Source organism: Beta vulgaris, chromosome 5, assembly GCF_026745355.1.
Source record: "Beta vulgaris subsp. vulgaris cultivar EL10 chromosome 5, EL10.2, whole genome shotgun sequence".
NCBI classification, from domain to species: Eukaryota; Viridiplantae; Streptophyta; class Magnoliopsida; order Caryophyllales; family Amaranthaceae; genus Beta; species Beta vulgaris.
In genome coordinates, this window is record NC_079206.1 from 40,187,759 (window position 1) to 40,259,847 (window position 72,089).

Sequence of the window (72,089 nt, forward strand, 5' to 3'; positions counted from 1 at the left end):
GTTGATTTCTTCTTTATTAATCTCCAATAAACGATTCTGAAAGGATTGCCTCTCGTTAGAAAGAGATTTCAGTTGTTGATCATAAAAGTCCAAAGACTTTTGAGTCTGTACAGTGAAATTCTTAAAAGATTTGGCCTGGACTTCCAAAGAAGTCTCTTCTTCTTGGAGTTTATGAACCGAAAACTTAAGGGATTGAACTTCTATCTCGGTATTACATTGCTGAAGAAGAAGAGTTACTTTACATAGTCGAGGAAAGGTATCCAATACTCAAAGCCTTGGAGTATCAAAGATTTCACAATCTGTTTGAGAGCTTGTTCAGAGTCCTTATCATAAGGATTTTCTGAAAGAATGAGGCAAAGATTCCATATTTTATCTTCTTGCTTGATATGCTTAGAATGTTCCTTAGGACTGTTCATAAAATTGCTAGAAGCATGTTGTTTTCTTACAACAATGGACAAGTTTTCATTTTATGCTTTTCCTCCATCAGACTCTTTCATCATACTTTCTTCTTGATTGCTTCCCTCTGCGTCATAAAGAAGACAGGCCAAGTTAGCAAGATAGTGAAGTCTGGTTGTATGAGGAAGTGGATTCAAATAGAAAAAGTCTAAAGTGAATATATATGGAAAAGAATGCAAATAAGTTCCAGAAGAGGATTGCGAAGATGAATAATTCTTTGATGGAAAGGTGTCCATAGACTTAAATTTGCTCCTAAAAGTTGCAACATCCAAAGGGATGATATCTGTTGGAATCTTCTCTCTGAGAGTAGAGGGACTTTCCATGACCACTTTTGAAGAAGGATAAGAATCAGGAAACTCAACATTCAATGGAACTGAATCTATGAGTTCTTCATCTCCTTGAAAGAAGGGGTTTTCTTCAGTAGATATCATATTAAGATTAGCCTTTTCTTGGGGGGGGACTATCATCTTCCAGAACACCTTGTTTTACCAAAGCTGGACCAGTTATTGACTCTAACTGGGGGGCAATCTTGCTTGACGAAGAAATAAGGGGCTCATCAACATGTATAAGGTTAGACTTATCGAAATGAACATCCTCCTATCTTGTCCTGGATTAGCTGTTGTAGGAACTTATGCAGCAGTTGAACTTATAAAGTTGGAGTTTGAAGGTTGTCTAAGATTATGATTTGCCGGCACATCCAAAGATGGATCATCCAAATCTTTATACTTAGACTTTTTTGGACCAGGCGGACCTGTAATGCACAATAGATTATGAAAAAACAAGTTATTACTAAAGATAAAGCTATATATCAAGGAAGGTAAGTAGATATACACATACCTATTTCAATTCTTTGTAGCTTGATTTTTTGAAAGATTTGAGATATGGTCTTAGCATCCTCTTCATCAAAAGAAACATTAAAATGCTGGATGACAGAAGAAGTTTCCAATTTGGGACGTTTTCTATATGAATGTCTCAAAGATCTTGGAGCTGAAGGGGAACTAATGTCTTTTATCTTAGAGACCATTTGAGTATATTCAGATTGCTCCACTAGCTCGGGAGATGAAGTGCTTTTAGAAATAGAAAGACATTTATAATCTCTCTTCCTAGCAGCTCTTTTAAGAGGATCAATTTGTTCCATTGGTTCTATGGTCTGAATGTCCTCTACAGTTTGGACATCCTCATAATAGGCTCCTTGATTAATGGCAGCATCATATTCATATTCTAATGGAATTGGATCAGGAATTTGCTTCTCTATAACATTCGAGTATAGTTTGTCATACCTAGAATTTACTTCCATTCCTTTGGGAATCTTCAATTTTTTTCTTGCCAGTTTTTGCTAAAAAGTATTAAAGTAAAGGACAGAAAGAAATTAGATAAAACATCTTCTCTTTAAAGTTATAAAAATAACTAAGCAGATAGATTCCTCACCACCCAAGAATATTTGATCTTCAAAGTATGCTATAGCATCAGCATATTGTTGATCATTTGGGAAGGTGTGATCCCACCAAGTTTGAAAACCTTGAACATTTTTTGAAACCCATTTCCATGGAGTGATGGACATAAGGGTGATATTGAGAGTATTGCTGCGAAGGGCTTTACCTTCTTCAAAACGACCCCTTGACATCCAAGGATCATTGCGAGTCAGGAAGTAGGGTAAGGCTACCATTTGAAGTAAACAAGCTGTCTAGCTATTATTTGTGGATTATAGACTTCAAAGCCAAAATACTCGGGTTCAGCCGCCACTAAATCCCTGGATCTAAGAACACTACTCCAAATGTCTCCACTGTTTATGGAACCAGAGTAAATGTCAAAGGATTGCATCCATGCAGGCACTGTAAAAAGGCGTCAAGGCTCTTCTTTAACATAAGCAGGTTCCTTGTCTGGGAAGACATGCCAAGTGCCAAGGTGACGGTAAAATACCAAGAAGTATGAAAAAAGCTAGTTGGGATGCCATACTGTATCTGGAGATATGAGATTGAAGCTAACTTCATCATAACAGCTACAGTCTTCAAGTTTGGATAGGAATGATAGAGGATCAAAAGAAAGGTCTCCTCCATATGTCCCTTTCGTTGCTTCAAAAGTAGGAGGGGATTTGAGTACTAACAAGCTTGAAAAATATGTATGGCCCCAACAAGTCAAGAGCCATAAGGGTCCAAGCCTTTTATTAGTAGGAAAAATGGGAGATTCAAAGGTAGGAATACCAAAACCTTTGAAGGACTATCTACTTTTAAAGAGGCATCTATAAAGTTGTCCTAATAAGATATGAGCTAAAGCAACTTCCTTAGAAGTGTTGGAGATCCAAGAAAATAGGTTTTGGGCAACGAATTTGAAACTCAAGGGCAATGAAACTGAATGTCGTGGCCCATAGCTGACAACAAGATCGACGAGTTGAATTTGTAGCCCTAGTAAACACTATTGTGCGACAAAAATGTTTGTTGTTTCCCAAATACATATTAGGACGATGAACTAAATTTGTTTTGCCCATTACCTTAATTAGGCGACAAAATTACCTATTACGTTGTCCTTGTTTAGTGATGGGCCAGTTCAAATTAAAGATATGTTGCCCATACCAAATAGAAAATCGTGAAATAATAAAACTTGCTCCAAAAGGTTCCCACAAAAACACGTTCCTTCCCCCTCACACCCAAGACTTCAACTGCTCATCGCTCTCAACTCACTCTCTTCGATTCACGGTGGTTCAGCGTTGGCATCATCTTCAATTTTTCCCGGTGAATTGATGATTTCTGACGAGATATTGGACGTCTCTCAAGTGACGAGTTCAATTATGATGGCCAATTAATTTTTTCATGAATCAAATTGACATATCTCACGTTTCTCGACATTCTCAACATTCTCAACCACCTCACTCACGTTTCTCAACATCTCGACGATTTCAGGTGATTTTTCTTTGATGTATTCTTTAATTATGATCGAAATTTTGGTTGATGGTCAGTTGTTACCATCTTAGGCTCTGTCCTACCCTTTTAAAATTATGCAGGTGGTGATGTGGGTGGTTATCGGAGATCAGCGGTGAGGCTAGGAGCGATTTCGGCGGCAAGGTTGGTATCTTTTGTTATTTTACCCTAAGTCACGAATCAACCCCTCTTCTTGTCAAGCAAAAAAGTTCTTTACCTTGAATTATTGTTATGAATTTGTCAATGTTTTATTGAACTACTTAGATTATTTGTTTCTCATTATTGGTACGAAATTTCTAGGTCTTCTACTTTCTTTCTCTCTCTTCTTCATCATCATTCTTTAGATCTTTTTGTTTCAAATTTGCTGGTTGATTTATTGTATTGATACCAATTTTTTTGATTTGCAGAAATTCGGCCTAATTATAGCGAGATCAAAAGTATTTTCTCCACGGTGCATCAGATCAGAGATAGCATGAAGAAGAAGGAAGAAACGATTTATAGGTATGTTTTTGTTCTCGAATTGTTGAGATTTTGAATTGAAATTATGATTTCCGAATTGTGAGAATATATACTTTAATTTTAGGTTATACCGCAATCTTATACGTTCAATTTTAGAATGAATGTGAATTAGAACTTCTAATGTGATGCAATGTGCTTTATGCTCACTCTATCAAGTTGTTTGATGTCTTTCTTTTATTCTTGCAATTTAGCATCTAGTAAATTGAAGTGAATATAATTAGTATTTCCTATAATGTTTTAGAAGATGTAGTACAATTTCGTATGATTAAATATATTTTTCTATTTATTGGCTTAGCATGTATCTTTTGGTATCTATCATTTTTCTTGGATCCTAAGCTTGCTGTGAAAGTTGTGGATTATGAAATTATGGTTTGCTCCTGTCGATCTGGATGAAAGGTTATGGTTTTCTGTATTGATGTATTTGTTGTCATTGTTCTGGTTATGTTTATATTGTCACTATTTTTATTTGGCACATAATTGAGGATGTGTCTAGTGTGGACTTTGGAGTATTGGTATACTAAATATTCTTCTTAAGCTATTGATTATGCTTGTGGTACATTTAGTGGGTTTTAGTTATAATTGTGGTTCCAATGCGTGTAAACATGGATGCATGACATTTTATCAAGAGCAACCTGGCTTACGAGACGGCCACCAAAAATCTGGTTCACCAATGGATCATCAGGCAATGGCAAATTGTTAGGCAATGGAAATTTTATCAAGGCAATGGCTTACGTGACATTTGCACTTGCCTCGTGATTTATAAGTGGTGTTGTGATTTCATGACTCTGGTGGCGTTGCTTATATCTTACAATTGACTTACTAGTAACTCTTACCATGTTACGATTGATCTTTTAGTGTTCTTACTCTGCCATGAGTGGTTCATATCTCGTACTTGCAGCCAGTAATTTACAATCCTAATGAGTGTGAAAAATCTGGCTTTATTTCTCTTTGTGTTGTTATGCATATTAGACAAAGTCTGCTGTTTTCGCGTAGATTACCCGTCCAAATAAACAATTTTACTTGTTTTTGCGATGCTCGCATTCTCTGTGTTCTCTAGCTCTAGGATATTTCCTGAAACATTCTCTGTGTTCGGATCAGGGTAACAATCTGCCGTTGTAATGCATATGTCAACTTTTACTTGTTTTCACGTTTTCTACATGTAATGAAAACATGAATTCCTTGAAGCAACATTGTTGCAATCTATGTTTCATTGCTTCGCTTCATTTTACTCTCACAAGCATGATCATATGAATTTTTCTTATTAGTGTACCAGATCATGATTTGTCCCACATGTTTTTTTTTCTGCTTTGTGTAAGGAGATGGTCAGAAAGGAACATATGATACTACTTTCTTTTCTTTATTTAAGAATCAGAAACGGTGCTCTTTTCGTTGATAAATAAACATTATTGAAGTAAAAAAAACCCACAAAAGGGAAGTGGAACCTTTATATGTAAATTGATGCCAATACTGACCATGTTAAGACTTAAGTTGTAAGTTATCACAAGGTCAATAAAACTCATGTAATGTGTAAATAACTTTAGAGAAACAATTGTTGTGACGTATCATGCAATTCTAAAAACTAGGGACCTTCTGCCCTTACACTTCCTTTTTTATTTTTGGATCAGCTGAAATGTTCCCTGCAATTGCATTATTATCTAACTCCTAGGACTTAAGCAGTTGCTCCCTATCGACGTTCAAATTGTCTAGAAAAACTGGGTTCCTTGAAATGTTTTGGTAACCTATTCAGGTCACTGGACCACCTGCGTGAAGCTTTTCTTTCTTGCTTAATTTCACTGCCAAAGAAGGTTCTCCTGTTTCACTTCTCTATGTTAGTAACCTGTCAGATATCGATTTACTTAACTGCAAGGACAATCCTATTTGATTTTTTTTTTTAAATTTGATTCTCCTAGAACATATCCAAATATCTGCCAAATCCAATAGTCCGCTTTTCGATCTAAAATGTAGTCTGGACAATTCCACAAAGTAACTTAAATGAAATTTGCTTTAGTTTTAGGAAATTAAATCCTTAGGATCCCAAAATAGAAGGGTTTCTCCTTTATATTCCATCCATTTAGTGACATCATTCCACTCATGGTGATAAAGTGGCGATTCTGCAAGTCCTTAGAGACGGAAGCAAAGGAGCAAGGAACATTTATCATATCACAACGAAAACAAGGAAAAAAAGTTTTACCTCAGATATTTGTCTCAGAACTCATTGCCCATTGTTACGACTCCTAATCTTTTGTTTTGTGAATGCAGGTTTAAATTATTGGCTCATCATGTTGGTTATACTACTTGCAATTGTCTACCTTTTCTTCCGGCCAGACAAACAACTATTGACCAAAGATTTATAAGTGTGCGCCACCCCCTGCAGACCCCCCCTTACTGCCACCACTCCCTGCAGACACTCCCTCTACTGCCACCACCCCCTACAGACCCCCCTTACGGCCACCACCCCTGCAGAACTTGCAATATAAGGAGATCTCAAGAAACTACAAAATATCTCCCATACCTTTCTAGTTTATAACATGTGTTATTCAATTTATCTATGTTGCATTTTGCTAGGTCTCACCATGTAGGCATGTATCGTTAAGTTCTGCAATGAAGACCATTTATAAGTTATGTTCTTGATTATTTACGTGTGCTAAGCACCAGGTGTCTTCTATGATTTTGGTTTCTTAGCAAACAATTATGGGAAGCTATGGATTGGGGTGATGGTAGTCCCTTGAGTGATAGTTAAAGTAATTTCTTAATTAATATTGATCAATTCATGAAATTTAGCTGCGATATTCGTGCTCTATGACAAATTGTTACTTCGTTAGAAAAATATGGCATTATCTTGTCTTTTAAAATTACTGATGTTAGAGAAGCTATAGATTGGAGTGATTTCTCTGCTTGTCTTTAGAGTGATTTATCTACTTGTCTTTCTTGTAGCTTATTAATGCCTATATTGGCCTTCCGCAACCTGACCCAGGTTTAATATCAAATGATTTGGTATGCCCTTGTCTTATTATAATTATCAGCAAGAGGAAACTTTGTATTACTGGCAGTGTTTTTTGTTTCATGTGTGAAGGCCTGAAGGAGAGGGATGATTGATTGTTCGTTAAGGGTAAATTAGTATTTTCATGAACTAAAAAGTTAGGGTTTCTTAGTGGTTTTCACCTAGAAGCCAATTTTTTTGAACTTGTTTTTAGTTGTGATTTTGTGAAGAAAGAATCTAAACTTGTCATTCCTAAGACTTAAGTGTGTAATCCTTGGACCTAGAATACGTTATACAAGTATGCTATTGCACGAGTTCATCTCATGAAATATTCCAATATTATAGATTAGTTTGCTATTAAATGTTTAAAAAAAATCTTATTATCAAATAGAGCTTCATGAGGACAATACCATGCAAACTGGTTTAAGAATAGAAAAACTCTTTAAAGCAGGAAGGATTAATAGTAAGGCTCCACCAAGCTCAACATGTGGATTATTGACATGCTCATAGGCCATAGCTTCATCTTATGATGGCTTGGTGATTTATGCTCCATCGACCATCGTGGTTCCAAACCATACTTTCATGATACCAATTTTGAAATTTCATAAATTAGGACTGGGGGCTTAGTGAATGAATGGCATCTATATGTAACTGTGCTGACTGTATTATTTTGTGTGAATCTTAATGAGATGTGTTATTGGAGCAGAGATTTCCTACGCTCTTATATCATGCTTACCCATTAGATTCTACGTTCAGCCATTGTAGTTAATACTTGTTATATTGGTGCACTTATAAAAAAATTTTCGGGCGAAAGAGTAAAAAGATCATTAATCCCCTCATTTTTTAATCACATGGGTATCTAATTATAACATTTTCGATTATTTCACCAAATACCCCCGACAAATCAACAAATTCATAATATACCCTCAATGTTTCAAAAATGCACCATATACCCCTGAGTTTTCAAAAAACGTTCACCAAATACCCTTTTCATAACAGCTGTTATCTCACCATTAGTATTATTTACAATTTTGCCATCATTAAACCCTAACTCTAAACCCTTCCCCTAACCTTAACCCTAACCCCTTGGCAGCCCCTACCCCCTCCCCTCCACCCCACCCCAGCCCCCACCGCTCCCCCTCCCCCACTGCCGCAGCACCGCTCCCCCTCCCCCTCTTTGTTCATTGGTGCAGCACCCCCACCACTCCCCTTCCCCCATCCCCCTCCACTGCATCCCCCTCCCTCTGCCAACCCAGCCCCTCTCCCCTATGATTTGCCCTCCCTCTGCCAATCCATCTCCTTTTCCCCGTGATTTCCCCAGCCCCCACCCCCGTGACAGATTAGGAGAGAAAAGCACGACGCAGGAGCAACGTCGATGCGAGCAAAGTGGTACGCCTGGTGGTCGAGCGATGGAGCAGTAAACGAAGAGGGAGGAAAGCAGGATCAGTGGTGGTGCTGCGGTGGTAGGAGAAAGCAGCACGTTGTCGGGGAGATGGGCCAGAGGCAGGCTGACAGGGGGGTTAGAGGGGGAGGGGGAGCGATGTTGTGGCGGTGGGGGAGGGGGAGGGGTGGAGGCTGGGGTGGGGTGGGGGGCTGGTGTAGGGGAGGGGGTTAGGGTTTAGATTTTAGGGATTAGGGTTTAAATTAGGATTAGTGAATAATGATGGCAAAATCGTAAATAAACCAAACGACAACCTAACGTCCGTTACAAAAAGGGCATTTGGTGCATAGTTTTGAAAAGTCAGGGGTATATGGTGAATTTTTGAACATTGAGGGTATATTGTGAATTTTTATTTTATCAGGAACAATGGGTCGTGACTATTTTCCGAAATTAGTATAGGAAAGCTATGATAAGTCTTGGATTATGTGAATTTCTTCGTAGATTATGGGTACTGCTAATTAGTATTTTTTTAGATTTACTTTGAATTATTCAAGTTACATCGAATGTCAAATTTGACGATTATTTTGTTGTACTCCGATTATATACAATTTGTTATTTCACGAATACTTCTTCTATTATCTCATACTTTTGTTTTTGATAGGTTCATCTAATATATATGAGCAGGGAAAAAACTTGTAGATTACACGATAACAATAATTCGTAGTCCATACCAATTTGGGCAACAAAATAGGGTTTGCACATTGTCATTTCAATTTAGCGCGTGATTGAAAAATATATACAACAAATTCGTAGCCTAAAGTATTTTTGGCGACGAAACTGGTGTGGCCCAAGACATCTTGTCATGTAAGACTACAAGATATAATGGGCGACAAAAAATAGTAATTGTTGCACAAAGTTTAGTAATATTGGCGACAAAAGTTAAGTAGTTGTCAAAAGTCAGTCAAGTATGGGCAACGATTTAAGAAACTCGTTGCCCAACTGTCCCCATAAATGTGCAACGGATACGGGGCTCGTAGCACAAAAGACCATTATGGGCAACGAATGTAACTCGACGCCCAAGATGTGGTTTGTGGAGCGATCACAATTTTTGACGCACCAAATACAATGGGCGTCGAGCCTAAGATGACGAAATTGGCGCGAAAAAATCTCGTTGCCCAAACCTTTGTGCAACGAACTTGTCCCATTGGGCGACGAATATTTTTGTTGCCCAAAACTTATTTCCTTGTAGTGGATGTTAACAGCTAGAGATAGTCATAATGTTACCACACCTCCAGCCCTAGACATCATCAATTTGGAGAAAGCAAAGGTGAGAAATAATACTTCTTCTTGGGGGGTTAGTGCTTCGCTTGAATTCTTACTAGTGAAGAAGTCAACAAACCTTTGAAAGCCACACTTGCTAGCACTGGCAGAAGGACTAGCAATTTGACGAAAGATAGATAGACATTGACTATACAATTCATTGTATTCGTTTACATGATGGAAGATAGCAGGGAGGTCATCCCATACTTACCTGTGGGAGAAGTCCCAGTGATGAAAGCAATATCAGCCAAGGTTATAGTCATTGGTCCCCATTTGAACAAGAAGCAATTGATGGCAGGATCCCAACAAGCCAATAAAGTAGTAAAGAGGGCTCCATCAAAAGGAATAGTTTCATTATAGGCTAGCCTTAAGAAAGAGAGTATCTATTCTTGGTCCATTTTCATGGAAAGGTTACATGTGCATAAACCATGCCCTTGCATCCACTCCTGAAATCTAATCCTTAAATGATTTACTGGATAAAGGCCAATGTAAACAGATAGCTGACCTTGAAGTGAAGAGAAGTGTCCTGGGTTTTCCATTTTCTAAGATGATGTGATCCAAGAATTGGCAACGCTGCTCTAGAATAGGCTGACGATGTGGACTCCTTAACTTAAAAGGAAATCCAGGTTCAATAACAGTCGTTTTCTCCTTCAGGGGCGTATCAGAATTTTTATTCACATACCAGAATACTTGAGATTTATAATGTCTAAGGTTCACTTTTATGGCGTTGCATAGTTGGCGAGTAGCTTCAGATTGCATGGAAGTGGCCTTTGAGGCCAGCGCCTCACTAATTTCGTTTTCACGGTGAGTCGTTGCTTCTTTAGACATGATGCATCTAAATTCAATTGAGGTATGTGATTTTGCGAAAGAATTAAATTGGTCTGAAAGATTTTAAGTTTCTCTGAAATTCTTAAAAGGCATATTAATGGAGAAGACAACCGAAAAATAGAGCACGTGCATAAAGCATGTCATTTTTAGTTTCGATTTTCTTTTAATGGGCCAATTTAACTAATATCAGGTCAAGTTCTAAGCATAAAGGTTTAGAATTCACATATGAGTCCATTTTAAATGAACATTTGACTAGAAAGCCCGAACTTTAAAATAACCGGTTAAAGCCCACTTTTAAACAAAGAGGCACAATTTTTGACTTGACAGGTTTTGAAGAGATGACAACTTTCCTTATAAAAAGGAAGGATGTAATGACAAAAGTTCATACTCATCTCCTGATATTAAAAAACTTCCCATCTCCCAAACTTTTTCTCTCTCCCTCACAAAGAAATCTTCATGGGTCCCAATCATCCTCCTCAGAATTCTCCCTGCCAAAGGAGGTTAACTCCCCAGAAGTTAACCAACCGTGGCCCTAGGTGCCAGCCCTTCTTCCTCCTCCTATAGAGGAGTCAGCGGAAGAAGAAGAGGAGGAAGAGGAGGAACAAAGAGATTCCTCCTTAGAAGATGAAAGGGGCAATCCCTTCTCATCAGAGGATTATTCCTCTAGAGACTCCTCATGTTCTCCATCAAATGATTCTGATGGGGTTGATGGAGATGATGAGGAAGAAGAGGAGGAAGAAGAAGAAGAGGACGTTGCTCCTCCTTCCCACCAATGGGAGGAGGAAGGAAATGAAGATGATGACCAGCCTCCTGCAAAGAGGAGCAAGGTCCGTGGAAGCGGCAGCAAGTCTCAGGCCAAGGGGGACTATGGGGGCAGCGACACCGAGGCTGACTCAGACGCTTACAAGCCACCATCTCCAAAGCCTTAGTATAGCCTAGACTTAGGAAATTTAGTTTCTAAGTTTATTAAATTAAAGATTCTTAAAATATTTAATTTAATTTATGTTATATTTTCCTTTTTATTTTTAATGAAATACAAAAATAGTTTGTCTATCTCCTGCGCATTTTATTTATTTATTGCAATTTCAGTTTTTATCTGCATTATTTACTTATTTATGCAATCTATATTTTTCCAATCAATAATATTAGATTTTATTTATAAGATGAACGGTTCATAAAAACCATCACATCAAATAATGCATGACAAATTAATTCCCATTAAAGAGATATGTAAAATGACTCTTGGGAAACTAAAACTGAAATCTATTTAACTTGGAACATGATTACTTCTAATAGTAATGATGAGGGTTCCACTTGTACACACCATTAATATTAATGGTTCAACTCTAAAAAATTTACAAATAAAAATTAAGAGTTAAGGGGTACCTAATGGATTACCCACTTTACCCACTAAGGGCAAAAATTGGAGATATAAGATAGCTAATCAGAATTAAGATAATTAAACTGTTTAATTAGATATATTTATCAAATAAACGTGACACATGGTTATTTCTTATAAATAGGAATAATTGTTTTTATAAACGTATTATAAATAAATCGTCAAGTAGTTAAGATTGATCACTACTATAAAATCCTTCTTTTACACAAACGTTTTTCACTCCAAAAACAATGGTCAACCCTCAAGTTGATGCTATCCCTAACTTTCAAAATGTTGGAGGCATGGATTCAACATTGATGTTGTTAAGGAAGACTGGGAAGAATTTAAAGAGGTTGAAACCAATAAAGGGCAGGTTAAGATTCTCAAATATTTTGGGGAGGGTTCAAAGATCCAACCAAAAGATATACAGGAAAAATAGTCTAGCCCCACAAATATAGGAAGTGACATAGATTTCCTAGCTGCTAATTTTCAGCCCCTAATGGTAAAGAATGATCTGCTCAATCTTATGGTAGTATGCAAGCCTTGGGGAGAAAATATTACTAAACAGTTTTTTCCTCCAAATTTAGCATTTATGTACCATTGGTTAATCGTGTGTGAGAGCAGCCTAGGCAATGTTGTTAAAATCGAGATTCTAGTTTGAATCGAAAACAACCTTTAGAATCGAATCGTAAAATCAAATCGTAGAATCGTAAGATTCTACAAACATGTATAATCAAGATATTGCACTCAATTTTCATTGAATATGCTAAAATTATAAGTTAAAAGACCTAAAAATTGAAAAAAATAGTTGTTTACCCACTACATTGGCAATAACTAACAATATATATCTTTTATTTTCTTTGTTAGCATGATTTAAACTTGCGAGGTTTTCGATAGTCAACAGAAATGTATAGAATCGTCTAGAATCGCGAATCGAATCCCTACCATATTTTGAATCGTAAGATCGTAAGATTTTAAGATTTGAATCGCGATTTTAATAACTTTGAGCCTAGGGGTGTTCACAAGGAAGTATCGGGTGATCCAATTAGAAAATAACACCGGTTTCAGGAAGCTAATCCAATATGAGTGCACTTGTCGTTTGTGGCAAGAACATATGATGGAAAGGGGCTTCCCTATGCCTTTAAATGAAGAATACTCAAATGATGATGATACAGATGTGGATGAGAATGAGGAACCACAAATCCTCATTAGCTTTTCCCATCTTAGGGCAAGTTAGAGTATTAAAATAAATGTTTTTTATATATAAATTCACTCAGTGTATTAAGCGTAGTTTGTCAACAATTGTTCAATGTTCGTAGTTTTCTAAATACAATGTAACTTTTGTTGATAATCAATAAAGTGTGTGGATTTTTACCTTATACATATCAAATTATGTATTTATATTCATTATACTCAAATATTAAACTCAAATGTTTGAAGTATTTAATGAATTAAAGGAGTAAAAATCTAGGCCCTAAGGTCTATAATATGGAGTCATCATGAGATTTATTAATAAATTGGTCAAGTTCTCTACTAAACTTCTCGAAAAGTGATTCAAACACTTGGTGGTTAATCTTAAGAGTTATTATAAAAATGACCGGTATAGGAAGACCGAATATTTAAAGAAGTTTGTGTTTAGAGATCTTATTCATCAATTTATTTCTACCTTACAAAGTTAGAAAAAAGCTTTTCCAATTATTCTCCTCTCATCTGATAAAACTTAAAAAGATGGAGTTCAACAATCATGAGAATGTAGTAGGTGATCTTGATGAAGACTGCTTCAACCATCATCAATCCTTGGATATTATCCAAGAGGACAAAGAAGCCTTCATAATAATTAAGACTCAACAATGGAGTGAACATATGGCTAGGATCTTTGGAGATGATCCAACCGTGGAGCCAGAAGATCCAGCGCTACCAAAGTTGGCGCTAGCATGAATATACTGGCTACTTTTATTTGTCCAAGACTACTAGATACTCCATCCGTTTTTTTTTAATCTACACACTTTGACATTTTACACTATTCACAAATTTCACTTTGACCATCATTTGAGATTTATACGCGGATGAAAATATAGTCATGTGGAATCTTGTTAGATTCATCATAACATCTATTTTATTAATATGTACTTTTTATAATTTTAATAAATACAAAACTAAAGATATATGTCCTCAAAATTTTGCATTGGCATGCGTGAAAAGTCTACGTGTGTAGATTAAAATGAAATGGAGGGAGTAGTTCACAAGACGAACTACTATTAGTCTGTAAGAAATGGGGGAAGGAGGTTGCGAATAACTTCAATTTTTCAGGACCCCAAACTCTTACTTGGGCTTATGCTAAAAGTCTGGTTCTGACATGTACCCAAACCTCAGTCAAGGTTGTAAGGGTGGAACCAGGCCAAGACGAGTTAGAGGGAAGAATAGTACACTTTAAGTGTCTATGTCAACTATGGGATTTATGGCCTCGGGAGGTTTCTTCCTCAGGATGTATCTTGCTCTCCTAAATAGAAGATATGCTTGGGATAACACTTATCGCAGGATGATCTTCAAGGGGATATTTAATTATGGTACCGGAGATGGCTACTATTTTGTTGTCATAAGATATGCAACAGGGAATGAAATCGAGAATGAAAACTACCATGCCATGGTATGGGTTGTCTGCAGAGATCATCTCCAGAAGATTCCTATTAGAGCATTTGATTAAATTTGTAATGTTTATCTACAAATAGATAAATGTTAGTATTTACCAGATTACTCTTAAAAGTAATTTCTCAAATATATTACGGAATGATAAATTATCAATAACATAGTCATATTTTATGGCATTTAAATAAGTTGTCACGTGTCCTTTGATGCTTACTTTTCTCTAAAAAACTGCCTTCTAATTAAGCGGTTAAGAAGATAAGTGGATAGAAGTTTAGGCCTTCGTCTATAAACATGTGTCAGGAAACAACATATGTGAAGGTCAGGAAACAACATATGTGAAGGTCAGTGATGGATTTTACTCGTCTATCTATGTTTTGTCCAATATCTCCAACATATAAACTTTATCCCTTCAAATGTTTAAATCATCATAAAGCATTAGATATTATGTCTGGAGATAAGAATGAATTCACAAGGGAAAATCCATTAAGTGGAATACTACGATTGATAAATGTTTTGGCAAAAATCCTATCATACAAAAGGATCTAAAATATGTAAATAAATCTAAGGCCTTTCAAATAGGGTCAGATTTAGATTTGATGCAAGCATATATATTTCCAAAACTTGACACAAATGATCAAGTTACTTCTTTATTGATGTGCAAATCTTGGGGTAAAGCCATTTTGGAAGAAGTTTGGCAACCAGATATGCCTTGGAAATATCCCAGAAGACTCTTTGTTAAAGGAAATACGAAGAATATAAAAGTATTTCGAATGGTGTATGGATCACCTTCAAGAGATGTAGTACAATATATATGTACGTGCCAAATATGACATAATCTTATGGTCCTTGATGCATATCCTCATTGGATGTTACAAAGTTATCCCATGGGATCATATCCTAGACGAACTTTCTTAATGGATTTTACTTTCGTTAGAAGAAAAAAAGGAAGGAATACATGATAGACTATTCTTTTCGACCAAATTTAGCCACCCAAAAGAGAGAATTATCGATCACCTTAGAATAATGGAAGAAGCTACTTTCAGGATATTATTAAAACAAACTGGGTATAATCATTGAGCCTATTCCTCTGCTTATAATTTGTGGGTTCTGAGCACATCACCACACAAATCAGGGGGCAATTTGTTACTACCATTTTTATGTTTAGATAACATTCATTGTGATACATTGTATCAAGCCCCAAAGGGTTTGAGGTTTAATGTTTACGTAAGCATGGAGGCCCAATTATACAATGAAGCCTATGATAAATAGTCAATAAAAGTCAAATAGTTAGCACCCCATGAAGGAAAGTCCAACATTCAAGAATGGTCAAGAGATGAAAGTCAAGTGATGTCAAAGAACAAATGAAGACGTGGCTGGAAGTTAATAAGATTACAAAGCATGCAAGAACGTGGGTAAAAGGATTCAACTACTATGGCGTCAAAAGATGGCAGCTGTGATTTGAATCATAATGATTCAAATCATTTCCCTCCAAGAAGCAAGGAAGTTACACGCATCTCCGTAGTATAAATACAAGAAGTAATATCAAAACAATACAACAATTACAACACACAACAAACGTGCAATTTACTTTCTTCTCTAGTGTAGCTTAACCTAGATTATCCAACCGCCTTCAGGGGTTATAATTAGTCTTTAGCTTAGAATTAGAGCATTATTAAGTCACAAGTTTGTTCAATCTCTAGTTTTAGTCGAAATCCATGGAGGTATACATCTTCATGTTTATCCTTTAATTGTCCAGCCTGGTTTATCTTCATGTGTGTTATAAAAGAATCTTTCTACAAGTTTGTGATATGTGTGGGAATATTCAGTTTTAAGTAATTGAATACTTATTGCATTAAATGACTTCTTTAATACTAATCGCCTAAATTTATTAGGCGTTATAGTTTAATTACATTAGGCTATAACAAAGTACGTTATCAACGTTTTATCTAATTAAAACTGGTAACCTTAGGGACTAACACTTCTGTGACATTCAATATCTAACTATTAGGTGTGCATTAACTTGTTTGCAAAGTTATCCAACTAAAATTTGCACCAACATTGTGTCACACTTCAGGCAAGCTGAATTTTACTCTAGTGATGATATAGTAATTGGTAGTTTTTTTTTCCGGATAACAATAGTAATTGGTAGTTGGTACAAAACACTAGTTGCAAGGGGACTTTGTTTATGATGTGATTCAGAGATGAATCACATTTACTAAAAATTGAAGCGATGGTTGTCAATGGCACATGAGCTCTAGATAAGGGGGCTAACATGCAAGCCATGTGATGTGGCTAACAAGGGTCCCGCCACTCTTGAATTTTCCCATCCGTGTTCTTTTAATGGACGTGTCATTAAGAGTCCATGTTCATATCCTCTGTCTAACATTAAGGCACATTACTTGACAAATTAGAAAAATAAAGGACGCTATATAGAACATATTTTACTGGAAGATCCTTTCATTAACATGCTTGTAATAATGACATTCCAATTTTAAAGATAAAGCTGCAGCTTTGAACAACTGAAAATAACAAAAAAAAAAAACATCACCCTTGCTATAGTAACTTACAATTTCCACTCAATTTACCCTAGTTCTATCTTCGATTAGTAGTTTAGAAATTACCAAGTTAAACATCGACTGTTCAACTCATAGTGACATTGATTCGTCATAATTCTCTAATTCTGTGAAATGTTACAAGACATACATAATAAGAAAGGTGTAAGGGAAAAAAATAGCGCACCATGCATATTGTAATTAATGTAGGCAAAATATTGCTACTGCTGTTCCCATGTATGGTACAAAATGTGGAGGGGTTTGGCCCCATTTCTGCTTTAGCTGGAATTCTGAGATCAAATATTTAGTGCTGGGAATGAGGTGGGGAGGCAAGTGACGGCGCTACTGGAGGTTTGCACTGGTAGCACTTAGCAAAGAGTCCAAAAGTGTCAACCTGCCTGACAAAGTTGGTCATGCTAGCCCATCCACCAAAACCAAATCCTATCACCAGTACCCATACAACTATGAACATATTTATAGCATACATGGCTGTCCAACTTGGAAGGAAGGACGGCGGCTTCTCTGCAGCATTCTGGATAAAAAATAAAAAATAAAAATCAGCATGTTTTTTTTATTATCCATATGAGCCACGAAGGCGGTACAACGTACAAAGAAGGGGAGGGGGATTGAAACCTGTGACCTATCGTTCACAACAACTCAATCTTAACCACTAGGCCAAGACATCCTTGGTAATAAAAATCAGCATGTTGTGTTATTTATGCCTTCTTTTGATCATATGTAATCTACTGGTTTACAAGACACAAACCCAGATCACCAAATGAAAGTGGATACAAGAATAACTTTGAAAAACAAAGGAAGCTAAATATATCCATAGCAGCTATCACTTATTAATTTGAGTCTCTTACGACAAAATTTTCAAATAGTTAGATAGTTTTAAGAATTTTTTTAAACAAACTATCTTTTATAACCAACTTTTTTTAAAAAACTACCTTTTAAAAAAATTCTTTCAAAAAACTACCTTATAATATTCCTTAGTTTTAATTATAGGTCATAACAGTATACAGTTGAAGTCTTTTCTTTTGATTGCAAGGCACACAAGTCTCTTGGGGGGCGTTTGGTTCGTATAATGGTATGGGTTTGGAATCAGGAATGAAACCAAGGTGATATGAGTTTGGAACTTGATACTTAATACCTTGTGTTTGGTTTCATTTCGGAATGCAAAATCTTCTTTTATTTGATACTTAGATATAAAGTATGAGCCATACCCACCTCCCCCCACGAGTTTCTAAACCCCATACCTTATGGGTTTGAGGTATGGGTTTAAAATTTAAAAATAAGTTAAACAAACAATAGGTATGGGTTTTGTTCATTCCAAACCCATACCTCATACCTAAAACTAGTGAACCAAACACCCCCTTAGATATCACCTTAAATATATGGAGGTTGATATCGTTTTCCTTCCTTTAAAAAGGAAAATATTTCCACCATCAAAAAAACCATATTTACCTTTTAGAAAACGAAGCAATGGAATATACGAAATCCACTTTTTAAGAAAATATTTTTCACACGAGCAAACAAACTTGAAATTATGATTTATGAGCACAAACTAGAATCCATCACATGAAGAAGCCTACTAATCATCATAATGTTAACATTGAAATAATAAATAGAAAGCAAAAAAATGTGAAAAGATGAAAAGAGATACCCTCCATGCAAAAATCTCATTAATAAGATGTGTTGAGAATGGGATAACATTTTAAGTTTTATCGATTCTTTTTTAATTTGCAACATTTTTCTTATTTAGAAGTTTAATATTAATTGCAATATTTTTTTTTTATTTGGTAACATATTTTCTCTATCTCTCTCCTATCACGTAGCTTCTCCTTTCTATCTCTCCTCTTCATATAAATTTTTATAAAAATGTGTTAATAAAACATGTTGTGGTTAGTATAAAATGGAGGAAATACTCAACAATTTTTTATGATCTATGGGCGAGATTCTTCAAAATTACCAATTCCATCCATAGCTATAGAGTTAAAAGCATAATGATGAGCTCATTGGTAGCTAAATCTTTTGGGTTATGGACAGCTAATTGTATATTGGTATATAGAGTAGGAAAACTCAATTACGCTATGCCAGCTCACTTAACGTATGTGTAGCAATCAGTTGATGCACAATTTTTGGTCTAGTAGAGTAAAATAGCTTAAATGAAGATCAGAGCACTCCTCTTTTTTTTTTACTTCACATGACCTCCTCCTTCGAAATTGTATAAAAATTCCAGCATTAAATGTCTAAACAATTAGTGATAGAGCTGGGGAACATAAGAATAAGAATCGCCAACTATAGCGGGTCAGCCACAGCGCATTCCACTCCTCATTCTTTAATGATCAATCACACTACTAGTAGCTCCTTTGATCAGGAAAAAGAAATATATATATAAAAAAACACTACTACTAGACCAGCTCTCGTAAAAATGATACTCCCTCCATTTCATATTAATTTACTCACTTTATTTTGGGGAGAACTAAGGAGGAGGTACAAAAGTATGAGAGAGAAACAAAAAAGTGGGTTAAAATATTCAAAAGTAAATGACATGGGTGGAAAAAGAGGAGAAAGTAAATGTGATATGTTACCAAATATAGAAAAAGCAACAGTGTGTAGATTAAAAAGAAACGGACTAAAAAAGAAAGTGTGTAGATTAAAAAGAATCCGAAGGAATACTATGTTTGGAATACTATTTCCATGTTTGGAGGTGAAATTACATGAATACAAAAAAAAAAGTTTCATGAATAATGGTATATTTCTCATTTTTCATTTATGATGGTCCTAAATATATCAAAAATAATTAAAAAAGACGGTCTAATTTTAATATAAAAGTAGACCTAGTCACTAAATGAATTAAACTAGTCACCGAAAGAAATTATCCTAGTCATTATTGGGCTAATTTTTTTTTTTTTTAATATTGAATTTACCATTGCCTAATTTTAATTTAAAAGTAGACGGTCTCTTACAAGACAAACTCTAGATATATATATTTTATATTTTTTTCTTACTTGGCATGAATCTACCTATTTAAATATTCATAATCTTTCCTTTTTCATAAATTAATCATGGGTTCGTCCACTTACCTTATCTACTTGCATTATCTCTTTATTCTGAATAACGTATCAACTCCGATTTTTTTATTCTACATCAATTTCATGCAATTAAGGGTCTGTTCTTCCTAGCTTATTTTCAGTTCAGTTCAGTTCAATTCAGTTCAGATCAGGTCAGTTCAGTTCAGTTCAGCTCTTGACGATACTTTTACTCTCACATATCACTATTCATTTCAGTTCAGTTCAGTTCAATTCAATTCAGTTCTGTTCAGTTCAATTCAGTTCAGTTCAGTTCAGTTCTGTTCAGTTCAGTTCAGCTGTTTTATGCAAAAGAGAACAAGCCCACATCTAAAACTTCTCCTTAATAATTGTGCCTAAAAAAAATGGAAAGTCTATTAAAAAACAAAAGAAATAATTATGTAATTCCACTTAGTATTTGATTTAGAACGTTATTAAAATATTTTTCTTTGACTAATATGTCAATGTTTTTTTAAGGGGTAGTGTGTCAATGTCAAGGGAATATCAAAAGTAAATTAGAGTTCAACAAAAAGAAATGGATCAATGTAACAAGATATTGATGGAATAGAAGGAACCGCGGAAGTATGTAGAGACTAGCGGCGTGTTTGATAGTCATTAATAAATTGCGGTAATATGAATGAATTTTACGTGTAATTTTATTAAGAAATCCCCCTTATAATCTTCATGGGGGGAGGCATTTTTTCTTCATGGATAATACACCGGCAACTCCCATCATATGAAATGGGTTCAGCGTCCAATTATGAAACCCTTGAAAAAAGAGAATGAATCGAAATATATCTACTACACCAAAACTAGGCCCAAAGAACCAACTTGGTCCCCGTTAGCTTTACCCCACCCAAAAAAACCAAAGTCCGTCGGGCCGACGACAACCCGCGACAATCATACCAGGACTAACGAGATCTTTCTCTCCCTCTTTTTTTGCGCCAAACCTGTCAGCCCGGCCAGGGCGCACAGAGGTGCAATCTCACCCTAAAACTTGTGTTTAGTCTCCAAGTGAAAACAATTTCATTACCACTCATTACCACATACATAGTGGTATTGGATGGAATGAAAATTCAAGACAAAAAGTGGAGACTTTAGGATAAATTAACATTACTATAAAATTGGACAATGATATTCTTCTCAAATTTACACTCAAATTTATTTTTTTTACCACTATTTATAACCAACTATGAAACGGGGAGTATCAAAATAGTAGTTTGCGATAAATTTGTGGCCTGGAGATCCTAGACTTCAAAATTCATGGAATTAATATAATATTAGCCTATTATGTTCGACAAATAGTTGTCCACCGCCGCACATGATTTACATTAAAAGAACAAGAAAAAAAAATATGTTTGATGACTCCTTTATCCTCGACATTAAGATCAATTACTTCCAATATGAGATCTCTATGTTAGAAGTTATGTTTGACTTAACTTTTAAAGGAGAAAGAAAGATTAAAAATTCCAACTTCAACGTTCAAATTTGATCCGTATGAAACACTTTTTCGTTTCTCTTTAATCTTACACTTTTTTTTTTTTTACTTTTTCGATTTATAGTAGTAATATATTATATTTATTTTCTCCTTTTTTCATCTATATTATCCACTTTTTAATATTTTAAAGTAATTTTAGTCTCTCTCTCTTTTCAATTTCTCTTTCTATTTTTTCCAATTTCTCTTTCATACTTTTATACTCTCTTTAATTTTTCTAAAAAATAAAGTGAGTAAAATTAAAAATAAACGGATAAAGTATATATGTAACATACAATTACATTATATTTTCATTATGGGACGTCAATCTTTTTGGGGTAGCGTATAAAAGTTTGAAAGATCGCCTTGCACACTTGTACAGCTAAATATTTATCGGTATAGGGTTGCCGATTTGAAAGGAGGAGTGATAAATCACTAACAGCTAGAGGGCAATTGCCCTCTAACAAGGATTCAAGTGCAATAAAAAAAGTGGGAAGGTTTAACTTTTTAAAAACTAAAAAAAGAGTACACTTTTCTCATTCCTCTCTCCTCTCTCCTCATTCATGCTTACTTGACACCTCTTGCAACTTTACTGAAGGAGTAACAGTAGTCTAGTCTACCAACTACTCGACAGACAAATTCATAGAATATCCAACAAATAAAAAAGAAGATTTTTCTTATTATTTGTGTAGTAAATGTAAAAAAAAAAAAAGAGTAATAAGAAATATTCTTGGGCGAACTAAGAGAAAGATTATATTCTTATTATGGTTAAACTACATTAATCTATGCTAAGCTTGTGGTTAAACTACACCAATATATGCTAAACTGACCCATGTTTGTGTTTAAACTACACTAATTTATGCTAAACCAACCCATGTTTGTGGTGAAACTATACTAGTCTGCGCTATAGCAATCCATGTTTATGGTTAAACTACACTAATCTATATTAAGCTTGTCGTTAAACTACACTAATATATGTTAAACTAATTCATGTTTGTATTTAAACTACACTAGTCTGCGCTATAGCAACCCATGTTTATGGTTAAACTACACTAATCTATGTTAAGCTTGTGGTTAAACTACACTAATATATGCTAAACTAACCCATGTTTGTGTTTAAACTACACTTGTTTATGCTAAACCAACCCATGTTTGTGGTGAAACTACACTAGTATGCGCTATATCAACCCATGTTTATGGTTAAACTACACTAATCTATGCTAAACTTGTGGTTAAACTACAATTACTTTTAATTTCTGGAAAGGAAGGAAAATAGTTGTTGATTTTTTGGAAATTTTGGAAATCAGGTTTGGAGGTAGGTAGAAGAATGGAAATTAAAAGCAAAAATCAGACAATTGTACTATTGTACTTCCAAAAAGCAGTTTCCTTCTGTTTTTTTAATAAAGTTATATCTTGACATTTGTGCTTTTTGTTTTTTAAAAGTAAACCCTTCCAACGTTTTGTTTTTAGTATTTGGTCCTTGTTAGAGGACAACTGCCCTCTAACTGTTAGTAATTTATCTCCTCATTTGAAAGGCCAATTTTCCAGAATTACTGACCTAAAGAAATGATTAAGGTTATCACCTTATAGAGCTGTGTCAAGAACCGGCAAAGCTATTATCTAATGAGTATCTAATACTCGCATTGAGCTTCTAAAGGGATGAATGTAAGTGACAAATGATGACTTTTATTCAATAATGTCATATCTCCCCTACTCTTCCACATAAAAAAAATCAGTATCTCTTCACTAATATAAAAGACAACATATATCGAACTTTATAGGTTTAAAAGTGAAATAGGAAAGCTTAAGTTTAAGTAAAGTTACCAATTTACCGGCCCTAACTCATATCTTAAACATGTAAAAAAATTATATGGATCTGGTCCATAATAAATTATTGTAATCTAATGTAATTTATGTGATTTATATAAAAAAAGATTATTATATAAAAAATATAAATATAAAAGATGAGTAGATATAGATTGCAGAATTTGACTATCTGAAAAAAAAAAAAAAAAAATTACTATGTTACAAAGTAAAGTTTTTATCATGATAAACTAATAGAAAGAGTGACTATATTAGAAAAACGGTCATTATACTTAGATAATAATTGTATAGTGTAACTTGTGATTTTAAAAGGTTAGTATATGAAAAAAAAAAAGGGTCACTATGTCAAATAAGTGATTGTGGTACACAATAACCAGATCTATACAAGACTAACTCTGATTTTTTTTTTAATTTTTCTTTTTTGAGAGGATAGCCTAACTCTTAGTTAGAAGCCTAGAATCTAGTCATTCTCATACTTTAGGGGGAGTTAAATCAACTATGCCAACTATATTATCCGATGCAAGGATAAAATAATTATCCAACATCACATCACATTACAATTTTATCTATACAAATATATTAAAAGACGTGCAAAAACAAGAAATTGTGTCACATGACGCTCTCCATAGGGAGTTTTAGTTCATGTAATTCATGTGCAATAAAAAAATTAAGAAATTGCATAGTATAGGATTTGATCTCAAGACCTCAAGTGCATATACTAAAATTCTAACCACTAGGCTAAATTGTATTTAGTGTTATTATCATAAAGTCTTATATTAATAAATGAAATTTTTTTCTTACTCGGAGCATAACCTGACCTAATAACTAGTTAATTAACACAAGAAGAAACATGTAATTATAAACATATGCATATTATAGAAAAGGAGGTTGAGTACCTTTCTGGCAGAGGCGTCTTTATAAGTGAGCATATGGGCAAGAGCTGGGATGATATAGACAGTGAAGCTAACCAAGAGGGCACCCACAGCGGAATTGATGGGCCCAAAGAAGGGGAATATGATGGCTAAGAACCATATTGGGATCACAACAGGGAGCCTCACTATGGCCCTTAAACATATACTTTTTGTGTCGTGCATACCAATCACCTTCTCCCACACAAAGTATAACGGAGTACAAGCAAACCCAAATGTAATAAACTGCACATATTAAATAAAAAAAATTAGATTAGGGTTAACATAGAACATAATCTCAACAACAACAAAACATAACATAAAACATTGCTCAATGTGCGTATCGTAGAACAAAGAAAAAATTAATATTATCGGTTCTAATTATGGTCAGTTTATTTTTAAAGATCTTACCTTTTTGTTTATGTCACCTCAATTCCAATTTTGAAAGCTCCCTTCTCAGATTGATCTTTCAACTTAATGATTTTATTAAATCGGTTAATTATGATATAATAAGCTCTTTCATAGGCTATAGTTCATCAAAATAAAGGGTTGGTGTATGATTTCATGTGTCTTTAATTTACTGATTTAGCAAATTAGTTACGCCGAAGGATTGTTTAGGGAACTCCCAAAGTTAGAGTTGCTATGAGATACTTTAATTAAAAGTTTAGACCTTTTAAAGCAAACTTACCATAATTGCAACGGCTACCATCAATTTTTTTTTCCAAGAAAACCCTTCTTCTCCTCTACTTTGTTTTTGGTCCTTTTACTCACTCACTTAATTTCGCTTGTTTGTTTATGTTACCTAGTTTTTAGGCCCGTGCTATGCCACAAGTCATTATAGTTGTGATTTCTTAATATTTTACTTTGAAATGATAACATCAATTATAACTTGGTTTGGTGGTTATGATTGTATTATATATGCTTGAAGTCACATGATCAAATCTTATATATGGCATTTTCTTAATTTTCTTTTAATTGTATATATGTGTATTACATGTTGTAAAATACCTAAGGAAGAGTGTCACATGACATCATTCCTTATATACTAGAATTTATTACACGCGATGCGTGCTTGAATTTTTTTCGAAACAAAAACTTGATTTTCTTCGGCATAAGAGTCAAAATTTGAACATTAAACATACGAAGTATAATTGTTTTTGGTTGCAAAATTTAATTAGTTTAGTTTCTGTCACTTAAGTCTCTCACCCTTCTTTTTGTTTTTGTTTTTTTTTTTTTACTTTTCAAAGTTAAATTCTATGAACAAAATAGAAATTTTATTGAATTTATTTATGATTTCCAATATTATAATTTTTTAGTTGATTTTTGAATTAAGTACAGTAATTCATAAATTGTAAAGAAAGTGGACACTTTGATTTCATGTCAATTTTTTCATAGGTTGTAGTTTGTAAGTGAATTTTTAAGTTTTTATAAAGTTTCGTCATTTTAGTGATTTGCATAACGTAAATTATGCAATTTTATGATTTTAGTTGACTTGTAAGTGATTGTTATAATTATATTTTTGGTATTATTGTTTGAAGCTCCCTTTGATTTGTAAGTGCATTTGTAACTTAGAATGGAAAGGGGATAACATAGTCTTTTCATTCAGGGACGCTATAGCTCCCCCCTTCCCTTATATAATGGAGATATGTTGTACTTTAATTCTTGAATGATATTTTACATAAACCTTTTTACTTTGATAATTAATCGCTATTATATAATAGAAAAAGATAGGTCCAAATTTATGTAAAAGTTTCATTATATATAGAAAACACTATAAAAAAGTAAATAATTTGTTCCCTTGTCTAACTTCTAAATTCTAATTTCACTACAAATACACCTCTATTTTTTATCATGATCCACCATTAATTGTGAATAGTTATTGAGAATAGTGATTTGTAAGTAAATTTTTGTAAATGTTTTTTTATGTATTAACGTTCTAGGTTATTATTTTTAGTTTGTATATTAATTTTAAGTTTTGATCAAGTTTCCTGATTATTTGAGTGACTTGCTTAATTTTGTAACGTGATTTTGTCAATTGTATGAGTGATTTGTAAAATTTCTTCTTTTAAGTGATTTATGAGTGGGTGTTGTAAATTAATTTTCGGTAGTTTTCTTTGAGTGTCGATTTTGATTTTGACATTCCTTTTATAATTTAGAAAGGGAATGGGGGTAAAGTAGGCATTTCAAAAGAGGACATTGTTGCTCCCTCCTTCCCTTATATAATAGAGATTTATAAACACCTTTTAATATATTTGTATAGATTAAGGAGAGTAATAAAAGGAAGGGAAAAAAAGTTATGGGATAAGAAGGGTTTTCGGGAAGAAAAAATGGGATAAAAGAAGGAAAATGATAGTTTTCTCAAAATCACATGACAAGCAGGGGGGTCAATTTGACTTGAAACTCGTAAAACAGGTAAAAAGAATTTTAAAAAATATTCAAAATTTACATTTTATTTTCTCCTCCTCCCCCTACCCTCATCCACTCGAATAACCCCAGCTCCAGCCCCAAACGCAACCCTCCCCTACCCATGTGAACAAACATCAGCCAAACCACCCCCAACCACATGGCCACCACCGTAACCCCTCCTCCTCCTCCTCTATCTCTCACCTCCATATTCACCCCGATCCCGACATTTAAAAGGGTATTTATACCTAGCTCTGAAATGAGTTTAGCCACTTCTTTAAGCGAAAATCTTAATTACAAATTTAAAAAACAAAAATAGGAGGTTGAATTTCTGGGAAATCTAGAATAATGTGAGTGAGGAGAGAGAAATAGTTAGATGAGAAGATGAAAGTGGGCAAAAAGTACTCCCTTCATCCTAAAATATAGTTCCCGTTTTTGAGTTTGGATGTCCCAAATGTTTATTTGAATTATGTTGTTCCCATTTTTGAACATCACTTTTTGATCTTTATCTCAATGAATTTTAGTAATCTCATTTAATATAATGCTCCTTCAATCTCATTGATTTGGTATAACAAAAAGCACTTTTTGCTCTATCTCCCCTCTTTTCACATGCTCATCAATTTAATGTTTTCATTCTTTTTTCATTTTTTAATGACAATAATTCTCAAAAAAAAACAACTCCTTATTCATGTACACCACAATCATTATTTCCTTGAGCCCGATCTCCAAAATGTAATGGGAACTATATGTTGGGACGAAAGAGGCAGAAGATTTGATAATTTCAGATGACTGAGAAAAAACATGAGGATCTCGTGAAAAGAAAAAAGAATGTCGTGAGAAAAAAATTGACAGTCTCCAGTGGGCAGGGTTGCGGGAGGGCGAAAGAGGATCAGTGCCAATAGACGATAGGGTGGGGGAGGGAGAAAGAGAGTGAAAGGGAACTAGGGAAGCATGAGGAGAGAGAATAATGATAAAAAAAAATTTTTTTTTTGTATTTTGAAATAAAAATTAAAGTACCAACTTATAGAATTACGACACATATCTTCGTCGATGTCAAGTTAGCTAGTTCACCTTATATAACAAGTTAACAATCGATAACAACCTAATGGAGATTTTTTAAAAAAATTTGATATTAATCGGAACTTTGTATTATTGGTGGAAAAGTAGCCCAAGTTTTTGTTATTATAGTTAAATAATTTTATTATATTCGTATATAAAGTTCAACTATAAATATTTTGTGTGCTTTATATTTCCTCCGTTTCGTTTTAAAGGTAACAAAAGAATATTTTATATCTTACAAATATACTCCTTTGTTACATTAATATATCGGTGTGGATATTAGAAGGTAGCGTAATAAAGTAGAGTCAAACCTGATGGATGAGCATTAATATAACGGCAGCATCACGGAAAGCGTTCTTTGGAAGGAGAGAAAACGCATTTGAGTGGTTGAGGAGTTCATCACCGAAGGCCCAGTAGACAGCCGCAGCAGACGGAAGTGTTAGAGTGAAGACATAGAGTGTGGCCAGCAGATAGATGTACTTAAACTTTTGGGGCTTCCACATGGCATGCATAATTTCCCTATAAAATAAAGCATTCAATGATTAACAGAAAATATAAATAAGTAATTAACTGCCACCCAATCTACACAAACGTTGTTGTTTATTCAATTGACCAAATTTTCCTTAGGTAGTACATCGGATTCTTAAGTTCCATGTTCCTAGTATCTATATGAAAGCACTTCCAAATCACAATTACACATGCGAGCTGAATTCGTAGCCAAACCAAGTAAACAACACGAGAAGGAAAAGTGAATGGTCAACTCGAGCGCATTCAGTTTGCTGACAAGCTTCATTAAGTTAAAGAACTCCCTAACATATAAGACCTTTTATAACAGTTTAGTTATAATCCATTTTAATAAAATCTAGTCCATTTCTACGATATTATATGATAACTTAATTAGTCTAATTGTTTCTTTGAAAGACAAATCTTTTTGAATCCGATTTCAAAGTCTAAATATTAAATATGAATCATAGTTCAAATATTAAAATGGATTAACATTAAAAAAGAAGTGTTATACCGTATATATTGAACTTCCTTTAGTATAAAAAATATGGCCTAACTCTAGGAAAGAAAAATGTACTTCAAAAATTGAGACTCATATTTCCTCTATTCTACTAAATGTATCACTCATAAATTGAGCTTTAATTACTGAAACAATCCTTTTCTTTTTGGTGCAAACTGTTTAAATTTTGATTGTGGAGTTCATGACGACATTTATGTTCTGACTAATAGTGGAAGGGAAAGTAAGGTCTCCACTCTCCATGACCATTTCTCATATGGGTAATCTTTTATAAACATTCCATAATAAAGAAAAGTTGGTCAGCATTTTACCAATAAATATAGTTGTTATTTATGATATCATCCAAAAGCTGCAAAGTAAAGCCGCGTCGATAGAACAGAAGGTCATGGGAAAAGCTTACTGGATAAAAACGATCTCAAAAATGAAGTCTTACACTGTGACAGCATGTCCACCAAAAGTGTACAGTATGTTAGTGGCGCCCGTAAAATACAGCACTAGCTTCGTTGGCCCGGAATGTGTTACCCCTTCCGCCTGTCCGCAAACATATAAATATTAGGATTTGCATATTGTGGGGCCAATCTGGATTGAAATAATTGTAACCATCAAATTAAATTATAATTAGTATTTTGATTTGGACGATACTTTGAGTTAGTTACCATTAGCCGTATATGCACGCGATGCGTGCGTCGACAATATTATGTATGAATAGGTATATATTTTTTTAATCTAAAATTATTTTGATAGTGATTTAAATTATTGAGGTTTTCTTGTAGATGTTATTATCTTTTTGAACTAAAGGTGGCCGATTTTAAATTGTTAGAAAATTTTGGTCGAAATTTAATAATTCTTTGTCAGCGGCTTTAGTATATTTCTTTAACGATGGTAAATCTTAAAAAACCATATTGTTTGAACTTTGTAAATACAAAGTATTATGTAGTTAGGATATATCACTAACTTTTATTTAATTGAAGATTCTAATTAATTTCGTGAAATGATTGTGTTAATTTAGTCAAATTATTAATGGTCATTGCATATTCCATTTTTGAGATATTTCCTATGGATGGCAAGTTGCATTGATTCTCATTTTTAAATTTATTATAAAAAAAACGTTGTTTTAAGTTATTAGAGGGTATTCTAGTCATTTCAAATGGGGACACTACACCTCCTCCCTTGACTTATATAATAGAGATTATCAAAAATATTTTTATTAAAAAATTTTATAATTAATGTTATTAGCTTTTCATAGTATTATGTCTAGTGCGAAATTGGACACTATGACATAAAAAAAATTATAACAATTAGGGATAAAAATACCAGTTCAAAGGGATAAAGATAAGAGAGTGTCATTACTTAGTAAAAGTGTTAGAAATCAAAAAACTTGTCTATGTATTTATAATTATAAGACATTATATTTTAATTTGAAATATTAAGTATTGAAATTATAGTACTTTTCAAAAATGCTTAATCAATGCCGGATGATGGGTCAAGGTTATTTCTCGCAAAATATTTTCTCCTTAAAAGTCTTATTTTGCCAAAAACTTTTAAAAAGGTTGTTTATCGCAAAACTTGTACTTTTAAAATATAATTCGTGTTTTTATTTTTGGAGTCAAATTTTACAAACTTTGACCAAATATTCTCGTTAATATATATAGACTAATACATACTCATGTGAGGTCTAGTTAGATTCGTCTCAATGTGAACATTCATAATATCAACTTTTTATATTTTTTTACTAATACCAAATAAAAAAATTGTTTTGGAGATTGTGCAAAAAGAAACAGGAACTATATTTTGAGACGACGGAGGGAGTATTTAAAAAGTTGTTTCTAACAAATTTTCCTTGACAATATCATACAAAAAATTATAATCAAAATTAATAGATAAATAGTGCAAAACTCAAAGGTAGGATAAGAAATAATTCTATATAAATGATTTATCGTCGTACCTGTCCATTGACGAGGGCCGCAATGGCCATGTACCAAGCAGTGTAAGTGGTCATGCCAAGGCCAAGAAAAGACCAAATACGGTAGTTATGGAAGGAGGGGACGAACACAGTTGTAGCACAGCATGCTCCAAATATATATGTCCATGTGCGTTTGTCTAAATGGTCATTGACATAGTATATATTGCTGTTACAATATTACCCATAACAAGAATCAGCCAAAACTCTTGCTTGTTCGTTTTTATCATATAATTCATGAATAATTAGATATATTCAGAAAAAATGGTATAACCTTGCGCAAGCAATGAGTTGAATCACAGATCCGAAGAGAAGGAAAGTAACATTGAAGGCTAGACCCACTGCTTTCCAATACGGTCCCAATAGGCCATCCAGAACTTCAAACCACTGTCATAACACAAAATTTTGACATTTTTTCTAGTGCAATATTTACCATCTACAAAACATTATGCAATAATAAAACAAGACACAATGCAATAACTTTTGTGAAGAAAGTTTTGTTTTCGTTGAGGACACGACCAGACTCGAAACCGGTGAAAATTGAACATTTGGAAAAAATTGTACACACCTGAATGACATGGTTTTTGAAGCTAACACCTTCTTTCTCCTTTCGGCTTCGATACTCAACATAAAGAACACTAATGAGGTATGCAGTCCAACTACCCATAAAACCGTAGAATATCTGAAGTATAATGCCTGATAGCATGCCTAATTGAGAGAAAGAGTATGGAAGAGTTAGCAGCACCTGTGCCACCTACAAAACCAAAAAATTTGACATTTCATATACATATTAGCTGCAGAGTTGTAATAAGATGTTATTTAGTACTAGTGTTACTCTCCAAATAAAAAGAAAAAGGCTTACTTGATTGGAGGCACAGCTGAACCAGGCATCCCAAACAGAACCACCGTGCCAGAAAAAGCTTTTTACGCTAAACATGGGCTGATCATCCTCTTTATCACCATCTATTCCCTTACTCTCCATGTTACTTTGACTCTCATTTTCATTGAAATTAGACACGATTGCTTCCTCACCTTGCTTCTGGGATACCATGTTTTTCAAGTGAATATTCACTCGCTGAGTGAGTGACTGAGTGATGCAGATGAACTTTCCTCTAGCTGCCCTGGATCTATTATAAGATATCAAACATACATATATAAATTGAACAAGTTAACTACTTTGGTCAAGTAAAATTTTATGGGGTGAACTCGAATTGCGTCTAGAGCACTATGCTTAATAGCTGATTTACCTCCAGAAAAAACCAAATTATGAAATTAAAATTACGCGTACCTTGTTGTTCAATGTCACACTTGCGCTAAATAGAGCAGTTGTGTTTGGTGTGAAGTCTTGTAAAAGTATCTTTAAACAGCTTTAGAAGAAGTAAAAGGGTGTATAAGATGATGATCAATTAATAGCACAATTATTACAGCAGCTGCAATTGCAGTGCAGGAATGAGAGAGAAAAGTTTATATAAATGCCAAATTGTTGACAAAAAATAAATAAAATATAATGGGGTTTATAGGGTACTAAAGAATCGGTTTCTTTTTCAAGCAAAACTCACTTTTAATGAGCCACCAATTTTTGCAGAAAGCTAATCACAAATACGGCTGGAGGAGCCCCCTCAAGCGCAACACAATCAATCGCAGTGCGCGCTTCTCCAGGAATTTTTTGTTTTCGGCTTCTCTCTCTTTTTTCGTACGTCTTTCTTCTTTTTATTAACTCACCCCTGCACACTCAACTATCTATGGATCTCAACTCTCCAAGGGTGAGAAGAAGTGAAAAGGCTCTTTATGTTTTCATTTAACACCAACCCAATATATTGGTTATAAAAATTGGGTTTGAACTGGAGTGTCTATTACATAAAGGTTTTATTTTACCGTAGGATGGGACCCATATACTTCGATGACCTTAAATTGTCTCTTTACTTTTTTTTTATTTTTATGGTCAAATTCATCAATTAGGATCGTTTCTTCAACTACATGTGCAATAAGTATTGTCCCCTCAAAAAAAAAAAAAAAAAAAAAAATCCCTCCATTATCTATCTATAATAATCAATATATTATGAGTTGTTTGTAGGGGATATACCACCACCATGGTAATAGGATATTTTGTGGGGATATATACCTCACTAATTTTTTTTGGATATACTAACCTAAATTTAAGTTTAGTTAAAAGGTACCAAAAACACTATTTCCGACGAGAAAGTCAAATTTTCAACCTTTGACTTGTAGGAACTCGCAAGTGAGCCACAAATTAATAGTGAGGAAGTTGGAGGAAAATGAAGGTAATATAAGCAATTGAATATCACGCACTATACAGAGAGTAATTAAGCAAGTCAAAGGCCGAAAATTTGACTTTCTCGCCAGAAATAGTATTTTTAGTACCTTTTAACAAAAGTTAAATTTAGGTTGGTATATCCCCATAAAAAAAAAAAACTTGGTGAGGTATATCCCCCCACAAAATGCTCTAGTACCCTAGTATATCCGTGCAAAAAAACTCATATATTATCTATCTATATATATCTATATCTATATCAATAAGTAATAAACCTTGTTTTATAAATCCTAGGTGTCACCTTCAAAATTGCCTCACAAAATCTCCCTCAATTTCGAGCCTATAACCCTAGACGCCTCCTACATGACAGTTTTTTCGATTAATGTTATTCTAGTATGAACACTAGGCGAACTACAAGAGGGGGTTGAATTGTAGTTGATGAGAAATTTTAATTTGTAATGCGGAATTAAAACAAACTCGAAATTATAAAGAGACAAGCACGCGAGATTTTTACAAGGAAAACTTCCTAGGCCCAATAGGAAGAAAAACCTTGACCACGAGGGATTTTAACTCAAACTCTCTTTAATATACCAGGCCAAAAGACTCTCTTTTGTACAACCTAACATTGGACCTTCTCTGTTCCTCTAGGAACTTGTTCCCCAGTCATCCCTGAACACGTGACTTTTCTCTCTTGACTTCACTCGAAGTCTTCTCTCTTCTCTTTCTCTTTCTCTTTAACTTGAATACAAGGATATTCTCTTAATTTTCTCTCAACCTCACACTATGAATATTACAATAATGAGTATGTTAAATGAAGAAGAAATTACAAGAAAAACTTTCTAAGTAATGATAGACTTTTTTCGCTTGAAAGTTCTCAAGTTTTTCTTTGAATAATTTCTTCCTTAAATAGCTGCTGCAATAGTTCCTTCATCTAGACATGATGTGTTCCATGTTCTCCTCAAATGGCGCGAGTGGAATAATGGAGATCATAGGCCAATTTTCGCTGCACTTCCTCCATGCTTTTTGCAACAGAATTAAACCTCCTTGCACTAGCCGCTCGTGGCGAGTTGGTTGGAGAGCTTCAAGGAATTATCAGCTCCACAATTTTTGCCATGTCATGGAAGTTTGTTGGAGATTTTCAAGGATCATCTCCACGCTTTCCTCCATGCTATTTTCCATCTGTTTTTCAAACAATTCCAACAACATAAAATATCTAATAACTTAAAGAATCTTTTATCCAAAGATTCTAAGTTACTAGAATATTAAACATATCATATGATAAAAATTCAAAGTGTATAAATTAAATATCTTGACTTAGATTAAATAATTAATCTTTCTCCACAAGATATAAATGCAAATTTGAACATTACATTATTTTTGGTTGTTTTATATTTTTCATAAAATAAAACTATATAGTAAAATTAACCTAAGTATTTGTCATCATCAAAATATGAAATACAACAATATTCCTCCTTTTTTATGATGACAAATATAATGCATATAAAAACAATAAAATAACTAAAGTAAAAGAATCAAGAGATAATGTCTTTAAAACAAAACTAACAAAAAAACTAAGAAAATAAATCAAACACTAAACGAATAGAAAACTAAAACTAAATTAACATAATTCAGTTTTGAAAAAGAAAAATCCAAAAGTCATCACCTAGAACCGAAGAGAACTAGAATTGAAATTTTTATATGCCACTCTACTTCTTCCTCCTTTTATCATCATCAAAAACAATAAGGACCCAGCAGTACTCTAAGAGTGCCTCATGTACAACAATTTCAATGCGTAGTAGCTCAAACACACATCTAATAATACTAGCCATCCTAACATTATCATGAGCATATTAAGATAAGATTAGAGCACATAGTCATGAAAAAGCACAAACTGAGTTCAAGATGAAAATAAGAAAAAGAGAAAAGAGCACAAAGAAAGAAAAGGAAGAAAAGAAAAGATATAAACCAAAACATTTTATCACAAAAAGCATGGGTGATAAAAGAGAGTAACAACTAGTCACCATTTTTTATACAAACCAACCAAAAAATATTTTCATCAGATTAATGAGGAAGGGGATTAAGGATTGAAGGCCTTAGAAGGCTTGGGACACACAAGCAAAACACCAACCACAAAATCAATCTTCTCCCGAACAGCTGATTCTCCCTTCTGCATACGTGTGAAGATCTGCTCCTGCTGAAGATCAACACGGGCAACCCTTGCTTCAAGACCCTGGACTCTGGTATGAAGGAGAGACAGAGACTCCTGAATTGTATGCAGTATACCATGAAGACCAGAGGTGAAGAGAAGAGGAAAATCTACAGTCCTCGATCCTGAAGGAGCTTGATCCTCCTCAAGATCAATATGAACTGCCTCGGAACCCTGTTCCTTGGGAGCCTTGGTCTCAGCAATTATCTTATTCTTACACACATACCTAGGTCCTTCAGCACTGACCTCCTCCTCTAACTTCCTCTTTACCCTTGTTTCAAGCTTCACCTTAGTTTATGCGACCTCAAAGTCTAACATCCCACCCTGTACCCTAAGAGACAACCTGGATAAGGTCTCCTTGGTCAAATAGGTATCAGGCTCCAGATCAAAAGAGGTACTAGAAGGGAGTTTTATGTGATTCTTCTTGAGGATAATAGAAATCAGGTTAGCATACCCCACCTTGGTGTTGTGGGAGATACAGTAGGAAAGGTGAGAAATCATTAAACCAGGAAAGTTTATTTTTATGTTCTTAGCAAGGCAAAACATCAAGGAATGATCCATGAGGCTTGCTTGAGTCCCCTTGGAAGTCCTTGACAGAATAAAGCGCCAAACTAAGTGAAACAAGCATTTGTCAAAAGGAGAGAGATCTTTCTGATCTAGGGACTGGTCAGCCTCCTTACCCCCAAAGTAACTCAAATAGTAGCGTTTGAAGCCCTATTCACATTTAACTTAGCTCGACCCTTCACATATTCCCTATACCCCTCATTAGGTACATCAAACCATTCCCCTGAGGACTTTGCATTGAACTTAACTAATTTTCCAGCGACAACACTTATGCATAAACCCTCAATATTTTCAAACTTAGCAACAAACTCACTCATTTCACTCTCATAAAGACCTTCATCAAAACTCAAAACTTTGACCCATTTTTTAAACTTAACAAGATCAAGAAACTGATTCCACTTAATTTTCTTGCACCAGGTGAAATCGACACAAAACCCAATGATATACTTAGAAGATTTTGATTTCTTACACCTTTTCGTAGGTACCAAGATTTCTTTTTCTTGCTCTGTTTCATCATCATCTAGATCTTCTTCTTTCTTTGGAGAAAACACTTCATTTTGAGCCGAATTTGCTTGGGAACCCAAAGAATCTTCATTTGAGTTGGAAGATTCATTACGCTTCGTTATAATCACCAGGGGTGAAGCTTTTTCAGCCTGAAAATTTTTGGAATCTTCGGAGGTTTTTATTTTGGGAGCCATTTAGGGTTTTAGGTGAGGAAGATGAAGATGGCAGAACTGTGGAGAGAGAGAGAGAGAGAGGCGGTTTTGCAGAGGTAACCGTTTTGTGATAAATGGGATTAAGTGTCGTGTAACTTTTGGTTTGATTTGATGGGTTTTTATTTTGGGGTTTAATTTATGGGAATTGTGAGGAGGAATTAAATGTGGCTTTCCCCTTCCTTTGTTAAATTCGGTGAATGATTTTAGTTTTAAGTTAGTACATGAACGCTGGTGAAACGTTGAAAAAAAATAATGTGTGGGGGATGAATGAAAGATGATAATAAATGGAAGAAAAAAATAAAATAATATTTACGCGAAAAGAAAGAAAGAAGTAGAAAGTGTGAACTCATGCATGTAACATGTTCAATCTTTATGTACAACGACCTTTCTATTTTTACTCAAGTATATGCATGGACAATAAGGGGAGTATTATGAAGAGTTATGTGAGTCCTTTTACAAAGACTGTACAATGAGTGATGAAAATCACAAAATGTTGCTGGCCACTTAGTGTCATCTTGTAACTAAGGGTTTTATTTGAAGTAACACACTTAATGAATTCTAATCATCCCTAGCTCTAAGTGTATTTTCTCGAATTTTTCTCTAGGAAGTGGTTTAGTTAAAATATCAGCTATATGATTTTCTGTTGGAAAAAATTCAAGTTTGACACGACCTTTTTCTACATTAACCTTAAGGAAAATATGTCTAATGAGAATATGCTTAACCCTTGAAAGATGAACTGGATCCTTAGAGATACAAATAGCACTAGTATTAACACAATAGATAGGAACACACTTAAACATAATGCCAAAATCTCTTACTTGTTGTTTGATCCAAAAGGACCTGGGAACATCATGCAGCAGCAGTCACATACTATGCCTTTGCTGTGAATAAGGCAGCAATATTTTGCTTCCTTGAGCTTCATGACACCAAGCTTGATCCTAGGTACTGGACAATGCCTGATGTGCACTTGCGGTTAACCAAGTCACCAGCATAATCCGCATCCGAATAGCTTACTAGGTCAAACACATTACTTCCAGAATAGAACAAACATAAGTCATCGCTTCCCTTCAAATTCCTCAGAATTCTCTTAACTGTTGTTAAGTGAGATTCTTTGGGATTTGATTAGAACCGAGCACATAAACCAACACTCACTAGTGGAAAAATGAAGAAGGGCTGCGCTGAAAAAGGCCTGTAGGGCTACGCTTTTTGACAGCAGCCCTTCACTTTTTAAGTAGGGCTGCGCTAGAAAAGCGCAGCCCTTAAGCTAGAAGGGCTGCGCTAGTTAGGAAAAAGCGCAGCCCTTCTAGCTTAGAAGGGTTGTGCTAGTTAGAAAAAAGCGCAGCCCTTCTGAGCTAGAAGGGCTGCGTTTTTTTCTAACTAGCGCAGCCCTTCCTACCAAAAAAAAAAAAAAAAAAGTTAAGGGAATTTTTTTTTTTTTTTTTACATTTTTTTACTCATAATCTCACATTTTCTGAAATTAAACAGAAGAGAAGAGAAACGAAACGAAAATACTAAACCCAAAACAAAAAAAAAGAATGAAACGAAAATGAAAAAAAGGAACAAAAACTAATATACAGAAGAGAAGAAATTATAGATCTGGAAATACAAGAACATTAATCAAAACAAAGGATGAAAATACAAGAACATTAATCAAAACAAAGAGAAGTATACAAGAACATTAATCAAACAAAGAGAAGTATACAAGAACATTAATCAAAATAAACAAAGAGAGTATACAAGAACATTATAGATCTGAAAATACAAGAACTACCTCCAAACATTAACCTAATAATGTTTAAATACATAAAACAAAACCCTAATACATAATTTAAGGGAAAAAAAATTCGGAAAAACTTAAAATGCCTATTTGGAGGCTTAAACGAAAAGGTATCACAATAGGCAATCGGACTCCGTCGGCATGTTTAGTGCAAATCATTTCAGGGTTTTTGTCGCAAACGTTTATGGGAGTTTTTGAGAGAGAAGAGAGGATGAGAGAAGAGAGGATGAGAGAGAAGGAGGAAGGAATAACGAGGGACGTGAGAGAGATGAGAGAATGAGGGATAAATATTTGACGATCCCGCTTAATATTTGAAGCCCGCGAAGATGAATTTTTCAAATTTTTTTAAGAAGGGCTGCGCTTTTGTTCAAAAGCGCAGCCTTACTTAGTCAGAAGGGCTGCGCCTTTTATAAAAGCGCATCCCTTCTGTTGTTTAGGGCTGCGCTTTTGTACAAAAGCGCAGCCCTTCACTAGTAGGGCTGCGCTTTTAGAAAAAGCGCAGCCCTTCCTCCGCAACCCTTCCTTTTTTTCCCCTAGTGACTAAAAGAAATATCAGGCTACTTGCAGTTAAGTGTAGTAATAAACCAAGCATACCTCGATATTGCTTCTTGTTAACACACTTACCATTTGAATCTTCATCTAACGTTGTTCCTATTCCTATGGGAGTGTGGTTGGTTTTTGAATGTTGCAGTCCATATTTCTTGAGCAGTTCCTTGACATATTTTTGTTGACGGATCATTATTCCTCTTTCAGTTTGCTTAATTTGCAATCCCAAAAAGAAGTTCAACTCTTCCATCTTTCTCATTTCGAATTCATAGATCAACGAACTCCTTATTGGTGATTATAAGCTTTGGCAAGAAGTCTAGCCTTGTTCCTTTGGAACTCATTTAGCTCCTCTTGCATAGCGTTGATCCAATCAGCCTCCTTGAGTGCTTCCATATGGTCCTTAGGTTCTGTCATAGATAATAAAGAGTGAATAGCACAAAATTTCTTCAATTTGGATCTCGTTTGAGTTCCCTTTTTAAGATCACATATTATCAATTCTAAAGGATGAGAATTTAGGTGTTTCCAAGGCTTTGGATCAAATCTTCTAGTTGCTTCTTGAGTTTCTTGTGATGGTTGATTCTTATGATCTTCTCATGGATCACGAGTTCCTTGATCCTTCTGAGTTCCTTCTGTTTCTTTCTCCTCAAGGGGATCGGACACAGGGTTATCAGGATCAGGAACTTGCTTTTTCACTTTTCCTACAAGGGTTAGTTCCTCATCATTTTGATTACACTCATCAGGATGAGTTAATCCAATTTCAAAGATATCATTGTGACTCTTTTCCTGCAAGGAGTTAGTCTCATCAAAAATAACATGGACACTTTCCTCGACTTACATTGTTCGTTTATTGTAGACACGATAAGCCTTACTACTTAAAGCATAACCTAGAAAAATAGCCTCGTCACTTAGCTTCTAGCATCAAACTTTCCTAAGTTGTCCTTTCCATTGTTATATACAAAACATTTACATCCAAAAACACGAAAATAAGAAATATTGGGTTTTCTTTCTCTAAGTAGCTCATAAGGAGTCTTCATGGTGATTGGCCTTAGCATGACACGATTGGTGATGTAGCATGCCGTGTTCAATGCTACAGTCCAAGAATTATTCGGAAGATCTCTTGCAATTATCGTTGTCCTTGCCTATTCTCAAGAGACTGGTTCTTCCTTTCGACTACACCATTCTGTTGTGGTGTTCTTGGGGCTGAGAAATTATGATCTAAATCTTTATTGCTACAAAATTCATCCAAATTAAAGTTTTCAAACTCCGTATCATGAGCAGAACTTTTTTTTTTTGAGAAGCAAGAAAGAAGTATATAGCACTCAAAACAAGTCATATTACATCAAGTAAGCTAAGAATAAACTTAGTTGCACCCCATCAGAGGTATAAACCTTAAACACCAAACTATAACTAATCAAACCACCTATGCTCCCTAGAGGTCATTTTCCTATACACTTGAATGATTCTATGTTTTACATTGAATTGAATCTGCTGAACAGCAGACCTAATAGAAGGAACCTTATTGTTCCACAGTGCATCATTTCTAGCTCTCCATATCTGGTACACAAAGCCAGCCAGTGCTGTCATGAAGACTTTCCTATGAAAGCTTCCAGACATGTGGCTCCTAAGCAACCAAGTCATATGGTGATATAGATTGATATCTGATCTTCTGACACCAAGCCATAGATGGATCTGTTGTAAACATCTCCTACTGAAAACACATTTAAAGAATAAATGAGCATGAGTCTCCCTGACACCACCACATAGGCAACAATCTGTGCATTCAGTAATTCCCATCTTGGCTAATCTCTCCCTAGTCATTAGTCTTTGCTTCAAAGCAAGCCAAAGAATGAACCGGTGCTTAGGAATAGAGAACCTATTCCATATGCCTTTACTGTATCTCCAAGGCTGTCCATTAGGGAGAAGGGCCTTGTACGTTTTAGCAATACTGAACTGAGTAGCATCATTTACAGCAATCATAGACCACAATTGGTCTTTGACATGGCAAATACACTTCCACACCCAACTAGCATTAGAGGGAGGTTGATAGCCTTCCCACTTTGCCTCTTTAAGATACACATAGTGAACCCACCTCACCCATAAGTTATCCTTTTTATGTGAAATGGCCCACACATGCTTAGCCACAACAGCTTGATTCCACAGGAGAATATTCCTAACCCCCAGACCACCATGAGATTTGGAAGTGCACACCATGTCCCAAGCAACATAACCACGCTGTTGCTGTCATAAGGCCCATGCCAAAGGTAATTCTTGCATATGGAGTTAATGTTATGAAGCATAACCTTGGGGAGAATGAACAATTGTGTCCAGTATACACAAATGGACATCAACATAGAGTTGACCAGTTGCAGCCTCCCACTATAGGAAAGGTTCCTGCTACTCCACACCTTCACCCTCATACACATCTTGTCAATAAGAGCCTCACAATCATTCACCTTCAGTCTCTTAGTGCTCATAGGTACACCAAGGTATCTAAATGGAAGAGAGCCAATCCTAAAGCCTATTACTTGCTGGATTCTACTTATCTCATCCTCTGTCATGCCAGTCAGATACATTTCAGACTTTTCAGGACTCATATGGAGGCCAAATGTCTCAGAAAACATCTTCAAGGCACTCATAAGCATACAAATAGAATTGTAATCCCCTTTTGAGAACAGAAGCAGATCATCTACAAAAATGAGATGATTCAGTTTCATATGTTTGCATCTTGAGTGAAACTTGAAGCCAGGGAGAGTGCCCACTTTAGAGAGGATTCTAGAGCAATAGTCCATGCAGAGGGTGAATAACAAGGGGGAGAGAGGATCCCCTTGTCTTAGGCCTCTTTTAGGATAAATCATCTCACTAGGAATGCCATTTATCATCAGTATATGAGAGGGAGTAGTCACACACATCATGATAAGTTGCACAAAGGAGGCAGGGAATTGGAGCCCAATCAGCATTTCTTCTACAAAAGACCATTCCACAGTGTCATAGGCTTTTTTAATGTCTAGTTTCATCAGGCAACAAGCTTGTTTCTGAGAAGGCATATATATCTTTACCAAGTCTTGACATAAAAGCACATTATGCATAATGTTCCTCCTAGTGACAAAAGCACCTTGTGTAGGGCTGATTATATCAGGTAATACAGTGTTAAGCTTTGCACAAATGAGCTTAGACAAACATTTGTAGATGGTGGAGCAGCATGCAATAGGCCTGAACTCACTCACTGAGTCTGGAATCTTCACCTTAGGAACTAAGGTGAGTGTAGTAATGTTTAGCTCTCGAACCATCAGACCAGTTCTCAAGATACCCAGTATAGTCTGACTAATTTCATCACCAACAATCTCCCAAGCAGCCTTGAAAAAAGCACTGCTATATCCATCCAAACCTGGAGCCTTGTTGCTTGGAATACTAAACATCATCTTCCTTACATCTTCTGTAGTGAAGCTGAAACTCAGTCTAACACAATGATCAGCTGTAAGAGATGAACCATACTGTAAAATGTCAGGCAACACAGTAGTCCTAGACATCATACAAGCACCAAGCAGTTGTTGATAGAATTCCAAAAATGCACTCTCAATAGATTCAGGAGTATCTCTCCATTGTCCATTCATAGACTGAATAACTTTAATAGAGTTCCTCTTCTGCCTAGCTTTAATGTTATTGTAGAAAGTTTTGGAGTTTTCATCACCTTGTTTTAGCCAATGTAGCTTAACTTTCTATTGTAGAGCAGAGTGAAGGTCCCTCCAAGCTGCCTAATACACTACCTGAGCCTCTTTCTCTAGTTGAGCCAGCCTACAATCACCAGGATAGGAGTGTAACTCTTGCTGAGTAGCTAACAATCTATCTTTTGCAGTTTTTTCAGCCTCCTGCAGCTCACCCTGCCCTCTTTGATCAAGGGTTTTGAGATCCAACTTCAGAAGCTTCAATTTCTTCAGCCCCTGAAAAGAAGGAACCCCATATACATGCCTTCTCCACCCTTCAGAGACTACTTCACTAAAAGACTCATTGAAACACCAATGATTATAAAACCTAAAAGGTTTCTTGCCATGTATCATAGGGCAAGTTTTGATTAACATAGGGCTATGATCAAATTCACCCTCTGGCATAAAGAACACCTTAGCATCCTGAAATTTAGTATTCCATTCAGAGTTGGCCATGACTCTGTCAATCTTGGACATAACTCTCTGGTCTCCAGTTTGTTTGTTGTTCAAAGTGTAAAACCTACCAGTAGCTTTAACATCTTCAAGCTTGCAACTAGAGACACATCTCCTCATAGGCGCTATTTCTGAATCTTTGATTATGGAGCCAATCCTCTCATCTCTATTAAGAAGAGAGTTAAAATCCCCACCTATACACCAAGGTTAAGTAGTTTGAGAAGCTATTTCCATCAAATCAGACCATATATTCTCTCTTCCCACAGCATCATTGAAGCCATAGATAAATGTACATAGAAATGTCTTTTTACTGTAACATGTAGTGATTCTACAGTGAATCATCTGTGCAGAAACATGTTTGATATCAACAGTGAAAGACCCAGGTTGCCAAGCCAAGAAAATCCTTCCACTATCATTGCAATGGTGATTTGTGAAGAAGCACCACTTTGGACACATACTCAGATAAAATCTACCAAGGTTAGGAGACTTTACCTTGGTTTCTAAGAGGCTGAATAGCTGAATATTGTGGAGATTGATCAACTCTCTCACTTTAACTTGCTTCGCTGGGCTATTCAGGTCTCTTACATTCCATATTAAGATATTATCCATGACTAGTATGGGATTCCCTCCCCTCACTAGCCTTTCCCTTGTCAGTGTGAACATGCACACTCTCACATTTCTCCACCATCATTCTCAGACATCAATTGAGAAAACACATTTGTGATCTGTATAGCCTGCCCTACTTGAGGGCTTTTAGCAGGACTAGCCTTCTTTGTAGGCACCAATTGGAATCCATCTATATGAATATAAGTAGTAGGCTGTCTATCAACCTTGTGAGCCTTAGTCTCCTCTAGGTTTATCTTACCCTTAGGATCCCACTTCTTAGCCTAAGAAGCTCGACAGTTCTCCACTATATGTCCATAATTCTTACATTTGGAGCATAACAAAGGCCTCCATTCATATTCAACCCTTTGCTCCACCACAATCCCCTTTTCATTCTCAAAAAACACAGCATCAGGAAGAGCTTGCTTAATCTGTATCTCAACAAGCACCCTAGCAACAACAGTTTCTCCCTAAGTTTTAGTAGCTTGATCCATCTTAATCAAAGGGTCTACTAAACCAACAATTTTCTCACCCCGATATTTCAGGTCTAATTGCGGGAGTTTGATCCAAATAGGAACTGTTTTCAGGTTATTCTTATTAATCTCAATGTCAGAAGTTCATCGTTTTACAATCAATGGTTTACCATCAGAAAATTGAGGTTCACAATCAATTACAGTCTGCAAACTGGCTACACAGTTAAACCTAACAATGAATAGGCCTTTGCCAATCACAGCAACCTTATCAATCCCTTGGTTTTTCTAAACACGAATTAAAAAACCCTCTACGATCTTTAGTGGTGGATGTGCCCCCAAAACAAAACAAATCATTGCAGAATTCCAGTAATGAATTTCATCCTCAATATCATCCAATTCAATTTTAGTATGTGATTGCTAATTACCTCCATTTGATGAAACATGAACAGTTTCAGCAGTACTCTGTTTTCCTTTATTACTCGCATTCGTCACCTCCGTATCTTTCAATAGATTCAGCCACATATTCACCGGATTCTGAATCGCATCAATCATATCATCACTCGGATGATCATCACCATTCTCCTGATCAATTAGCTCAGCATCAATGGATTTTGTATCTCCCTTCTTTGAATGTACCTTAGAATGCGTCGATTTCTTGCTACTGGATTCCTCTAACTCTTTCCACTTAGCTAAAGTAAAACTAGAGAGGATCTAGTGATAGAGAGAGAAAGAGTTTTAGATCATCTAGTAATTATGAATTGAGGGTTTTTTTTCTCATGATCAGAACTTAAATGTTTTAATTTAAAACCACTTGTTCTTTAAATCTTTTTAGCAAAGGTTATAAATTCATCAAACGTTTCATCCTTACTATGAAGAAAAATAACCCATGTGAATCTCAAAAAATCATCTACTGTGACTAATACATATTTCTTACCGGATCGGCTTTGGATGCGTACAGGGCCACATAAGTCCATGTGAAGAAGTTCTAATGGACTTTGTGTGCTTATCATTTTCTTGGATTTGAATGAGGATCTCACTTGCTTGTCTTTAACACATGAATCACAAACATTGTGGTTTAGTGACTTAATAGTTGATAGACCAACCACCAAGTTCTTCCCACTTAGTTTATGTAGAGGACTGGATTGCATAACCAGATCGTTTGTGCCACAGAAAAGGATCAACTTCGATCGCACTTAAGCATGTGAGATTATTCCTAGGAACAAGGTTCAGGTTAACCATATAGGTGTTCCCTTTCCTTGTTCCCTCAAGGATCTTGGTTCCTATACTTTCATTGCTGACTTCACAAGACTCATTAGTAAACTTCACTGTATTTTCTTTATCACAAAATTGAGATATACTAAGTAAGCCAACTTTTAAGCCCTCAACTAAAAATACATTATTTATGGAATGTGACTGAGATTTACCAATTTTACCAACTACTACAACGTTTCCCGAAAGATTGTCTCCAAAGGTCATAATTCCTCCATTTAAGACTGAAAGTGAGAGAAATTTTAATCTGTCTCCTATTATGTGTTTAGAACAACTGCTATCGAGGTACCACAAGTTGTTCCACCTCACTTTAGCCTGTACCATAGTAAACTAGTTAGTGATAGGAACCTAGTCTAGCTTGGGTTCCATTGTTGGACATGAGCCTTCCTTAATTTTCCAAACCTGTTTCACTAGGTGGTAGGCGTTTGTCGTGTACTCCTAACCAAATATAATTAACCTACTTTCATGCATACTAAGCAAGTATAATGGAAGTAGGGATCGTATCCACAGGGAGCAAAGGAACTTGATCGGAAATTAGCGAATTAAGAACCCTAGTATGTGCTAAGGCCAAAGTAACCGAATAGGAAGGATTTGGAACAATGTAAGTAAACTAAACTACTCACAATACTAAAACACGAAGAGATTACAATATAAAAAAGCCTTGGACTCGGTTAACATCCACCCTAACCTACTTTGTGATCACGAAACCTTAACTCTCAACCTCTCCTATGGTCACCTATCGAGAAGTCGATACCTCTATCCTCCTAGATTGTGGTTTAGCACACAATCCGCGTGGTTTGAACCGTTCTTACTATGACTTAACTCAAATGAATAGCACTTAAGTCCAAACCAAAGTAGCATTAAAGTCGAGGAACACGATAGGATTACTAATGTTATCAAAGCAAGAACATTCAAGTAATAAGCTATGCTTCTCTAAGTGCACAAGATTAATGTTCAGCATTTAATCAAACACCTAGTATGCTACATGAAGCTAGGAACACAATAATCCGATTATGCACCTAAAACTAGCATTAGATGATTCACACAACAATACTAGTAACGTTCCTAGCAAAGATTATGCAAATATCATGGAAATAAATAAAAAAAGCATCACAATGACCATAAGAAAATAGAGAGTAAGAAGTTCTCACAAGTAGATTAGAGCTTCAATAACCAAATCCAAGATGGAAGTTTAAGCTAGCAAAGCCATTGAATTCATTACAAATCTAATAAGGAAGAGTAGAAGAAAACCTATAGAACACTTCTCTCTCCACTCTTTCTTTCGTAGTTAGAACTAAACTAAAAAGCTAACATAACAACCTTACCTTCCAAGGGAGGAAAAGAAAATATAAGGCGCTGAATAGGGGGTCGCGACTCGTGACAACCCTCGCGAATTGCGACAACAGGCAGGTCGCGACTCGCGACACTGATCGCGGGTCGCGACGAGCTCTCTGCCTCAAAAACGCACCAAAACACAAAAATACAAAGAGAGAAGAAGTAACTTGGCTTTTGAGTAAGCCATGAAGCTGTAGAACTGAAGTGAATCAATCTTCGGGTGACGAATAACAACGAAGCTTGAACCACGGACCTCGAAACTCGGAACTCGAACAAAGCTCGGAAAACCTCGGAAGATGCACCATAAAGGACTACGAACAAGGACCCCGGGATACAAAAAGTGATCGGAGGGCTAAGATCGTCCCTCGAGTGTGCCACCATGTAAACCACTCCCTAGACTCCTCAAATCACAACATCCTCCGGCAACACCTCCTAACGTCAAATCTCTCCTAAATCCCGACACTAAGCTCGTACCGACACCAAAAACGACCCGAAATCCGCCTGAGATTGGCGGATAACTTGGACACATCACTAGGTACGTGTTCCTCTCAATACGTTCTTCTCTAGTGGAACAGTCAGACATGATGTGACCACTGTTCTCACCGTAAGAACATATTTTACTACTTGGCAGATTAAGATATTTTTTCTTTTTATTCTTCTTTGTATGATTGAAATCTAGACCACCTCTTCCTTTGTTTTGATACTTATGTATCCATGTGACATTGTCAGGTGGCTTGTTCCTTGAGGGCTCCAGTTTCTTCTTTAATACCAGATTTTCTAAAAATATTGTCAAAATCGTCTTTTAAATTTTTAGCAATATTTCTGGTATTAGATGAAGAGAATGTTCCTTCATGAACAAACAGTTTCAATTCTGCCAGTTCCAAGTTCAAAAGATAATTTTCATTTTTGACTTTTTCAAAAGCATCTTGATAAGCTCTACTCCTGTCAAAAAGTTCAAAGAATCTTTTTTCAGTGTCACATTTTAGTGAGTTAAGCCAATTTGAATGATTCTTAGTGATTTTCAAAGCATTAGTTCATTGATCAGTTTTTGCACATACATCCTTGTAATCATCTAAGATTTCTAGCATAAGTTTTATTAATTGGCTTTTATTCAATTCTGTAAGTTCCTCTTCAATGGCATTAAGGCTTACCTTGGGGTTAGATGATTCCATTTTTTCTTTGACATTTGCCATGAGGCATAGATGGGTAGTTTCTTCCTCAGTTTGTTCCTGCTCCTCCTCTGAGTCAAACTCTCCCCATGCTGCTATCATGGCTCTCTTTCATATCATTTTTCGACAATGATCTTTGTTGTTCCTTGCGCTTCTTCTTCCAGACCTGTTCCTCTAGGGAGATTAACTTTCCTAGAGCTTCAAGTTCGTTTATAATGTTGGTGAAGCGAGTGAGCATATCTTGAATAAGCTCCTTTTGTTTCATGTGAAATAATTCATACGTATGCATGAGCATATATATCGATCTTTAATCGTTTCACTTCGCTTGTTCCTTCATGAGCAATTTGAAGGAGTTCCCATATTTTCTTTGCAGTCTTGTATCTCCATTTTGTCGAAGTCCTCTTTGTCGAGTTCGGCAAGGGGTTTTGGAATCAGCTCCCCTTTCTCGTTCTTCTTTGTGACCTCAAAGTCACAGGTTTTAATTGCCTTCCACACTTGGTAATTTTCAGCTTTAATAAATATCTCCATACGATTCTTCCAGTATGGATAGTGCATGCCATTAAACATGGGTGGGCGTTGAGTTGAATACCCTTCATCAAGCTTTTCTCCTGTTGTGTTCATTATTCCAGGTACAATATCCTCGGTATTAGCTGATTCTGGAGGTACTAAGCTTTGATACCAATTGTTATTCTAGTATGAACACTAGGCCAAGTACAAGAGGGGGGGTGAATTGTAGTTGAGGAGAAATTTTCAATTTGTAATGCGGAGTTAGAACAAACACGAAATTAGAAAGAGACAAGCACACAAGATTTTTACAAGGAAAATTTCCTTGGCCCAATAGGAAGAAAAACCTTGACCACGAGGGATTTTGACTCAAACTCTCTTTAATATACTAGGCCAAAAGACTCTCCTTTGTACAACCTAACATTGGACCTTCTCTGTTCCTCTAGGAACTTGTTTCCCAGTCACCTTATTCCCCCTGAACACGTGACTTTTCTCTCTTAACTTCACTCGAAGTCTTCTCTCTTCTCTTTCTCTTTCTCTTTCTCTTTAACTTGAATACAAGAATATTCTCTTAATTTTCTCTCACCCACAATCTACGAATATTACAATAATGAGTATGTTGAATGAAGAAGAAATCACAGGAAAAACTTTCTAAGTAATGATAGACTTTTTTCGCTTGAATGTTCTGAAGTTTTTCTTTGAATAATTTCTTCCTTAAATAGCTGCTGCAATATTTCCTTCATCTGGACATGCTGTGCTCCATGTTCTCCTCAAATGGCGCGAGTGCAATAATGGAGATCATGGGCCAATTTTCGCTGCACTTCCTCTGCTTTTTGCAACTGAAATAAATCTCCTTCTTGCATTAGTCGTTAGTACGTGGCGACTTGGTTGGAGAGCTTCAACGAATCAGCTCCACAATTTTTGCCACGCCATAGAAGTTTGTTGGAGATATTCAAGGATCATCTCCACGCTTTCCTCCACTCTATTTTCCATCTGTTTTTCAAACAATTCTAACAGCACAAAATATCTAATAACTTAAAGAATCTTTTATCCAAAGATTCTAAGTTACTAATACCATATGATAAAAATTCAAAGTGTATAAATTAAATATCTTGACTTAGATTAAATAATTAATCTTTCTCCACAAGATATAAATACAAATTTGAATATTACATAATTTTTGGCTTTTTTATATTTTTCGCAAAATAAAACTACATTGTAAAATTAACCTAAGTATTTGGCATCATCAAAACATGAAATACAACAATATTATAACACTGTCCACCTAGCAATCCGTTTCCACAACAAGGTTTCGTAACCCCGCTTCGTTGGCAGATTTTAACGTATGTATCACACTGCAAGCTTCAGCCAACTCCGGATTCTCAATAGCAATTGCATCACAAAAAGTTGCCATCAACACCTCACCTTCAAAATCACGAACCACACCACCCATACCATACCGACGCCCTTCAACACTGTTGCGTCCGTATTTAGCTTAAACATTCCCTCCATTGGCGCGCTCCAACGAACCTCCTCATCACTATGATTCAAGCTTGAAACCTTCCTTTCATTTGCTGCTTCGAACTCTGTAGCCCCTCTCACCGCTCTAGCCACAACCTCCATGAACTCCAGCTTCTTTGTTTCGAAACCCACTTATTTCTACCAATCCAAATATTCCAACACATCATCCAGAACAATGCCCACCACTCCTTTGCTTTTTGGGTATTCATCAACCTATCAACCCACTCCCAAAAGCTCAAAGAGCCCACTTTCTCTGATCCTATTCTAAGAGGCGAGGCATACCACGCCCTCGAACTATCCCCACAAAGCAATAGCATATGCTCAAGCGTTTCCTCCTTCTCGCCACATCTTGGGCATGCATTATCAATGCGAATACCTCGTCTACTCATATTGCTATGAACCGCTTACCCGTTACGAAAACGCTTTGCAACTAAAAAGCTTAACTTTCGGGGGGAGCTGCACGTCCCAAAGTTGCTACCATATCTTGCGTTTGTTACTTCGAGATGTCGAAGGCCCTACCAGACGATCTTCAAGAAGTTTATGATAATACGCACTTCGAATCGTGTATTTCCCGGTTTTTAAATAAACCCACATCCATTCATCTTTTTTTCCTATGCATTGGAACTGGAATTTGTCGGATAGCCCTACTTTCCCAAGGTTGAAAAATATCATTCATCAACGTTACATTCCAATTATCACCTTATAAATCCAACATCAACTTCCACCTAAATCCAATAACTTTATCCTAATAAAAACCGACCATTTCATCTATAAAAGAGGCAAATTCCTTTTTGATTTTTCAATATATCAACTCATTTCATCTCTAACTCATTTCATCTATTACTCTCAATACTCTCAAATTTAAGAAATTATCTCAATGGATCCCATAATCGCCAAGCATGTCAAAGAAGTTAACGAGGCAACTTTCGAATTTTTAGAGTTTTGGTCGACAATTGATCAGAAGATTTCGAATGCATGTTACAAATTATGCAAAATAGACTAAAATGAAGGAAAGGTAACCATGGGTTACATTGGTCAAATTATCTATTTTCGCAACCAAATTGAACTTACTTATCAAGAAGCAAAGAATATTGTTGAATATTTTCGTGATGAAGTGAAGAAATGTGATGATTGAAGATGTTGTGTCAAAATCTATGACTAACGTAGCCTTAAAAATAATTAAGTTAGTAGCTTTAATGAATTTTAGTTGATCTTAGTTTTAGTCGTGTGTTACGTTATGTTAGATTATGTTGGTTGTTCTTAGTTTTAGTAGATTCGTTCTTAGACTACTTATTATATTTTTTTGTATCATCTATTTAATATATGTTTCAAATTTTTATTAGTACATTATTTAGTGTTTTATATATTTTTAATCTTTTTAATGTATTTTGTTGAATAATAGCTACACTATTTCGATTTTTTAAATAGATTTAATCTATAAAAATAAATAAGAATATATACAGTTTTATAGTTTTGTAAGAAATAATATTCTCTAGTTGATGAATAATGACAGTTCTATAAGATTTTTGGGCATTTGATGTTATCAAATTGAAAATAAGACATACTTACGTCGATTTTAAAATATTTTTGGGGATTTTGATTGCCACGTTTTAAAGAAAAATAATGATCGTGCGTGATACGATTTGCATAATTTATGTGATTGCTTAGATTTTGTGGTAAATAAGGTGGTTTGTGTCAATATGAAAAAGAAGACGTCATTCTACACTTATCATTTTATATAAGATCTACTATCATTTGATTGACACTATTTTAGGACTAAATATGAATATATTAACCTATTTGTATCACTAATATAATTGCCACGTTTTGTGCACAAAAAGACTTTGAAATCCTTAAATTATAACATAGTAAATCTGAATTAATTTTTTTTAGGAAAGGTACGAAATTGACTACACATATCTCGAATAAAATATATAGGAATAATATTAACAAACCTGGCCTTTTGGAAATTGAACATATGACCTAATTTCAGCACATGATTTTAGGAGTTAATTAGGTATTAGAAAAGGTTTGAAGTTTATATAAGTGAACCGTATAGAAAAAAAATTACCATCGAGTAAAATATACTAAATCCTAAGTTTAAAAAATGAAGCTACCATCAAGAAGAAGGCCACAAATGTTGATAATTCTTCCAATTGAAATTTTTTTCGAGATTATTCCACGTTTGACGATTGATAGTCCACAAGATCTATTTCGTTTAAAATTGAGGTTAGACATTCAAATCCAATATTTATTTTACATAAATCAGAAATGAATTATATATAACCCTCAATTTATTTTTGTAACTTTGTGTTTGCAGTTGCAAAACATTGAATGATATTAATTATGATAAGATGGTCATACAAAGTGTATCAATTGAGGGCATAATCCATCGAGTATGGTGTGATCGTCATAATTAAAATATTTTTTTACCAAGTGTTTAGAGTATAAAAATCCTCAAGCTCTTTTTCACTTTGGCTTGGTAATTTTATTGGTTTTGTATTTCAAAATAGGGTTATAATTGTAATAAAAACAAAATAGTTGTTCGTCAATCTGTTGTGCATGAAATTTGTAGGTTACCATATTTACAAAGAATGAATTTGATAATGGACTCAAGATATTGGAGAAGGCATGCTCCGAAGGATACATGTATGCAACTTATGTATTGGGCAACCTATATCTATGCAGTGAAGATAAAAATTGCAAAGATAAGGGGTTTAAAATAATGGTCAATATTATGATTGATTTTGGTGAAGAAGGACTTTTACAATGTAGAAAAATATTTAGAGATGCCATTAGAATTATGTTGGTTAAGAACACTATCATTGTGGACTCAAAACCAATCATAACATGTGATATGTACGAACAACATACAACGATATTGAAGAACACAGAGGTTATTGACTACAAAGCCCCTATTGCCGATCATGATTTCTTAAAATGCGAAGCTTGTCGTTGTGAATGAGAAGTTAATTTCTTTTTGCAATTCATGTAGTAAAGAGTGAATTAATTTATTAGTAATTTATTTTTGCAAGAATTATGTATTTCAATAAACTTTCACAATAAAGTATGTTGAAGATTAAGTTAATATAGTTACTTTTTTGTATTTTTTTTTCTTTGAATAATATGTGCAATTTTTAAAATTTCGGTATAATAAATATAAATAATTGATATTGATGTCATGATTAAACTAAGTTTGTATTAATATTATTTAAAGATTTGACCATATGTCAAAATTAAAATGTGCGGGACATAAAAATTGGTCCTTTATTATGTTCTCAAATCTTATTATTAGTACATGTTTTATAAAAAATACCTTTTGAAGATACTTTATTGAGAATGATAGTTGATTGTGGCAATCTTAATTGTCATACAATATCATATATGAGTACATTGAACAAGAAAAAAGTTCTAATAGGTCTACTTAATGAAAGTGATTAGTTTTCAAAGGAAAATAGTGCTTAATCGGTTTATAAAATTATAGGTCCACTATGGTCGATTTTAGTAAATCAATTTTTTTTATGTTATTAACTAAAATTAGTACCTTATTGATGATATCATAATATTATTTATTACGTATTCTATAAATATCTCTAATAGGACCAATATTTTCGGATTTGTTTTTCAAAGAAATACAATATTGTCTATGTATCAATTATAAATAGTTATCCTGCCCATATGAAAATATCAATCAAAACATTTTGTATTTCTTCATGGCAAAATAGAGCTGATCAATTTGGCCCACCCTGATTTTGGGCCGGGTTTAGGGCAGAATTTTTGGCCCGATTTTTTTGTTTTGGGCGGGCTTTGGGCAAGCCAACAATGACTTTTTAGTCTATTTTTTGGCCCGGCCCGATTTTGACCTGGAAAACCCGCTTATTTTGGCTCAAAAATAGCGAGGTCTGGGCACAAAATTTTGGCTCGAATTTTGACCCGGCCCGACCCGACCCGACCAATGGGCAAATTTATAAGGCCCGACCTGACCCCAACCGGCCCGACCAATGATCACCTCTATGGCAAAGTTATCTCCCTCAGAAAACTACAAAGGTAAAACTTTAATGAAATACGAATGGCGCCCTAAGATGGAAATTTCGAATTTCCTTGATGTTGATGCTATAATATTAACCCTTTTTCGTGGAGTTCATTTTTTTTCCATGATGTATCAAATATGTTTACATATCATATTAATAAAAGTAATGAGGTATGCGTTCATGTAGAAGACATTTATACCATTATAGATGGTTATCGGCCATACTTTGATTTTTGTAATATGATTTTATATGACCTTCAATATACTCCGCCAAGAGCTTATAAAGTTTGTGATGATTAATTTGAAGATGTGGACTTGAATGAAGAGGATGTTCTTCGGCGTAAAAACAAAGTTTTGCTAAATTATATAGCAAATGATGACTATACATGGAGTTCTTAATTAATTTATATGAATTTCGACCTGTGGCACAAACAATTGTAATTGAATGAAGAGGATGTTCTTCGGCTTAAAAACAAAGCTTTGCTAAATTATATAGCAAATGATGACTATACATGGAGTTCTTAATTAATTTATATGAATTTTGACCTGTGGCACAAACAATTGTAATAAGTTTTGAATGTTTTGCAATTTAGTTACTTTATAGTTCTTTTTTCCATTTAGTTGGTCGTTTTTTTTTGTTCTTTCAAGGGATGATCGTTTTTTTTGTTTATTTACATTTAATGAAAAAATTAACTTTTCTTATCATATTCATTCCTTACTGTTTTTCGACATATCTTATATTAATATTTCTAAATCTTAGTTATATTAATTGAAATATTAAATAGTATCATTTATCATGTGTCTAGATATATTAAATTTTAAGATATATTTATGATGTGATCTATAAATTGTATATAATCACATTTTATGACCAATTTCTTTACCTACACTTCTCAATCACTTTAAGCTATGAGACATGCTATTTGATCTCAAATCAAAATTTCAAGTATAGATTCAACGATTTTTTCACCAAATACCCTCGAGTTTTCACGAAATTCACCAGGTACCCTCGCACTTTTGAAAATACACCTAGTACCCCTCAGTTTCAACATAATAAACCCAAATACCCTTAATGACTAACAACGTTAACCGCCGTAAGTCATTAACCCTAATTATATTATTTAAACCTTAATTAACCTTAACCCTAAACACCAACCCTAACCCCTAACCGTAACCTTGAAACCTAAACCCTAATCCTAACCTTTCCCACACCCTCCCGCACCCTCCCACAGCTCCCCTACCCCCGTCAACTCTCCCGCAACTCCCCCCACCCTTGTCGAGTTCCCCCCACCCTCCCCCACCCCCTGTCGAATTCCCGCCCCTCAATTTTGCATCCTAGTTCATCGTCATCTGCAACTTGATCCCTCCCCCACCCTCTTGCTCGTCGTCTGCAACTAGCTCGCTCATCAACTCGCCCAGTTTGTGGAATTTGATGGGGATGGGGGAGGGATTCAATAGGGGTGGGGGTGAGGGATTCGATAGGGGTGGGGGAGGGGGATTCGACAGGAGGACGGTGGGGGGAGCTGCGGGATGGTCGATAGGGGTGGGGGAGCTGCTGGATAGCGAGGGAGGGGGAAGATGCTGGGGCGGGGATAATGGCAGGGTGGGGGAGGGGGTGGAAGTTTGAGGTTATGTATTGATTATCGAGGGATAAACTAGATCACCATCAAGAATAAGTACCCATTACCTTATATAGATGATTTGTTTGATCAACTTCGAGGTGCAAAAGTCTTTTCGAAAATACATTTGAGGTCTAGTTACCATCAACTTCGTATCAAGCTTGTGGATATCCCAAAAACTGCCTTTAGAACCCGATATGGTCATTATGAGTTTATTGTTATGCCTTTTGGGTTAACCAATGCACTAGCTGTATTTATGGATTTAATGAACCGTATCTTTAAGCCATGTCTAGATAAGTTTGTTGTTGTTTTCATTGATGATATCCTGGTGTACTCAAAGAACCCGGAGGAACATGAGGAGCATTTGAGGAAAGTAATGGATATGTTAGCAGAAAATCAGCTATATGCTAAGCTGTCAAAATGTGAATTCTAGCTTAAGGAGATATCGTTTTTGGGTCATATTATCTCTGAAGAAGGTGTGTCTGTAGACCCCAAGAAAATAAAAGGCGATAGTGGAATGGCCTAGGCCAACTAATGTTCCTGAAGTTCGGAATTTTATGGGTTCAACTAGCTATTACAGAAGATTTGAAAACTATTTCTCTAGAAGTGCCTTGCCTATAACCAAACTTGTAAGGAATAATGTCAAATATAAGTGGTCTGAGGGGTGTGAGACTGCCTTCCAAGAACTTAAAAAGAAGACTCACCATTACCCGTGTTCTTACCCTTCAATCTGGAACCGAGGGATTTGTTATCTATAGTGATGCCTCTAAACACGGGTTAGGATGTGTCTTAATGCAAAATGGGAATGTGATAACATATGCTTCTCGCTAACTCAAAACACGTGAACAAAATTATCCCACCCATGAACTTGAACTTGTTGTTGTTGTCTTTGCCCTCAAAATTTGGAGACATTATTTGTATGAAGTCTCGTGTCAAATCTTCATTGATCACAAAAGTCTAAAATACATCTTCACCCATAAAGAGCTCAACCTGAGGCAACGTAGGTGGATAGAACTCCTGAAAGACTATGATCTTGATATCCAATACCATCCTGGAAACGCTAATGTAGTTGCTGATGCCTTGAGTCGTAAATCTCACATGAATACGATCATGTCTATTCCCCGAGCCATTGATGATGATCTCTTAATGGAGGTAGAATTCATTCAGAAGAAAAAGGGTGTTTGTTTGAATGCATTAGAGGTAAGGCCGAAATTGATGAAATAAAGGGAGCTCAGGAAAAGGATTCACAATTGGAACGAATAAAGGCGGATATGAAGAATAGGAAGTCACCTAGTTTTGTAATCCAAGAAGATGGAACTTTAAGGTTTCAAGGGAGATTATGTGTTCCAAATGATGAAAATTTGAAGAAAAGAATTTTAACCGAGTCTCACAACGCACCATATTCGATTCACCCTGGAGGAAATAAGTTGTACAAAGATTTGAGGTAGGTGTATTGGTGGAGCAATATGAAACAGAAGTAGCAGACTTTGTGGCTAAATGCTTAACATATCAGAGGATTTAAATAAAGCACCAGAGGCCGGTTGGTTTGTTGCAGCCTTTGGATGTGCCAGAGTGGAAATGGGATTCCATATAGATGGATTTCATCTTGGCTTTGCCTACGTCAACCAAGGGAATGAATGCCATTTGGGTTATTGTGGATCGATTGACGAAGTCAGCACATTTCCTAGCAGTGAAGAGTAATTGGAGTTTGGATCGATTGGCTGAATTATATATGAACATGATAGTAAGATTACATGGAGTGCCTAGCTCGATTGTTTCTGATTGTGATTCAAGATTTCAAGCAAAATTTTGGAAAGAGTTACAGAAAGCTCTGGGAATAAGGCTTAACTTTAGTACTGCTTTTCATCCGACAACAACAACAAATGGACAAACAGAAAGAACAAATCAGATGGTGGAGGATATGCTTAGAGCTTGTGTTTTAGATTTTCAAGGAACTTAGGATAAATTCTTACCTATGGTGGAGTTTTCATACAATAACATTTATCAAGCCATTATTGGGATGGCTCCATATGAAGCACTTTATGGGAGAAAATGTTGCACACCTTTGTGCTGGAGCGATATTGATGAAACACGTGTCATAGGCCCAGAATTGATTCAGGAAACCACTAATAAGATCCGATTGATACAATCAAGAATGAAAGCATCTCAGAGTAGACAAAATAGTTAGGCAAGTCAATGGAGAAGACTGTTGGAGTTTATGGTAGAAGATCACGTATTTTTGAAAATATCACCCACAAAAGGAATCATGAGATTTGGCCACTCAGGGAAGCTATGTCCATACATATGAGATCTTACTTACAACGGGTTAATGAGGTAGCATATCGGTTAGCATTACTACCGACTAACCTGGACAAGGTCCATAATGTATTCCATGTGTCGATGTTGCGAAATATGTCGCATATCCAAGCCACAAAATTAGAAATGAGCCTTTACAACTACGAAATGACTTAACCTATGAGGTGAAATCGACTGAAATAATTGATCGTGGGGAAAAGCAACTAATAATTAAGGTGATCCAAATGGTGAAAGTTTTATGGGCTAACCACTTGACCTCTAAGGCTACTTGGGAAGTAGAAGAACAAATGAGAGTGAAATACCCCCACCTTTTCTCTTGGGGTAATATGATCTTTATGTAGTGAATGCTTTGATCGAAAGTTATATGATATTGCTTGAGTTGGATGATGATTTTATGAAATGATTAATGACTGCTTGTTATCATGTTGATTGAATTTGTATATAAATAAATATGTTATCAATGATATAGGTTCTAACTGAGCTCCAATTTCGAGGACAAAATTTTTTCTAAGAGGGGAAAGATGTAATATCCCAAGATTTAATTTTATTTAATTAATAACTAATCTTGATTATTAGACTGAAAGTGATCCAATTTGAGTAAATAACAATCACTAAGTTAATTTTCAAGGAATATTATTAAGGTATTAAGGCTATGTTCAGTTCAACTTATTTTTGCTTATTTCAGATCTAATCAGATGAGATCAGATCAGATCAGAAAAAATAAGTTCAGATCAGATCAGATCAGATTAAATAAGTTCAGATCAGACCAGATCAGATCAGATCATACTTATATTTAAAAACTCATTATTACTATTAAATATCTTTCATTGCATATTAGTAAAAATTATACTAATTGAATATTAATAAAATACTCATTGAGACGAATCAAACAAGACCCCACATGACTATATTTTTTCTTATATATTGAGAAAAATCTAAAAGATTCTCTCTAATTGTGAATAGTGTCAAGATTCTAAGTGAGAAAGATAAAAAAAAAATGCAAAGGGAATATTATTATTTACTAGTACATTTGTTCAAAAGGATTATTATTGTTGTTGTTGTACTTATTAATTATTAATATTGGTAATTATTATTAATCTTGTTGTTACCATTATAAATGTCATTGTTATCATTATATTAAGTTATTTTGTTGTTATTAAATAATAGAAAATTAAAAGCCACGTGTTAAGAACATAAGATTGACGCAAAAATAAGAAATATATATAATATGATAGCTCAAAATCCATGACAACGAAACTACTAAGTTCGGATTATATTTCAAAATAAGCTAAGTGTGAGATACAAATTATAAATTTAGATTCGGTACACCTTTTCCTACCGAATTCCAAATCTCTCTAGCTATTTGAAGTTGCATGCTATTTATTTCTTTTATGCGCAAGTCATAGTTGTTTGTATATCTTATTTTATTTTATATGAATAAAAAAGAGTTGAGTCTGTCGACTTCTCAAGTGTGAAACATTTTTTTTAAGGGAAAGTGTGAAACATTGTATAAGTTCTCTTATAAATTAATGACTTGAGTTATATAATTTTTTTTTTTTAGTAATAATAATTATTATTGTTGTTCTTATAATAATGATAATTATTATTATTTATTAATAATAATAAAAGTTGTGTAAAAGCTGTAATAGAAATAAAATGATAATAATAGTAATACTATAAAGAAGATCTTATAATGTATTGCATAATAATGAATTAAAAAGTAATAATATAATAGTAATAATATATTTTATAAAAGATAAGATCTTGTAAATAAGATCAGTTCAGATCAGATCAGATCAGAAAAAATAAGTTCAGATCAGATCAGATCAGTTCAGATCAGAAAATTTCAGGTGAACTAAACATAGCCTAAATATTTTAATAAATAATTTATGGACAATGAAGTTTATAAATCAAACTGCTAAAATCTTGTAATCAACTTAGTAAGTAATTTAGGTATAAGACTTGAGGTTAGTATCAAATTCTGATGGCCCAATACCCAAGTCTATGAGCCCAAACAAAAATAAACTTATAAGCTAAAATTAGCCCAACACCATTCTCCTCCCCCAAATCCGAAAAACATAAATTTAAAGAACACAAAATAGCTTCAACTTCTTCCTTTGCCATACGGGTAAGAGTAAGGATGGAGGTTGCTCAACAAAGTCAAAAACCACCAATTCCAACTCCGTGTACTTAATCTTCTAGAAACCTATTGAAATTTTACTCTCTCAATCACACTTAACCCACCTAAATTCAGGAAAAAAAAAAGGGGTAAAGCTTCTTGTTTTCTTGAAATAAATGGATGCTAATGGTTTGGAGATTTTTTTTTAATCTGAAAAATACATCTACTGAGTTAGCCATTGCTCTATAAATAGGGGAGCTTAAGTTTGAAATTTCCATCAAAAAAATCAACTAAAAAAATTCAGAAATCTAAAATCAATTAAAAACATAATCTTTAACTTCTCTGTTTTGTTTCTTCTTCTATGGTTCGGCAACCACTCGAACATGACCTACGAGCACCAGTGCTCCGCCATCCAACCATCGTCGGAGAACCACCCAACAGCCACCAAATTTCCCCTTCCTTCCTCACTACTTCACGTTTTTGCCCCGCATATCTCTCTCGCCTTACTCTCTCTTCTCTGCGCGACACCACCGCACCACCGCCCTCCGCCCCTTTGCTCGCCACCCCCTCTGTCGCCCTTCCCCGCCGTGAACCGCTACCACTCTGCCAGTTTAGCACCCCCATTCCTCTTCTATCCTCTGCGTGAGTGTGTGATTAGTGAAGGAAACCAAACTTGATCTTTTCCTTTTTGTTCTGTTTTGGGTAAGTTTGACTTGATTTTTTATTGGGATATTATTGTGATGTATTTAGAATATTCTATATTGTGAAAGATACGGTATATCTCCAGAAATTGTGATATATCTTTTCTTTAGGGTTAGTTAGCCCTTGTCTTGTAATTTATATACCTTGTAGCCGTATTGGTTGTGGAGATGAAATATACAGAAACATTGTGGCAATACTTTATCATGGTATCAGAGCAGACGATCCCGGCCCATGGTATGTGGCCCATTGAATGCAAGATGGAAGGTTTGATTTGTTTGGAGCACGTGTTCCAACAGAATTGTGTCTTCTACCATTGGAGCCTATGAAGATGCTCGGTTATTATGGACAAATCTCCAGAACCGATTTTGCGTGGTGAGTGGTTCTCGTGTCTGTTAGTTGAAAAAGGCGTTGAGTGATTGCAAGCAAGGCCCGACGGAGACCGTGGTTGTCTACTTTGGTCGTTTGTCCAAGGTATGGGATGAATTGATTGCCTATACTTCGGTCCCTACCTGTTCTTGTGGTGTTTGTAAGTGCAACATTGTTGCTCAAGTGGAACGGATTCGGGCCGATGATTACGTCCATCATTTCTTGATAGGCCTTGATGATGCCTATGCGTCCCTTAGAAGGCAACTTCTTGCCCAAGACCCTCTGCCGAGGGTCGATCGTGCCTATCAACAGATTATTCAAGCCGAGCGCTTGCGTAGGGAGGACATCTCCAAGCCTCGTGATCATGATGTTGCTTTCAAGCTTCATTACGACCCGACATTGAAGGCTCGTTCGAGTGATAACAGTGACAAATTTTGCACTCATTGCAATAGAGAGGGACATGTTGAATCGGGTTGTTTTCAATTACATGGTTTCTCGGAGTGGTGGGGTGATAGACCTTGTGGGGGTCGTGGTCCAGGTCGTGGAGCATCGACCGCTGGTCGTGGCGGGGGACGAGCAGGAGGTCGAGGGAGAGGTGGTGCTGTTGTTCTAGTTCGAGCTCATAAAACAGGAGGGCCTTCTCCCTCACAGTCCACCACCGGTGGCTCTACTAGTACTTCAGATACTAGTGCTCTGGCCGGTGTGACTTCGGCTCAAATTCAACAGCTTCTTGAGCACTTGAACTCTCTTAAGCCTAAGCTTCATGGTAAGAATGATTTGGGTTGGATAGTCGACACTGGCGCCTCAAATCATGTGACTTGTGATTTATCCCTTTTGTCTAATGTGGTTGATGTGAGCAGTTGTCCGGTGGGTTTGCCGGATGGGAAATATGCCAATGCATCCAAAATTGGTTCCGTGATTTTACAAGGGGTTTACAGCTTGATAATGTTCTTTATGTACCCCAATTAAATTGCAATTTAATTTCTATGACTCAATTAAGTGATGAATCTAATTGCATTATGCAATTTACTAACAAACTTTGTGTGATTCAGGACCGCACGACGAGGAAGGTGATTGGCTTGGGTGAACGTCAGGATGGACTATATTATTTTCTTGGTGTTCCTATGGTATATGCTTTGGCTGTGGCTGCGAATTTCTCATTTGAGTTATGGCATCAAAGAATGGGGCATCCTTCGGCAAAGGTTATGCAATTTCTTCCGGTTGGTAGTTTTTCTAGTGTGAAGTTTAAAAATAAGACATGTGATGTATGCCCTCGGGCAAAACAGCATAGAAGTAGTTTTCCCATTAGTATGAGTAAGGCTAGTCGAGTTTTTGAGCTTGTTCATGTGGACTTGTGGGGCCCTTACAGGATTCCTTCATCTTGTGGTGCTCGTTATTTCCTCTCTATTGTGGATGATTTTTCTAGGGGTGTTTGGACTTATTTGATTAGTAATAAAACGGAAGTTGAATATATGTTTCTCAATTTTATTTCTATGGTTCGACGTCAGTATGATCAAGAAATAAAAATTGTTAGAAGTGACAATGGGACGGAATTTAACTCCTTGCAAAATTATTTCGTTGATAATGGGATATTATTTGAAACTTCATGTGCGGGAACGCCTCAACAAAATGGCAGGGTTGAGCGTAAACATCAACATATATTAAATGTGGCGAGGGCATTACGGTTTCAGGCTCATCTATCTTTACGATTTTGGGGAGAGTGCGTGCAAACTGCTTGTCATTTGATAAATAGGACTCCTTCTAGGTTGCTCCAAAAGAAAACTCCTATTGATGTTCTTTTTCAATAAAACACCTTCCTATGATCATATTCGAGTCTTTGGGTGTTTGTGCTACGCTTACAATCAACGTAGCAAAGGTGACAAATTTGCTAGTAGAAGTAGGAAGTGTGTTTTCTTAGGATATGCATTCCGAAAGAAGGGTTGGAAGTTGTATGACTTGGAGACTAGTGAGTTTTTTGTATCGCGCGATGTTTTATTTCATGAGCATGTGTTTCCTTTTGCTCCTATTGATTCTCTTGATTCTCAATCACCAACTGTGGTGGATACATGTTTCTAGTGATGATGAATGGTGTCTAGATGTGGCGCATGATGTTCCCCGTGGGTGTGGGGTGTTGGCAGGTGCTATGCCTCCGGATCTGTCTGCCAGTAGCAGCGAGGGAGCTGCTGGTCCAGTCGATGGGCATCTTGCGGGCGCTGGGGAAGTCGCCTCTACGCAACCTATGTCTCCCTCTGTGGAAGTGCCCTGTGAACCGTCCCCGTGTGTGTCGAATGAGCAGCGAGGGAGTGGGGTGAATGAGCCAAGAGGGAGTGGGGAAAGTGAGGAGCAAGTGAGTGGGGGTATTGATGCCAATGGTGATCTGGGCAAAGGCATGAGAACCAAGTTCCCTTCGGTTAAACTTCATGATTTTGTGACTAACACCATACGGAATAAAGGTCCATCTTTCAGTTCATCTGCGCCACCTTCTTCCCCTAGTAAGGTTTTCTCTATTACACATTTTGTTGGTTCTAATCGTTTTTCTTCCACACACAGAAATTATGTTGCTGCTATTACAGAGGGAAATGAACCTAAGAGTTTCACAGAGGCTATGAAACACGAGGGTTGGAGAAAAGCAATGGCAGATGAGATACAGGCATTGGAGGAACAGGGAACATGGGTGTTAGAAGACTTGCCTCCCGGCAAAAAGGCTCTTGGCAGCAAATGGGTCTATAAAGAAAAATATGATGAACATGGGAACTTACAACGGCTCAAGGCAAGATTGGTTGTTTTCGGCCATCATCAGGTTGAAGGCCTCGATTTTAATGAGACGTTTGCTCCAGTGGCGAAAATGGTGACCGTTCGTACGTTTCTCGCAGTTGCAGCAGTGAAAAACTGGGAGGTTCACCAAATGGATGTTCACAATGCATTCTTACACGGGGACCTTGAAGAAGAGGTATATATGAAAATTCCTCTTGGATTCGATAATCACAATACTAATCAAGTCTGAAGGATGAAAAAGTCATTATATGGCTTAAAATAGGCTCCTCGTTGTTGGTTTGCAAAATTAGCCACTACTTTGAAAAGATATGGCTTCACTCAGTCATACTCTGACGATTCGTTATTCACTTTAACGAAGGGACCGATGCAACTTAATGTTCTAGTGTATGTTGATGATTTGATTGTTGGTGGAAATAATCACACTGCCATGATTGAATTTAAAACATATTTGGGAAGATGTTTCAAAATGAAAGATTTGGGAGTTTTGAAATATTTTTTGGGGCTAGAGGTAGCCCGCAGTGCCCAGGCATTCTTTGTTTGTCAAAGAAAGTATGCGATGGATATTATTGAGGAATCAGGTTTATTGGATGCTCCACCTGTGTATTTTCCTATGGAACAAAACCACAAGCTTGCTTTGGTCGATGGTGATTTGCTTCCTGATTTTGAGCCGTATCGTCGTCTTGTTGGTCGATTGATATCTCTCTCTGTGACTAGGCCGGATTTGGCGTATTCTGTACATATTTCATCACAGTTTATGAAAAATCCGAGAACTCAACATTGGGATGCCGCTTTTACGAGTGGTGAGATATTTGAAGAAAAATCCAGGTCAAGGTATTTTGTTGCGATCTGATAGCGCTTTGCAGTTAGAAGGTTGGTGTGACTCAGATTGGGCGAGTTGTCCTTTATCTAGGCGATCTCTCAGTGGTTGGTTTGTGCTTCTTGGTTTATCTCCTGTGTCTTGGAAAACCAAGAAACAGCATACGATATCTCGCTCCTCTGCCGAAGCTGAATACCGTTCCATAGCAGCAGTTACTTGTGAGTTGAAATGGTTGAAACAACTTCTTAGAGACCTTGGGGTGGAACATGCGAAAGGTATGAATGTGTCTTGTGACAGTCAGTCGGCTTTATATATTGCTCAAAATCCTGTGTTCCACGAACGGACAAAACATATTGAATCAGATTGTCATTTTGTGAGAGATGCGATTGTTGATGGAACTATTGCTCCGTCGTATGTATCAACGACCGTGCAATTGGCGGATATTTTCACCAAGGCCTTGGGGAGAGCTAAATTGAAGTTTCTTCTTCGCAAGTTGGGCATTCGGGACATGTGTGCTCCAACTTGAGGGGGGGGTATTGGGATATTATTGCGATATATTTAGAATATTCTATATTGTGAAAGATATGGTATATCTGCAGAAATTGTGATATATCTTTTCTGTAGGGTTAGTTAGCCCTTGTCTTGTAATTTATATACCTTGTAACCGTATTGGTAGTGGAGATGAAATATACGGAAACATTGTGGCAATACTTTATCATTTTTCTCTTAAACAACTTAATGATTCTCATTTATAAATCACTCGTTTGTAATGGACTTTTCAAATGGACTTATATATTTCTAAGTAATAGCAAGACTAATATATGTTGAAAATTGGTTTCATAAAATCACCTATAGAATCTAGATTACCAATTTAGTAAATATTTATAGTTAAATTATAATGAAACTCATGTTATTAAGCTTTAAATTATTTAAGTCATAATACATTTTAACATATACTCCTAAACTAGTTTAAAAGTTAGAATCACTTATAATTTTAATAACTAACTCACTTACATAAGTGCAACTATAAAATTCTAAGCTTATAACATGATAATATGAATAAAATATAGGTAACACTTTTTATTCGATTTCTAAGTAATATCTATAGATTATTATGAGATAAGTATAAAGGTTTTGGATAAACTATTATAACATCAATAAGTTAAGTATAAACAATTCGCCACACAAACGCTAAATAAGTTAGACCATATAACTTATATAAACAATATTGTAAACTAAAATCATACTTAAAGAACACTAATACTAATGTTTCTATTGTTACTAACTTATAAAATACTCGTATTGAAGCTTAAAATAACTCTTTCCTCGGAGTTTAGTAAGGACGATATCAAGGACATAAGAAGAGGGTTACTATACTACAATCGAGGTAACATCTACTGCTGGTACCAGCAATTCCTTTCAAATATATGTATGAAAATATGAGTCTAGAATGGAATGGTAAATGTTTATGAATATGATTATTTATTTTGATTTGCGGGATAATACTTATTACTTTGAGACTATGAATTGTCATGAGTTATGGAATCACGATATAATTTTGCTACCTTAGTTATTGAGGTAGAGATGGGATGAATAATTGGGATTATCACATATGAATGTTAAAAGTAAAGTGTAAGGACTAGTTTGTTGAGCTAATTGAGGGTCGTGCATGAACCGATATGTTAATTAGGACAGTGGCCCGTCACTTATTACTAGAATACTGGCCCTTTATTAGTGCAGAGCAACGCTCGGGGTACATGCCCTTGCACAGTGGTGCATACACATGGCACACGCGGTGCTTAGTCAATGAAGTGTACTGTGTACAACAATATCATATGGTTTAATTGATACTATATCACAAAAGAGAGGGGTTGAGCAAGACTATGAAATTCTGGAGTGCTAATTGTTACATTAATGAGTGTCAGTAATCGTGCAAATTGTCATTTTATCCGAACCTTTTAATTAAGCAATGGGCTAAGCGAATACTTTATTGTGCTAGAGAATCTAATAACTGGTTCTACAAACTTAAATAAAAGAACAACCAAAGTGGTACACTATACGATACGGTACCATTCTGTTTATTTTTTTTATTCCTTTTTAAAAACATAAAAAATTTAAGTAAATTCATATACGTTCACATAAAATCTAATAAAAATTAATAAGTATGGGTAAGTTCAGAAAAATTCAATTCAGCAAAAATAAAAAGAAAATAAAGTTCGACGTACTCATAAAATAAGGTCTAATCATCTCGGATACTTTTGTTGAAATAAATTTGGTTAAGATCTAATAATGACTAATAAGTTCAAAAATATAGGTTTATTTCCAAATGTAAGAAAATTGATGATTATATTTTTAGACATTTTAGCAATCCTATTAATCATACTATATAAATTAAAATATTCATAAATCCAAACTTGATCTTTAGAATTTCTTTAGATATAATATTTAGATTTACAAAGTTATAATACAACAAATATTGCAAAAGTTATAAGTGTTAGTTCAACAATAATTAATTGTCAAAAATATCTTTTATTTTAGATAACGCACGCGGTGTTCAATCAATGAAGTGTACACCAATATCATATTGATACTATATCACAAAATAGAGGGGTTGAGAGAGACTCTGGAATTCGAGAGTGGAAATGGTTGCATGAAGGAGTGCCAGTAACAGTGCAAATTGTCATTTTATCTGAACTTTGAATGAAGCAATGGGTTAAGCAAATATTTTTCATTAGATAGGTTGAACTATAGTGTTAGAAAATCTAATAAATGGTTCTACAAACTTAAATAAAAGAACAATCAAAGTGGTATACGATATGGCACTAATTTGTGTATTTTTTAGTGCTTATTAAAAACAAAAAAAGTTCAATAAATTCAATTAAATTCGTATAATTTCACATAAAATCTACTAAAAATTAATATGCCCTGATAAGTTCAAACAAAGTCAGTTCAGCAGAAAGAAGAAAAAATAAAATTTAACGTGCATCATAATAAGGTACTCCCTCCGTCCCATAATATATATAGTGCCTACTTCATTTTTGGTGAGTCAAACTTTAAATCTTTGACCGAATATTCTCATTTGTATATATAAAAAAACATATTTATGCGGGATCTTGTTAGATTCGTCTCAATGTGTAATTTCATAGTATCAAATTTTTATATTTTTTTATTAATACGGAATTGAAGATATTAAAGGTCAAAGTTAGTCTTTGGAGATCGTGTAAAAAGAAACAAGCACTATATTATGGGACTGATGGAGTATAATATATTCATATTTGTTAAAATAAATTCGATTAAGGTCTAAAAATGACTAAAAAGGTAGGTTTATTTCCAAATGTAAGAAAATCGATTCATTATATTATTTAGACATTTACGCAATCCTAATTATCATAACATATAAGATTAAATAGTCATAAATACAAAATTGATGTGTTGAATTTTCTTAAATATAATGTTTAGATTATAAAACCAATAGTAGTAATACTCCCTCTCTTTTTTTATTCTACACACTATCCTTTTTAGTATAACACTAGTTATTAGGCCCGGGCTATGCCCCGGGTAAGAAAATTTTCATTTATTAATATTGTACTTTGATATGATATCACTAATTACAACTTGGTCTAGTGGTTAAAACTTTAGTATATGAACTTGAGGTCATGGGATCAAAACCTATACCATGCAATTTCTAATTTTTTTTATTGTACATGGATTACATGAACTAAAACTCCCTAGGGAGAGCGCTACGTGGCACCGTTCCTGGTTTGCGCACGCCTTTTAATATATTAGTATAGATTTTGCATTTTCTATTCTTAATAACGTGTTCCAACTATTTTCTCCTCTTTTTCCACCCAAGTCTCTACTTTTTAATATTTTGACCCATTTTTTAGTTTATCTCTATCACTTTTCAGGATCTCTGCCCACCTTTTTATTTTGGGTATTTCAGTTTCTCACTTTATTAGTTTACATGTATATATTTAAATTCAAATTTCTATATAAATAGGTATATTGAAACAAATTTGATCAGTAAAAGGTGAAGTCGATATATAGGTACAGTATGGTTTACATCTATCAATCATTGACAATGTCAAATCCACTTCGTAAAATGATTCACTTATGAATGTGAAATATATGTTACTATCTAGAAAAATATATTACTACTTGAATTTTTGGCGTTCAATACATCTATTTACCATTTTATTTAGTTTTTATCGTGTGCACAACATTATATAATGTTCAAAAAAATGGGTTGATATTGGTGTTGATAGTTTTAAAATATACTATGCATGTATTGCAATAATAAAGTAAAATTTTGTGCAATTAGTATTTCAGTGTGGGTGGGTGTGGTGGGTGTTGCAAGGGTAGGGTAGAGTGGGGGATGGGGGCTATGGTGGGATTAGAGCGGGGGTTGTAAGGGTGGGGTTAAGATGTTGGCTAAGGTGGTGATAATGGTGGTTATGTGGTAGTGGTTATGGTGGAAGAAGAGCTAGGAGAGGGAGAAAAAAGGGAAAATACGATATAATTACGGGAGATAAATAGCATAAAGGTTTATATTTTTAAGGAATTGGTTAATCGTTGAAAAAAACGCATTTGATTGAAAAAAAAACAAATGACAAATGACAAAAAAAACAGTAAAAGAAAAAACAATTTAGTATAACGAAGTATAATGAAATTTTTAATAAAGGGAGAAGTAATAACTTGGGTGACACTAAATAGAGGGCACAATGAATTGGATAACGTAAATCTTTGGTGTTGTAAATGAATTATTGACAATCAATAAATATTTTCAAACTTGGTCTCAATTGTTTCCGTCCTTTTCTCAAATCACCTTTAGTTCATCACCATCTCGAATACCAAATAAACTAAAGAAAAGCGACATGAAAATTGGGGATTCGAAATTCACTAACATCTCATAAGATAGTAAAGGTTGTTTAGTTTGCCTATACTATCCACAATTGATATTTTCCTATTTAATTTCAAGGAATAAAGATTGGGATCAAGAATTTCATTAGATGTTTTGCTTTTTTAATGGATGAACAAATTTTGTGAAATAGATGATGGGTGTGAGTCATGAATATAGCATTTAGAAATAGGAGGTTAAATCTTACCTATATTTGTATTGGAATTGGATATATGAATTAAAATGCGGGACTGATTTAACGAGAAAATATGTTTAGCAACAAATTGCTGAATTATCTAATAAAAATCTAATCTAAGTGTTAAAAAGTATTAAAATAATTATGTACAAAGTTCATTGTATAATAAAGATAAAAGTTATTATTAAATACGTCCTCCATTTAAAAATAAATGAAACACAGAGAAACGAAAATAAAGGCAAGAAGAGCAATAGAGAGAAATATAAAAAGAATCCATGTGATAAATATAGGAAAATATAATGTAATGGCCAAAAAAAAAAATCTTGTTGAAAAAAAAAATCTGATACATCATGCACGAATCCAAGAGCTAGTTTACATATACTTCCTCCGTTTCAAAATAGATGGTACATTGTCTATTTATGGGTGTTTCAAAATAGATGATACATTGTTTTTTTTTTCCTTATTTAGTAACTTTTGCCTTACACTTTTACCATTTTACTTAATTAATACATGTGGTCCCCAACTTTTTCTTTCTCCCTCCTTTTCACATGGGACCACTAGAATTAATCTACCTCCCTTTATACTACTTAAACATACTTATGAAATTTTGCCTAGAAGTCTGTTTTAATCACAATATACCATCTATTTTGAAACAGAGGAAGTATAAAAATTCCCTTGTGCGACAATCCTGTTTTGTCATGTTAATGTGACAGTTTTTTTTAGGTGTACAAAAATTCCGTGTGTGTGCAATCTCTCCCAAAATTCTGGAGATAATCTGCCCAATGGAATTCTGTGATGAGACTAACTTGAGTCTTGCCAAGAAATTATAGTGCGGATAATTATTGCTCAACTTTTCTTCAGAATATTTCTTGCACTAAATAAATTTAGGAAAAATTATGCACCTCTAAGTATTTAAAAATGAAAAAAAATATACATTAATAATCATTTATAACAACAGTTGATGTATAATTTTTTCATAAATTCAACTTATTTTCATTTTTAGTAACATATCTATGTCTTATATGCAACCTTTAGCATAAGTGAGTGCATAACCCATAAATTTATAGAGCATGGCTCAGTTACTACCCTAATTAACCCTACGGTAACATCCAATTCAATATTACTGAATTCAGGGAAAATATCCTTTTATGGTCTATAATGTACAACAAAAAGGCTATTTCCAATCACGAATAAGAAAATCAAATGTAAGGTCTTGAGTTCAAGACCCCTAAACAAGCTTATAAACAATCATAATCCATATTAACCACAAAAAGCCAATGGTAATTATCTGCGTCATCTGTAACTTACTTCAGGTGATTTGACAAAGAAATTAACCAGCCACTGGACAGGTCTCAGCAGCTGTGTCCGCTTCTTCCGCCAGAACCAAATAGCTGCATTATATTGCTCATTGCGAATTACCTTCGTAGCAGCCCTCCAATCATACTTCTCCATCTCTTGGCGAGCAGCTTTTCCAATAGTCTCCCGCAATTCAGAATCATGCAATAGAGGCCTCAATTTGCTGAGGCAGTCACCAAGATCCCCAGGACTGTAAAGAAATCCAGTTTTTCCCTCTTGATCCTCTGGTACAATATCAGGGATTCCTCCAGCACGAACAGCCACAACAGGAATCCCAGATGACATGGCTTCCAACACCACAAGGCCAAGAGTCTCAGATTCCGAGGGCATCACAAAAACATCAGCACTGGCATATGCCTGAGAGAGCTCTTCACCCTGTAACATCCCTGTGAATACAGCCGGCATACCTTCAAATATTTTCTCCAGCTCCTCCCTAAGAAAAAACTTCAAAATATCAGTGGATAATCCTTATGAAAGAAATCTGCCAGACTAAAGGAAATGCCATTCTCCTATTTGAGCAAATGACTTGACTTCAAAAACACAAAGTAGCATCTCAGTCCAAATGACAACACAGTTCCTTCACCATAACTAATCAAAGAAATAATCTGTTTAAGCCATCACATCCTATAGCGTCCAAACATAGGATAAGGTTGACATCTTACGGCATTGGAAACTGGAAATACAGGAAGCAATATCTATAGAGCTTCCTAATCCAGATTAGCAACAGTAGATAAGTTCAACAGATGCATTGGCAAGATCTATCTAGTGCTAACATAGGAACAAAGATTGTCCAGACAAGACTCACCTATAAGGGCCGTCACCAATAAAAGCAATCCTCGCCTCTGGTAGTTCATCCATAACCCTGCTCAAATCATATAAGTCAGATTCTAAGGTGTAGAAACAGAAGAACAAAGCATATATGGCGTAATGGGGGAAAAAAAATAGCAGGCCAATCTCTACAGTGAATGATTTTGACAGTACGGCAAATTCAAATAAGCAAGTTTAGTACAGTAACATCTCATAGCATGACGAAATCTAGGAGCACTAAACCTCATTCCCTAACCTTTTAAAAAATCATCTGAGAAAAAA

General features: G+C 35.2%; 2 protein-coding genes across 3 annotated transcripts in view; both read right to left on the reverse strand.

Annotated features, from left to right (window-relative positions):
* Window positions 1-17,048: 17,048 nt before the first annotated feature.
* LOC104893675 (auxin transporter-like protein 4) lies at window positions 17,049-32,533 on the reverse strand. Of its 2 annotated transcripts, XM_010679805.4 has the most exons (10): window positions 32,258-32,533; window positions 31,987-32,065; window positions 31,561-31,825; window positions 31,267-31,452; window positions 30,973-31,085; window positions 30,684-30,867; window positions 29,172-29,269; window positions 28,029-28,236; window positions 24,244-24,501; window positions 17,049-17,507 (listed from the first exon to the last, which is right to left on the reverse strand). In XM_010679805.4, the coding sequence occupies exons 3-10, from the start codon at window positions 31,747-31,749 to the stop codon at window positions 17,280-17,282; spliced, it is 1,464 nt and encodes a 487-aa protein (XP_010678107.1). In that variant the 5' UTR covers window positions 31,750-31,825; window positions 31,987-32,065; window positions 32,258-32,533; the 3' UTR covers window positions 17,049-17,279. The 2 variants fall into 2 exon arrangements, with proteins under 2 accessions (XP_010678107.1, XP_057251095.1); XM_057395112.1 differs by having other exon boundaries at window positions 31,987-32,533.
* A 38,214-nt stretch (window positions 32,534-70,747) lies between these two features.
* LOC104893676 (sulfoquinovosyl transferase SQD2) overlaps window positions 70,748-72,089 on the reverse strand; it is an 8,589-nt gene continuing 7,247 nt past the window's right edge. The window contains exons 10-11 of the mRNA XM_010679807.4: window positions 71,806-71,862; window positions 70,748-71,433 (exon numbers count right to left, since the gene is read on the reverse strand). Of these exons, the coding sequence (XP_010678109.1) occupies window positions 70,938-71,433; window positions 71,806-71,862 (553 nt within the window). The 3' untranslated portion in view covers window positions 70,748-70,937. The remainder of the gene's footprint in view (window positions 71,434-71,805; window positions 71,863-72,089) is intronic.

Coding starts and splice junctions, on each gene's coding strand:
- LOC104893675 (XM_010679805.4), bottom strand. CDS start 31,749: ATGGTATCCCAGAAGCAAGGTGAGGAAGCAATCGTGTCTAATTTCAAT. Junction 30,868..30,972: donor CAACTCATTGCTTGCGCAAG/GTTATACCATTT, acceptor ATATTGTAACAG/CAATATATACTATGTCAATG. Junction 29,270..30,683: donor CGGCCCTCGTCAATGGACAG/GTACGACGATAA, acceptor GTTTGCGGACAG/GCGGAAGGGGTAACACATTC.